At 43.7% G+C, this 70,095-nt stretch overlaps 5 protein-coding genes across 12 annotated transcripts; 1 reads left to right on the top strand and 4 right to left on the bottom strand.

Annotated features, from left to right (window-relative positions):
• Positions 1 to 12,767: 12,767 nt before the first annotated feature.
• On the bottom strand, positions 12,768 to 17,632 carry LOC118907248 (HLA class II histocompatibility antigen, DO beta chain). The gene is made up of 4 exons (XM_036875643.2): positions 17,491 to 17,632; positions 14,281 to 14,550; positions 13,557 to 13,838; positions 12,768 to 13,090 (listed from the first exon to the last, which is right to left on the bottom strand). Exons 1-4 carry the CDS (start codon positions 17,579 to 17,581, stop codon positions 12,915 to 12,917), a joined length of 819 nt encoding a protein of 272 aa, XP_036731538.2. The 5' UTR covers positions 17,582 to 17,632; the 3' UTR covers positions 12,768 to 12,914.
• A 9,155-nt stretch (positions 17,633 to 26,787) lies between these two features.
• Positions 26,788 to 43,061, bottom strand: TAP2 (transporter 2, ATP binding cassette subfamily B member). 3 transcript variants are annotated; one of them, XM_057493787.1, is made up of 13 exons: positions 42,885 to 43,051; positions 42,627 to 42,703; positions 42,032 to 42,523; positions 41,829 to 41,943; positions 32,860 to 32,990; positions 32,408 to 32,613; positions 30,150 to 30,347; positions 29,875 to 30,003; positions 28,632 to 28,820; positions 28,294 to 28,467; positions 27,968 to 28,127; positions 27,565 to 27,701; positions 26,788 to 27,204 (listed from the first exon to the last, which is right to left on the bottom strand). In XM_057493787.1, the coding sequence occupies exons 3-13, from the start codon at positions 42,513 to 42,515 to the stop codon at positions 27,028 to 27,030; spliced, it is 2,100 nt and encodes a 699-aa protein (XP_057349770.1). In that variant the 5' UTR covers positions 42,516 to 42,523; positions 42,627 to 42,703; positions 42,885 to 43,051; the 3' UTR covers positions 26,788 to 27,027. The 3 variants fall into 3 exon arrangements, with proteins under 3 accessions (XP_057349770.1, XP_057349769.1, XP_057349768.1); XM_057493786.1 differs by having other exon boundaries at positions 42,627 to 42,690; XM_057493785.1 differs by lacking the exon at positions 42,627 to 42,703 and having other exon boundaries at positions 42,885 to 43,061.
• Positions 43,062 to 44,617: 1,556 nt separating this feature from the next.
• On the bottom strand, positions 44,618 to 48,076 carry PSMB8 (proteasome 20S subunit beta 8). Its single transcript, XM_057494033.1, is given in 7 exon segments — positions 44,618 to 44,896; positions 44,899 to 44,931; positions 45,108 to 45,312; positions 45,774 to 45,900; positions 46,365 to 46,476; positions 46,635 to 46,782; positions 47,524 to 48,076. Coding segments are annotated over 7 exon segments (678 nt in total). The 5' UTR covers positions 47,530 to 48,076; the 3' UTR covers positions 44,618 to 44,849.
• An 812-nt stretch (positions 48,077 to 48,888) lies between these two features.
• On the bottom strand, positions 48,889 to 56,441 carry TAP1 (transporter 1, ATP binding cassette subfamily B member). 4 transcript variants are annotated; one of them, XM_036927572.2, is made up of 11 exons: positions 55,595 to 56,427; positions 54,987 to 55,101; positions 54,738 to 54,868; positions 53,739 to 53,944; positions 53,133 to 53,330; positions 52,176 to 52,304; positions 51,849 to 52,037; positions 51,093 to 51,266; positions 50,699 to 50,861; positions 50,278 to 50,414; positions 48,889 to 49,512 (listed from the first exon to the last, which is right to left on the bottom strand). In XM_036927572.2, the coding sequence occupies exons 1-11, from the start codon at positions 56,190 to 56,192 to the stop codon at positions 49,300 to 49,302; spliced, it is 2,253 nt and encodes a 750-aa protein (XP_036783467.2). In that variant the 5' UTR covers positions 56,193 to 56,427; the 3' UTR covers positions 48,889 to 49,299. The 4 variants fall into 4 exon arrangements, 3 of the variants coding, with proteins under 3 accessions (XP_036783467.2, XP_057349753.1, XP_057349752.1); XM_057493770.1 differs by having other exon boundaries at positions 56,232 to 56,427; XM_057493769.1 differs by lacking the exon at positions 52,176 to 52,304 and having other exon boundaries at positions 55,595 to 56,432.
• Positions 55,998 to 61,520, top strand: PSMB9 (proteasome 20S subunit beta 9). Of its 3 annotated transcripts, none has more exons than XM_036927623.2 (6): positions 55,998 to 56,131; positions 58,674 to 58,741; positions 59,506 to 59,637; positions 60,302 to 60,431; positions 60,676 to 60,817; positions 61,341 to 61,520. In XM_036927623.2, the coding sequence occupies exons 2-6, from the start codon at positions 58,683 to 58,685 to the stop codon at positions 61,466 to 61,468; spliced, it is 591 nt and encodes a 196-aa protein (XP_036783518.1). In that variant the 5' UTR covers positions 55,998 to 56,131; positions 58,674 to 58,682; the 3' UTR covers positions 61,469 to 61,520. The 3 variants fall into 3 exon arrangements, with proteins under 3 accessions (XP_036783518.1, XP_036783516.2, XP_036783517.1); XM_036927621.2 differs by lacking the exon at positions 55,998 to 56,131 and adding an exon at positions 56,573 to 56,848; XM_036927622.2 differs by lacking the exon at positions 55,998 to 56,131 and having other exon boundaries at positions 59,420 to 59,637.
• The last annotated feature ends 8,575 nt before the right edge of the window (positions 61,521 to 70,095 follow it).

Here is a 70,095-nt window from a genome sequence, read left to right as displayed (position 1 = left end):
TGTTGAATTTCTTCATTTTTGTTAATTGGACTTTCATTTCTAGCATTTTGATTTTATTTTTTCCGTTTTGAAAAATGAGTTTCCATTTCTCTGAGGAAATTTTCCTTCTTACCTTCTTACATGTTGTCTCCCTTTTTCACTGCAGCTTTTAACATGTTACTCACAGTCGTTCTAAACTTCCCATCTGACAGCTCCACCCTGTGTCGTCTCTGAGTCTGGTCCTGGTGATGTCTTTGTCTCTTCTGACTATATTTTCTTTCTTGCCTTTAGGTCTGCCTCCCAATTTTTGTTGAAAAGCCAGACGTGTTCTATAACACAAAATGTACTGGGATAATTTTTATGCTTGGAGATGAGCATGCCTGTCTCTCTGCCAGGCCTTTTTTGTGGGGATCTTTGTTGATCTAGTCACTCACTGAGGTGGGTTTGATGTTCGCTGTTCGTGTGGTCGTGAGGTTCACATTCCTCCATTCCTCCGCTGATACCTTAAGGTGTTTGTCTCCTCACTAGCTTTGTGTCTTCCTTTCGTTCTACTTCCCAGAGAAAGCCTGTTTCCTGAAGCTCTCCCACCTATGTCCCACTTTTATTCATTATTTTGACACAACAGCTCTGGGGATATTGGATGGGGTCATTGTCTGATGTTATGATTATGTTTCACTCTCAGGCAGGCACTGCGGACTTGGGCCTCATGACAGTGGCCTTCACAGTGTCTTTGCCACTCCCATGCGTAGGGTTTCTTCTCTGGTTCCCATCCCAATGCAGGCTCGTGATATACACCCATCACCAAGAGGAAGCCACTCCAATATAATGATTGAATGATGTTGGTTGTAGGACCACTGCCCTCTGAGCTGGGGTCTAAGCAGTGAACCAAGATGGAATGATTCTTCTCACTATTAAGCCTGCATGTAGAATTTATGCTAACTGTCCCTACGAGCTTGGGCTCTCCTAATTTAGGTCCTGGTTTCTGGAAGAAAAACACTTCTGCAAATAGACACAGTATTATAGCAGTGAAATTTGACTGTGACCACCATCTCATACCAGTGGACCAACAGGCAAATGAAGGAATTTATGTACTAAAAGGAGAAATTGATCTTAATTACCTTGGGAAACAAAGGTTGTTCATACACAGTGAGGGAAAAGTACAATATGTTTGGAACCCATGGGATTTACTGGACGGTCTTTTCATACTTTTATGATGTGCTAATGACTGTCAGTAGACACTAAACTAACCATGATCCAACAAGTGCAGGGTGAATATGAACACAGGTGCTTCTGAGATGTAGTCTCTGTAGCCAAACCAGAAAAATAATCTACACCAAATTCAGAGGGTGTGGGGAATCAAGAATGGCCTATGAAGGGGAGAGATGATGAATATTAGACAGTCACCAGGCCACCTACAGCAGTGGACACTGTAGCGAATTTCACTAGCCTCCATGCCTTATCTTCCAGGAGAACACAATTGGTCACCCTTCATTTTTTAAATTTTTTTATTTTTTTTATTTTGGTATCATTAATATATAATTATACGAGCAACACTGTGGTTACTAGATTCCCCCCATGATCAAGATCCCACCACATACCCCATGGTCTCCCTTCTTGATTTCTCTTCTTAGGGAAAATTGCAGATGTGTTCATTTTCACAGGAAAAGAAAGAGGGGGAGGCATACAGGGGCCTGGGTCCCAGAATTACCACCTGGAGGAGAGCTACTCACTAACCATCAACACCTGTCTGTTCTATGTTAGTGAGAGAGAAACTTTCACTGTAGTTGAGCCATCACACACTTCTGAGTCTATTTGTTACAGCAGTTTGGCCTACCCTAATTAATATAAGAAAAAAAGAGTAAGGACATACCATTTTTCACCTATAAAATGGGAAGAACTATGATAATACATTCTAATAGTAGATAATAGTGAGTTGTAAATTGATAAAACTTTTATGGAAGGCAGTTTGGCATTACCAATCAAAATTACAAATGTGCAGTCTTTGACCTAAAAATTCCACTTCTCACAATTTATCTTTCATCTGTCTTGAATACATATAAATTAATGTAAATATAAAGTTATTCATTGCCCTATTGTTTAACACCACAAAGATAGAAAACAAACCAGATCTCTATCATATAGACTACTTAGTGGCTATATGAAAAGATGCTCTAATATATATGGTTGATTGATATGAAAACACATCTAATATATATGGTTAATTAGAAGAAGAAAAGTATATAGCATAATATGGTTTGTGTTAATAACAGAGAGCTATTCAGATGATAGAAATAGAATTTTTTGCCTGTACATGTGCAAAATATTCTAGAAGAAAATTAATAATAGTTGCCTCCTCAGAGGCACACTTGAAAAGCAAAAGTTTGGATTGGGAGAGAGATAAACTTCCTACTATAATGCACCTTTCTGCCAAAGCTTTTGTCATGAACATGTATAGCTTTTTAAAATAAACTGAATTAAAATGCAAACCAAGGGTCAGTGAAAAGATAGTAGAGTAGGATGGCAATGCATAAACCTCCTCCCACATACGAACCAACAAAACAACTACAGCAAATACACCCAACCCTGAAATGACCAGAAGGTCACAGAACAGACCACATACACCTGGTGAAGAGACGACCACACTGAGAAAGGTAAAGGGACAGAACTGACTGATTGGGACCCAAACCCTTCCCCCATTCCAGTTTATAAGCAGGAAGGAGAGGAACAAAACATGAATAAGATGAACACTCAGGAATCCGGTACACCTGGCCCTGGAGATCTGCTCTGGGAACACGAATCCACATTGCACTGGGCTTTGTTGATTAATAGGGCTGGATGCCAGGGAGAGTTGGAACATTCTGGGAGACTGAGACCCCTGTCACTTTTGGAGGAAAAGACACTCTGTCAGTCCTGCTGAGACCCAGTACAGAAGCAGCAGTTTGAAAGATTTACCAGCAGCAGGAAGTGTGCCAGAAGGATGGGGGTTGGAGGGAGCTCTCTCCAAAGGAGAAAGGGCAGGCAGACAGTTCTTTCCCAACCATCTCTCAGTCCAAATTGTTGGGGGCTTTTGGAGGTCCCAAACTCTCCATCTTCCTCAATGGGGGGTTCAGCCCTGTGGAGGCACTCCCCTGCATACCTGCCCACCCAGCCCTATCAGCCCAGCAGTGGTCTGACTTTGCTGACTTGCAGGCAGAGGACAGATGACACTTTCCCAGCTATCCTGGCCCTCCCTCAGCCCAGCTGGCCAGGGTGCTGTAGGACCAGCTCTGAATTCTCCGTCTCCCTCACTGGTGGTTCAGCCCCATGGTGGCACTCCCCTGTGTAACCACTCTGCTTGACATACTCAGCCCAGCAACAGTCTGATTTTACTAACTGGCAGGCAGAGGAGGAACTATACCTTCCCAGCGTTCCAGGCCCATCAGCTCAAGTAGCCAGACACTGGTGGAAGACAGTTCTAAACACTCCACCTGCCTCACAGACTCACTCTAGTGCCCCACAGTGTGCTCACCCTACCTGGTACACTCGGCCTGGCAGGGGTCCACAGTTGCTGACCAGAAGGCAGAGGATCGTCCCTTCCACAACAAATCCTAGCAGAAGTGCCTGATGTCAAACAAAGGGCACATAAAGGCAGACAGTGGGGATTAGCCACTGCTAGTAGACAGCAAGAAAGGCAGGGCTGACCCACAGCCCACCAACAACAACTGTGGCTCAGCTGCAAAAGATAACCAAGCACTGGTGAGCAGAGTCTTGAGTTTCTGGGTATCACAGGATGCCCACTTCATAACGCCATTGCTTTCAAGACCAGGAGATATGCCTGGTCTATCTAATACAAAGGAGAAACACAGAAACATAGACAAAGAGAATTAGAGGAGTATGTTCCAAACAAAAGAACAAGATAAACCACCAGAAAAAAGGACTAAATGAAATGGAGATTTGCAATCTTTTCAATAAAGAATTCAAAGTAACAATCATAAATATGCTCACTGGACTGGGGAAATAATTGATGATTTCAGTGAGAACTTCAACAAAGAGATAGAAATGTGAAAAAGAGCCACTCAGAGCTGAAGAATACAATAACTGAAATAAAAAATATAATAGACGGAATGAATACCAGACTGTTGGAGGTAGAGGAAAGAATCAGTATGATAGAAGATGGAGAATAACAGTAACAAGCTGAGAAATGGAGAGAAAAATGAATTTCTAAAAATGAGAATATACTAAAAGAGCTATTAAAAACTCCAAATGAAACACTGTTCATATAAAAAGGGTCCCTGAAGGAGAAGAGAGAGACAAAGAGGTAGAAAATCTAATTAAGAAATAATAACTGACAACTTCCCCAATCTGGGGAAGGAAACAGACATGAAGGTCCTGGAAGCACAGAGACACCCTAAAAAGAAGAACCCTAGGAAGACAACACCACGACACATAGTAATTCAAATGGCAAAGATTCAAGATAAAGAGAGAATCTTAAAAGCAGCAAAAAAAAAGCAGACAGTTACCTATAACGGAAACTTTATAAGACTATCGGCAGATTTCTCAACAGAAACTTTACAGCCCAGAAGGGAGTGGCATGAAATATGTAATGTATTGAGAGGGAAGAACCTACAACCAAGAATCCTCTACCCAGGAAAATTATCATTCAGATTGAAGGAGACATTAAAGTTTCCCAGATAAAGGAATGTTAAAAGAACTCACTACCACTAAACTGGCCTTACAGGGCATGTTAAGGGACTTCTTTAGATGTAAACATTTTAAGTTTAAATCATTTTCAGGAATTTACCCTAAGAATGCAGCAGCCCAGTTTGAAAAAGACATATGTACCCCTCTATTTATCGCAGCACTATTTACAATAGCCAAGAAATGGAAGCAACCTAAGTGTCTATCAGTAGATGAATGGATAAAGAAGATGTGGTACATATACACAACGGAATACTATTCAGCCATAAGAAGAAAACAAATCCTACCATTTGCAACAACATGGATGGAGCTGGAGGATATTATGTTCAGTGAAATAAGCCAGGCAGAGAAAGACAAGTGTCAAATGATCTCACTCATATGTGGAGTATAAGAACAAAGAAAAACTGAAGGAACAAAACAGCAACAGACTCACAGAACCCGAGAATGGACTAACAGTTACCAAAGGGAAAGGGACTGGGGAGGATAGGTGGGAAGGGAGGGTTAAAGGGGGAAAAGGGGCATTACAATTAGCACATTAATGGGGGGGGCACAGACAAGACAGTATAACACAGAAAAGACAATCTTACTACACTGATTCTATAACATCTTACTACACTGATGGACAGTGACTTTAATGGGGTATGTGGTGGGAACTTGATAATGGGAGGAGTCTAGTAACAATAATGTTGCTGGTGTAAATTGCACATTAATGAAACCAAAAAAAAAAAAAAAAGACACAGAGCTCAAAAATAAATAAATCATTTTAATCCGTGTAAATAAACCACAGTAAAAGTAGTAGATCAATACTTACAAAACAAGTATGAAGTTTAAAAAAATAAAAGTAATGAAATCAACTACAAACAAAATTAGTCAGGGGGTTCACAAAAGATGTAGATTATTACATACATAAAGTATGGAAGAGAAAGAAGAAAAAAGTCATAATTTAAAAAGGGGTTCTACATCAAGCAACCATCAACTTAATATAGACTGCTATATATTTAGGAAACTACCGATGAACCTTACAGTTACCACAAACCTAAAGCCTACAATAGACAGAAAAAAATATAAAAGGAAATCTAAGCATAACAGTAAAGAAAACTACCAAATCACTAAAGAAGAGAATAGAGTAAGAAAGGAACAAAAAGGAACTACAAAAACAACAAGAAAAGTATTAATAAAATGACAATAAATGTACACATATTAATAATCACCTTAAATATAAATGGACTAAATGCATCAATCAAAAGATATACGGTAGCAGAATTCATAAAGAAATAAAACCCATCCATATATATGTTGCCCACAAGAATGCATTTCAGACTGCAAGACATACATAGACTGAAAGTAAAGACACAGAAAAAGGTATTTCAAGCAAATAGAAGGGAGAAAAAAGCAGGAGTAGCATACCTACAGGCTTACTATAAGTAAAAAAAAGGCAGGAGTAGCAAAAAATAGGCTTCAAAGAAAAGGTCACAAGACAAAAAGAAGGACATTACATAATGATAAAGGGATCAGTCCAACAAGAAGACATAACAATTGTAAATATGCACCCAATATAGTATTTCTAAATATATAAAACAAATGTTAATAGACAAAAAGGGAGAAATGGACAGCAACAAAATCATATTAAGGGGTTTTAACATCCCAGTTACATCAGTGGATAGATCAGAAAGAATAAACAACAAAACAGAGGCACTGAATGACACATTAGATCAGATGGATTTAATATATATACAGAACATTCAACCCAAAAGCATCAAATACACATTTTTCTCAAGTGTACATGGAACTTTCTCCAGAATAGTTCACATACTAGGTCACAAGAACAGCCTCAATAAATTCAAAAATATTGAAATTGTATCAAGCAGCTTTTCAGACCACAATGGTATGAAACTAGAAAAAAATTACAAAAAGGAAACAAAAAGTCCACAAACACATGGAGGCTAAACAACATACTTCTAAATAATCAATGGATCAGTGTACAAATCAGAAGAAATCAAACAATACATGGAGACAAATGAAAAAATATATACAACAGCTCAAAATATGTGGGATGCTTCAAATGTGGTTCTAAGAGGGAAGTACATAGCAATACAGACCTAACTTAAGAAACGAAAAATTCTAAGCAAAAGCAGTTCTAGGAGAGAAGTACATGGCAACAGACGCCAACCTCAATAAACAAGAATAAACTATCCCAAATAAACAGTCTAAGCTCACAATTAAAGAAACTAGAAAAAGAAGAACAAATGAAAAACCCAAAGTCAGTAGAAGCAGGGATATAATAAAGATCAGAGCAAAAATTAAGAAAATTGAGAATAATAAAACAATAGAAAAACTCAATGAAACCAAGAGCTGGTTCTTCAAGAAGATAAACAAAATAGACAAACCCCTAACCAGACTTATCAATAAAAAAAGAAAACAGACACACAAACAAAATCAGAAATAAAAGAGGAGAAGTTACAACTGACACCACAGAAATACAAAGAATTATTAGAGAATTCAATGAAAAATCATATGGCAATCAATTGGACAACCTAGAGAAATGGACAGATTCCTAGAAAAGTAAGACCTTCCAATACTGACCCTAGAAGAAACAGAAAATCTGAACAGATCAATTACAAGTAACAAAATTGAATTGATAATAAAAAAACGCCCAAGAAAGTCCAGTACCAGATGGCTTCACAGCTAAACTATACCAAACATAGAAAGAGCTATTGCCTATCCTTCTTAAGTATTCCAAAAAATAAAAGAGGGAATACTTCCAAATTCATTCTATGAAGCCAGCATCACTCTAATACCAAAACCAGACAAAGACACTACAAAAAAAAAGAAAATTACAGACGAATATCCCTGATGAATATAGATGTGAAAATCCTCAACCAAACATTGGCAAACCAAATTCAAAAATACATCAAAAGGCTCATCCATCACCATCCAGTGGGATTTATTTCAGTGATGCAAGAATAGTACAATATTTATAAACTAATCAATGTGATACACCACATTAACAAAAGTATGGATAAAAACCATACAATCATCCCAAAAGATGTTGAAAAAGCAGAATTCAACATCCATTCATGATAAAAATTCTCAACAAAATGGATATAGAGAGTACATACCTCAATATAATAAAGGCCACATACAACAATCCCACAGCTAACACCACACTCAATGGCAAAAAGATGAAAGCTTTTCCTTGAAGATAAGGAACAAGACAAGGATGTCCACTCTCACCACTTTTACTCAACATAGTGCTGGAAGTCCTAGTCATGGCAATCAGACAAGAAAAAGAGATAAAATACTTCCAAATTGGTAAAGAAGTATAACTGTCACTATTTGCAGATGACATGGTACTATATATAGAGAACCCTAAAGACTCCACCAAAAAACTATTAGACCTTATAACTGGATTCAGCAAAGTCACAGGATACAAAATCAATATACAGAAATCTGTTGCATTCCTGTATGCTAACAATGAACTAGCAGAAAGAGAAATCAGGGAAAAGATTCCATTTGTAATTGCATCAAAAGAATAAAATGCCCAGGATTAAACCTAACCAGGAGGGTGGAAGACCTGTATGCTGAAAACTGTGAGACATTCATGAGAGAAATTAAAGAAGACACAAATAAATGGAAATCTATCCAATGCTCATGGATAGGAAAAATTAATATCATCAAAATAGCCATCCTGCCCAAAGCAATTTACAGATTCAGTGCAATCCCCATAAAAACACCAATGGCATTTTTCAATGAACTAGAACAAAGAATCCTAAAATTCATATGGAGCCAGAAAAGACCCCAAATAGCCAAAGAAATCTTGAGAAAGAACAAAGCTGGTGTATTACACACTCTGACTTCAAACTATACTTCAAAGCTACAGTAATCAAAACAGTATGGTACTGGCACAAGAATAGACCCACAGATCAATGGGACAGATAGAGAGCCCAAATATAAATCCTCACATACACAGTCAATTAATATATAATAAAGGATCCATGAATATACAATGGGGAAAAGATAGCCTCTTCAATAACTGGTGTTAGGAGAACAGGACAGCTATGTGCAAGAGAATGAAACTGGATTACTATCTAACTCTGTACACAAAAGTAATCTCAAAATGGATCAAAGACCTGAATATAACTCATGAAACTATAAAACTCTTAGAAGAAAACATAAGGCAAAAATCTCTCAAACATAAGCAGGAGCAATTTTTTCCTGGACACAGCTCCTTGAGCAAAGGGAAAAAAATAAAAAATGAATAAGTGGGACTACATCAAACTAAAAAGCTTCTGTACAGAAAAAACACCATCAGCAGAACAAAAAGGCAACCTACAGTATGGGAGAATATATTCATAAATTACTCATCTGATAAGAGGGTAATATCCAAAATATATAAAGAACTCCTATGCTTCAAGACGCAAAAAACAAATAGCTGGATTAAAAAATGGGCGGAGGACCTGAACAGATATTTGTCCAAAGTAGAAATACAGATGGTCAACAGGCACATAAAAAGATGCTCCACATCACTAATCATCAGGGAAATTCAATCAAAACCACAGTGACATATCACTTCACACCAGTTAGAATGGCCACTATCTAAAACATAAGAAATAACAAGTGTTGGTCAGGATCTGGAGAAAGGAGAAACCCTCTACACTGTTTGTAGGAATGTAAATTGGTGCAGCTACTGTGGAAAGCAGTATGGAGTTTCCTCAAAAATGTAAAAATAGAAATACCCTATGGCCCAGTAATTCCACTTCTAGGAATTTACCTCAAGAAAACAAAAGCCCTGATTCAAAAAGATATATGCATCCCTATATTTATTGCTGCATTATTTATAATAGCCAACACATGGAAACAACCTAAGTGTCCATCAATAGATGGGTGGATAAAGAAGAGGTGTTACATATACACAATGGAATAATATTCAGCCGTAAAAATGAGATCATGTCATTTGCAACAACATGGATAGACCTAGAGGGTATTACATTCAGTGAATAAGCCAGGAAGAGAAAGATAAACACCATTTCATTTATTTGTGAAATATAAAGCAAAACAGCAGAAGACTTATGGGCAGTGTGAAGTGAGTAATGGTTACCATGGGGGAGGGTTGGGAGGTGGGAAGGGTGATGGGGATAAAGGGGAACATAAATTCTCAATCATAATATAAGTTGGTCATGGGGGTAGTAGTATCACATGGAGAATATAGCCAGTGATTCCTTTACATCTTTCTATGTTGACAGATAGTAACTGCATTAGTGGGGGTAAGGATTTAATGATATGGGTAACTTTTAAACCATGTGGTGTATACCTGAAACAAATATTAGATTACATATCAATGATATTTCAATAAAAGAAATAGGCAGAGGACCTGAACAGATATTTTTCCAAAGAAGAAATATAGATGGCCAGAAGGCACATGAAAAGATGCTCCACATCACTAATCATCAGGGAAATGCAAATCAAAAACACAGTAAGATATCACTTCACACTGGTCAGAATGGCCACTATCCAAAAGACAAAAAATAACAAGTGTTGGCGAGGATGTGGAGAAAAGGAAAACCCCATACACTGGTGGTGGGAATGTAAATTGCTGCAGCCACTAGGGAAAGCAGTATGGAGGTTCCTCAAAAAACTAAAAATAGAAAAACCATATGATCCAGTAAATCCACTTCTAGGAATTTACCCAAAGAAAACAAAATCTCTGGTTTGAAAAGATACATATACTCCTCTCTGCTTATTGCTGCATTATTTACAATAGCCAAGGTATGGAAGCAATCAGTGTCCATCAGTAGATGAATGGATAAAGAATATTCCTATAGCCTGTAAGATGTTATCTTTAGGAGAAATTGGGTAAAGAGTGCATGTTATCTCTGTATTATTTCACATAAGTACATGTACATCCACGATTATTATATCAAAATTAGAGGTTTAATTTTTAAAAGCATATTAACATCTTCAACAAAATAGGTGGCAAGGTACTTCCATCTCCATAAACCTCAAAATACAAGTTGGTGGGGACAAACCACAAGTAGTCACAAGATCTGCCTGGAATTAGTGTCTGTGCTGGAGAATGTAGGGAGAAGCAACCGGCATATCTGAGAACATGATAAATCCCAATGGCTGACAGGTATTCATTAAAAAACACAGCAGGCCAAATACAAGAACAGCAGATGAAACTAGGAGGGGTCTACCCGATCCAACAACCGTAGAAGGGAACAGAGCAGTCTCACCCCTAAGAACTCTCTAAGCTGACCAGCCAGGAAACTTTCCAACGCAGGGCCCTGTGCAGAGGAAGACTTGGGGGTAATAGAATCAAAACTGAGCCAGGCAGGGACAAGGGGATGAAGAAAAGAAGTTCAAAGTGAAGGATGGAAAGAGGGTCTGGAACTCCCAAAGCACAAGCTGTTATATTTTTTAGCACTACGCAGAAACAGCGTAAGAGGAGGCTCTGTGAAGTCAAAGGTAACTATCCTGCATATGCCCCCTAAAATTCAAGAATATTTATTTCATATAAAAAGAGCAACAGAAAAGGACTGAAATTAAAGCTTATATAAAGTTAGTGTAAGTATAAGAGAATATGAAACAAAACAAAATCCTTACAGACAATGAAAGCATGCCGGAAAAATCATGCTACCAAAAAGAAACTATAACATTTCAAAACAAGCTAAAAGTCATTAAGAAGGGGATAGAAGATATGACATAACAACATGAGTAAGAATTAGAAAATCTCAATAAAAACAATATGCTGCCATAATGATATGATGTGATAAATATTGCTTCAATTGCAATCATGCTGTAATATACAAATGTATCAAAGCCACACACTGTATGCCTTAAATATGCAAAATGTAACATGTCAAATTTATCAAATAAAAAAAGTAATTTTTTAAAAGAATGAGAAAATTTCAGAAATACTGGTAGTTCACAGGGCAATAATTAGAAATAAAAGAAACCAATTTCAAAAGCGCAGACTAGAAGGGACAGAAGAACAAATAAGCACAATGAAGAAGCCTCAGCAGAAAGAGAAGGAGAGAAGAACCATTTTTTAATGAAAAATAAATGAGAGGAAAAGACAATTCAAGAGAAAATGAGAAATACTGAAGATATGCAAAAAAACTCCAACATGTAAAGGATCAGAGTCCCTAGAAAAGGAGAACCAAAGGAAACAGTAAAATATATAACTCAATAAAACATTCCCTAAAATTAAAAAAGACTTGGACAACAAATTGACAGAAAACATAGTTTATTTGAGAAACTCAACCCAAACAACTAAAACCAAGATATATCCCAGTAAAATGTGTCCTGATGCCCATGGAGGCTTCTGCGGTGGCTGGCAGAGCTCTGGTTCTTGACCCAAGTGGTGATTACAAAGGGTTTGCCTTAAATAATTCATTAAATTAAACATTTTTTGTGGTTATCTGTATCTCCATTTTATCTTACAATAAAAAATGTTCTAAAAAACAGTGAAAAGGAAACAGTGACCCTCTGAGCATTTGTCTTCTGATGACGATGGAGATTGCAGTTGGTCAAGAGAAAGACATGGGGATAACAGTTTACGGGTTGGGGCTGGACCATAGAAAGTGCACCGCTTGGGACAGGAAGGAGCTCGGGCTTAGGGGAATTTCTGCACAATGTCCTTGGATGTGGGGACTATGACATATATGAGTAGAAGGAAGGAGGGCAGAAGGGTGAGCAATGCATGATTTCAGGACACAAAACTCTAGAATCAACTCAGAACTCCTCCAAGACCTCATGGAAAAGTCACTCTGGAACTGACCTCAGAATGTCCTTTACCTAGCCTAGGACCCAGGTGGTAATTCAAGTTCCAGGAGAAGAAGCTTCAGCTAGGACCTTAGCATGGCAGCAGTGGGGAACCTGCTCTCATAACCTGCTGGACAGTGATCAAAGTCTTGGGAGGGACCCTCAGGCAGCAGGCAGCGCCACCCAGCCAGTCACCCCCAAGACGTCTCCCTCTGTCTGAAGGACTGGGAGAATGGTCTGCCCCTCAAAGACAAGGAAAAAGACATTACCTCATCCCTAGACAACTGAGTCTCCACATATCCTGGAATGACAGAGAGGCAAGAAGTAGAATGCCCCAGTTGGGACCAAATGTTGTGAGTATCCTGAGGGGTGGGAGATGACCTGCATGATCGGAGCTCCATCTCCTCTGACCCCCGGAATGTTTCTAGCTTCAGAAAAACTATCTCAGTGATCCCTGAGAAGTACAGTCAACCTTCCGCCTCACATCTTTGACATTAGCAAAAGTGGGAAGGGGGGAAGCCATGGGCAGGCGGCAGTGTGCTCCTGAGAGGCTCGTTACCTGTCTGAGCCCTGGCGCAGATAACGAGTCCCACCCGAAGGAAGATCAGCCCGAGCAGGAAGGCTGCAGCTCCACTTAGCATCTTTTCCCAAGAATATTCAGACTGAGCTCCTATGGGAAACAGGTCTTAAAGTTAGTCAAAAAGCTCTCAATATTTGCTATACTTCTCGAAATCCCAGAGTCTGTACTGGAACCCAAATCCAATGCTAGAGAAGGAATAAATTTAAAAATGGTTCTTTGAAGCCAAGGTTTACACCCATGGAGTTTCTGTTAGTGATTCTTACAGCCCATAAGAATGACCCTAAATACTGAGACTAAAGTATTGGAGGACACTAGTTCCCAAAGTTGAAAGTGACAAAGAGATTAGACCTCCTTATTTCTTAGAAGATACAAGAATAGATGCCTGCCATATTTTCTCCCCCCATAACCCAAGGACTCCAATTTCTCTGACTTCCTCAGCTCAACAGGAAAAGAGGATTAATGCTGTGAAAAGACGAATGGAGAGGGAACCCAGGTCCCATATTGAGTCAGTATGACCCTGACTCAGGCCCAGACACTACAAGAAGCTGGTTCTCACTCCACTCCACAGAAATAGGGCAAAGCAGGCTGGGATGGTCAACAACACAGGTGTAGACATCTCGGAGTTCAAGCATCATTTCCAGCATCACCGCTGTCTGAAAGGTCCAGTCTCCATTCCTGACAAGGCCAGGGGACATGACCCCGGCGCTCTCCTCCTGCCCATTCCAGAGCCACCTGATGGTGATGTCTCCTGGATAGAAACCTGTCGCAGAGCAGAGCAGCAGCTTGCGGTGCTGCAGGGATGGGGTCGTCTCGGGATACATGGTCACCTCTGGTTGTACTGGGAAGGGAGAGGAAAGTGAGGCATCGTGAACGAAAACCACCGAGGCAGGACTGGGGTTTCTTTAGGGACTACCTCTGCCCCTAATCTCTTTCCCAGGTCACCCATGAGGAACTGGAAATATGGGGAACTCTCAGACCCCAAGACTCAGTAACTGGGTATGTCAATGACCCTAAGAAGGACTAAGACCTTATCAGACTCTCCTACAATTAGCCTTCTACTTGAGAGCCCCTGAGAAACTTGGGGGTCTGGAACCAAGGCCACAGTGACCTGACCTGCAAGGAGCATGAGTCACAATTGGGGCAAGAACATATATACAGACTCCCCGGCTCATAACCCATTTTTCCTGCTTCCTGAAGCAGAAAATTGCCTAAGTAAGGAAGAGCCCTGGCCCACATGTGGAAGATTCCGAAGTCTCACCAGACCTCCCAGTCCACCTCACCTTTTCTCCCCACAGTGAAGGGGGCACCCAGCCGGTAGTTACGCCTGCGGAGGGCATCCACAGAAGCTCTGCTCCTCTCCAATATATCTGAGCGGTTGTTCCACAACTCGGCATCAGGCTTCCCCAGCTCCGTCAATGCCACAAACATTCCCACACTGCTGTCAAAACGTGCATATTGCTCCAAGTTAAAAATGAATCGCACCACAAACTGCACCTTTTCAGTCCCATTGGTGAAGTAACAGTCAGCCTTTGCCTGAATCACAAAATCTTCTGGAAAAAATAAACAAGACTGTGAGCCAGTCCCTACCTTTGGGAAACCCATACCTTGTAAATTAAGCCAGACCACATGGATTTGAGAGGAGGCCTTCTGACCTCAGTAAATAGGTCAAAGTAGCCTCTTCTCCCTGGGGCCCCACTCTGGTTCCTCTTAGCAGTAGAAAGAAGTTTGAGGCCATCCTGCCAGGCCAGCCAAACAAGAGACATGTGACCCAAAGAAGCAGGCCAGAGTCTCAAAGTCATAGACATTAATTCAACAAATAGTTACTGACTGTTTGAGTTCTGCCAGATACTGAGCTAGATTTCTCCAAGCTAAGATTTCAGAAGCCCAAGGTGTTAACTCCCTGTATGATCAAATCAAAAGGATCCATCCCCGTATGGAATAATTCTGTGGCATTATTGCCCAAACCAGATTCATTCCATACATTCCTAGTGGAGCAAAGCAAAGGAGTGATGGAGGAGACGCAAAGAAATGCAGAGTCGGTACACATTAGGCGTGACATGAACTCCCCTTCTGCCCTCCACTCACTGTGTTTGCTCCAAGAATTTCCTTCTGGACCTTTTCCTTTGCACTCGTACTCAGAGACCTCATCCCCTCTGTTGGCTCTGATGAGGTAACGACCTCAATGCCTTTCTTGGCGTTGGGCAAAATAAAATTGGTCTGTGGCTTGAAGGTTATTATCATCAACATCATTGGCACTATGCCTACAACTCTAGTATCTGCAACAACATGGTGATAGGAAGTATTAAGATTAGTTTAAACCTTCTTTGGTGGCTTTTATATTAAACATTGCCACCGAAGGTGGAATCAAAGGAAACCACTTCCATTGTTTGCTACAATTTTCTACTTTCAAAGTACCTTACTAATTTTACTAGCAATTAGTTTGAGCTATGTATTTTCATACAATGTTCTTCATTAATCCACTTGTGTTCTCCAAAGTAATTTAATATTCCAGTTACTTAATCAGTCCTCATAAATACGAAAAAGTATGATTCTCATTTGTAGAGCACACAGTGCTATGGTCTGATGTTTGTGATCCCAGTTCATATGCTGAAATTCTAACCACTAAAGGTGATCCTATTAGTAAGAGGTGCTTTGGGGAGGTGCTTAGGTCTTGATGGTGGAGCCCTCATGAGTGGGATTAGTGCCCATATAATAGAGGCTCCAGAGAAGTCCCCAGCCCTTCTACCATTGAGGACACAGGGAGAAAGTGCCAGCTGAGAACCAGGAGAGAGCCTTCACCAGAACACCGCCACGCTGACACCCTGATCTTGGACTTCCCAGACTCCAGGACTGGGAGAAATACATTTCTGTGGTTTATAAGCCACCCATCTGTGTTGGTTATAGAAGCCTGAATGGACTAAGACACAATGAAATCTGTCTTAGATTTAAAGATCTGGAAAATTTTAAGAGACAAATTGGTAAATGGCCCTGGGTTATGTCTCAGTTGATTTGAGTTCCAGTTCTGTATCCAGTAGTTTTATGTAGAAACAGACACTTACCCTCCCTGATCTGCTTTCCACTGGTGAAGACACTGAGGTAGAGCTCAAAAGCATAGTGTTAAGTGATAAAAGAAACAGAATGTGATTCAATGCACAATGACATTTATTAAAATTTTAAAATACACACAGAAAAACAATGCCACATATTAAAGGCCACCATCATACTTGCAGACATACCGGATGCATTAGAATGGAAATCTAAGGCAAGGAGGGAGAGAGAATGGAGACAAGGGAAGGGAAGAAAGAGTCCTACTGACAAATGACTACGATGTGCTGTGAACTCACTGGATAAGATTAACTCATGTCTGTGCACTTGAGAACAATAATAAAAGAAAATTCAGATGGGTTATAATGTGGGTTGGTTAGAAAAGACTTCCCTGAAAAAATAGCATTTAAGCTGAGACTTGAAGGATAGTTGTTACTGATCTTAAATTTGCTTTCATTTCTAAGCTCAGAGGCCTCCCCCAGGAGCCACTGAGCTGAGCATAAGGATGGCAGTGTTCTTCCTGAGTCATGTCATCCCTACTCAGCTGTCACTCAGTAGCTAGTTTCCAAAGAGGCTCTAACCTCCCATTCACTATTCCTTCTTACAGTCTAAATCAGGAAAAAAGTATGATAGTCAGATCTATGTCAATTTAAGATCCGGGTTCACTGCTTTTCTATTTATGGTGTTTAGTGGACATTATAAGCTCAGAGAGGTTTCTATTCTCTAAGAGCAATGATCCTTCCCCACCCACCCTCCCCACAGGTTTGTTCCTCTTTTGTATTAAGGGGACTTTGACATTCAAACAGACTCTGTTTCTAGCACGTTATATCCTGTTTTCTGTTGATAGATATGCTTGCATGGTGTAAAACTGCTTCACGTCTACATAGACTATCTTCCCAGCTAGAAAAATAGCAGCAGTAAATACACGTACCCAGTAACCTGAGGACAGGGATAATGCATTCAATTTCTGTTATGTCTCAAAACTGGGGCCTAATAGTGCCAAAAGAAGCAACCTTTGTTTCCAATTCCTTTTGTCCACATGTACCCCAATTGAATAAATACAGAAACAGTCACAACCATCAGAGCAAACTCCTGACAGACAAATGACAGCTATTTTCAGGCCGCATTCATTTTCTGCAGTTTTTGAGGGTGATATTGATACAATAAGAACCCTAAACAAGACAAAATGTTTCCCCCCCTCCTTGCCTCCCTACTTCTTGAATCTGTGGCTTTGGTACAGGAAGTCCTTTTTCCCAGCAGTCCACGGTGTGTGGTAAAGAGGGAAGGAACACTTTTCAATGCTTTCCATCTTCAAAAGGAAGAACACTCCCTTTGAAGCCAAAAGCCAGTTCCAGTCTGGTCTGCAAACCGGACCTAGGGGGAAAGCCCTTCCTCCCCGTGCCAGTGCTGGCATACACCCCTGAAAAAAACCACGCTGTTCTTACCTGGAGAGACTCTGCCTCGGGCCATGGAGGAATCCAGCCTGATTAGATCCACTAACAGAATCAACACCCAAGGAGCCCACCCGGAACCCATTCTGGAAGGAAAAAAAATGAGACAGTAAAATGGTTAGCTTCTTCAGAATGGGGCTTGTTCGACTCAGTCAAAAATACTCATTAAGAGTATAAATACCTTTCTATCCTCCCCAGGACTGGAAAGACCTCACACTGATAACCAGTCAAGGTAAAAGACTTTTGTATCATTAGTTGCTGGGTAGAATACTTTCACAGAGTTGTGTTATGCCACTCAAGAACTGTCTACCTGGAGAATCACTGACAGTAGTTTAGGTATGTGGGAAATGACCTGAGAGAAAAAGAAGAATAGAAAACCTCTCCATAGTGTGTGGTCCTAGAAGAACTAGACAGATTGTTTATTCTTTATCCAGCTATCTGTCCTCATCTAACAATGTCCCTGGCCTGTTCTAACCAATAGTTCTCCCTTCTTATGGGGGTGCTGACATTGCCAACAGAGAATGTGTGAAAAAGAAGAAAGTAGATAGCACTCTAATCATACACCTCAAAAGGAGTTAGTGAAGGGACCATCAGAGAAGAAACAGAAGAGACTGAAAATAACCTGGAGAGTATGATTTCCTATCAACCGAGAGAAAGCCACCAAAAAACATGGAGAGAGGATTCTCAAAATAATAAACTGCTGCGAAAACATTCAAGAGGATGAAATATAAGAAAGTTTTACTGTGTTTTAAAATTAGTGGGCATCAATAATCTTCAATGGGACCTAGAACATTAAAGGTAGAAGCTATAGTTCAAAAGAGTAAAGTGAATTAGAAATGAAGGCAGCAGATGTAAACAGTCCATCAAGAATTTTGGAAATGAAAACAAGGGAAAAGATGAGACTCTCATTTGAGAGAAAAGCACCACTAAGGGAAAGTCACTTTAAGATATGACAGACCTTAACTAGTTTCTGAGTCAAGCAGAAGACATATGTAGATAGAATAAATTAAAGATAAAAAAGAAGAAAAGACAAATTACACACAAAATGCTTACTGGAATCCAAAGAATGAGAGAGATTGTCAGACTCAGCAATAAAAAGAAACACTTCTTCAGATACAAGAATGAGAACAGGGAGATTTGGAGACAGGGGGATGAGGACGTTCCAGTTGTATGGCTTCAGTGGACTCACTTTTAGGACAAGGCAAGATCTTCTGCTAAAAAGGAGCTGGAAGAAAATATATTTGACAACTATGGAGAGAAGTTTCCTTTTTCACCAAAGTGATAAATGCATCATTTATTTAGCATAGAGCCATCCACACCCAATATTATGGGCATGCAATCATGAAACCAACATGTTCCTTGTCCTCAAGAAATGTGTAACTTACATGGAGTGACAGGGAAACCATGCACTGTAAAGTCAGGACAAAGGAAATTAATGTTTGGGCACACAAGATAAGCCAATTGAGAAAGACTTTGTGATAAAGTGGATGTTTTACGTAAGTGACCTAAAAAGCAGAGAATTTTAGAAATAGAAATACTGAGTACAAGTGGACAAAAGCAAGGAGATAAACAGTAAAACAAAAGTTTACCTGGAATCCCTTAAAAATTTCAGATTATCCACAATAAGTAAATATTTGCACTCCATTGAATAAAGAAGTAAACAGAATTTTTTTTTAATCCTTCACTTGCCTAAGAGAAAACATACTTTGATTGATATGTCTTACCAATATGCTGAGAGGCACTTGGTAAAGCTCTACCCATAAGTAGTAATACCAGATTGTAAATCAAAGGCTTACTCTATGAATAGCTGGTCAACACCCTAATAGCCCAATAGAGGGTTTTATGGCAAGCCTCTCTGAAGCATGAGACCCTCAAGCCAGATTTCACATTCCTTCCTAACTCCCACTTGTACCACTAGCCAACTGCAACCGGGAAGGATGAAGAACTCCCTAGCATATGAGTAATAATGCAGGAAGAAGAAAGATGATTGGATCAAAATGGCAAAATAGGATACAGAAAAGAAAGGTGAAATGCAACCTTTTAATGAACTGTAACCCCCATTCTTAGCAAACAAGCCCTGCACTGGAATTTGGCCCAATCAGAATAATTTATTCTCCTAGGAAATCATGACAGAGTAAAAAAAGTCTATCCTGATGGTTTTGTCTATGGTCTAATTCTGGAATGTTGGTGATCTTTTGTTCTGCTAATTTGTTAATGTGAACTCATTATTCCTAAGAAATACCCACTGAAATTATAATTATGAACCTCAAAAAGGTTTTCTAGAACAAACTTGACTTGATTCTGATTGGGGTTTTTTTGATCTGTGCTAGTTTCCTTTTGCAATATTTTTGTAAAATTTTTGCATCAATAATAATAAGTAAATTTACCCATAGTTTTTATTTTTTGTTCATTGTCATAGTTTAACATCAGTATTACACTTACTTCATTAAAGGAATGCATTTGATGCTATTGAGCCATTTAATTAGGATTGGAATTATCTTTCTTTTTCTTTATTACATGGCCCTAAATATCTGGACCTGGAGTTTAAAATTTTCTCTATTTCATTTATGGAGATTATTCTATATAGATATTCTACTGCACAAAGAATTATTCATTTAATCTAAGTTATCAAGCTTATTTCCATAAAATCGAACAAAGTACTTTATTTTTCCTCTGTTCCTGAATTAATTTTGTCATCATTTACTTTCTTTACTTGCAACTTCTCTACTTTTCTTCTTGATTAGTTTTCTCAGTTATTTATTTTATTGAAGAATTGTAAAGCTTTTGAATTAATGCATTGTTTTTCCATTTTCTTACTAATTTCTGCTCTTTTACTTAGCTGTTCCTGCTTTCATTTTATTGATTTTGTTGTTCTTTTCACCTAATTCACTTAGCTGCATTCTTTCCTTTCACTGATAAAAGTAATCAAGGCCATGAATCCTCCTCTGAGCTTTAGCTATATCTCACAAGTTTTGATATGTGATTTTTAATGATCATTTTTCTAGAAATTTTTCAGTTACCTTTTTTCCTCTGGACAAGAAAGAGACAGTTTTTTTAAGTTTCCATGTGGAGGAGCATTTATCTTTTTTGATTTTCTTATTATTATATGGTTTGTTCCATTACGGTCAGAGAATAGTATCTATATTGTTCCTACTTTTGGGAACTTGGCATGTGCCATAATATGTGGTGCATTTTCATCAAACTTTTATTGGCATTTGAAAAGATGTGCTCTCTATTTTCAATGAAGAAAGTTTAATACAGGTCCATAATATCTAATTTTTTATAATACTATATCTTTTGTATTGATACTTAATTTTTGTCCACTTGATCTGTCTAATCCTGAGAGAAGCAAGTTAAAATCACCAACTACTAATATACTTTCTCTGCATCTCCCTTAATTTCTACTTCATGAGAGTTGTTTATATGCTATTTATAATTTAAATGAAGTTCTCATGTGTCCATTATGAATTTTACACTTTACATTATAAAGCACCCTCTTGTCTCATTCAATTTTTTGGCCTGAATTCCATCTGCTTAAATAATAAGATTGTGACCTCTACTTCCTTTCTGTTTGCATTGTCTTGTTATGCCTTTGCCCATTATTTTATTTGTTGAATAAATGAAAGAACTTTTCTGAGTCATTTTATTTTAGGCATGTCTTTGTATATTGCCAAGAGTTTCTCTTTTACCTAACCTAAAAATATTTTTATATACGCTAAGCCCATTTACAGTTAATTTGGCAGATTCAGTGGTGATGTTTAATTTATAAATAATATTACTGTTTTATGTTAAATATGCTGTTTATATGAGTATTTCTTTTTTAAAATCTCGGACTGTGTCTTTTGGTGGGTTTTTTAAATTATACTTTTTCAGATACTTAGGAAGGTGTATATTTCAGGATTGTCTTGATAATTTTACTTTTTATATAATACAATTAATTCTCTCTTTAGATACTTCCTATTAGTTTTCTGCTTGCACATCATAAAATTAGCTTATACCTTCTCCCTTTTCCCATTCTCTTTGTGTTTACCTTTGTACTCTTAAATAAATTCTAAATACAACTATTTGATTTATCCACTTTAAGAGATATCTTTAGACTCCCAGATATTACAGAAAAGGCCATCAGCAAGCTTATTTTATATCCTTACACATTTCTCTACTTAATCTACAATTACTGAGAAAAATGTTTCTATTTATCAATTTCTTCTTGTAACTCTTGTCTATGTTCTCTTATATATTTTGTGGCTTTGTTGCTAGGTACAGACTGGTTTAGCTTTATTATAATGCTCATGGTGACTTCTTGTTATTATGCAATGATCATCTTTGTCTCTATTAATGCCTCTGATCTTAGGCTTTATTTTTAGGTATAAGTATAACTGCACAAGCTGTCTTTTGTTAGTGTTAGTTTTGAGTATCTTATTGAACGCTTTGCTTTTAACCTTTTCATACCTGTAGGTTTTCTTCGTAACTCATGTGATGGGCATATGACTAGCTTTTGTGATGAGTACAGTACAATAAGGTATTTTGAGAGGGAGAAAGACCACATTCACATAACTTTTATTGCAGTATATTGTTATAATTGTTCCATTTTATTATTATTTATAGTTTTAATCTCTTATTGTCTCTAATTTATAAATTAAGCTTTATCATAGGTATGTATGTATAGGAAAACAAACAGTATATATAGGGTTCATTACTACCTGTGGTTTCAGGCATCCACTGGGGGTCTTGGAACACATCCCCCGTGGACAATGGGGACTACTGAATTATTAATCCAATCTGAAAACCTTTTTCTTAACTCCAAATTTAAGCTATTTACATTTATTGTGATTACTAAGTTATCTGGATTTATTTCTATTACGATATATTGTATTTTCTATGTATTTTTCTTTTGTTTTTTTTCTCCTTTCATCATTTAAACTTAATAAATTTTTAAGTATTCTTTAATTTCCCCCTACTGGCTTAGGAGGTTTCAAATTCTACTGATGTTAGTTAGAGTTACCCCTACATTTTTACTATGACTACTGAACTTGGAAACATTCTAAATTAGTCAGTATCTCTACCCTCCCTCCAAACAAAATTTTAGAATACTTTAACTGCCTCATTCTCATTTTATTTGTGATTGTTCCATCATATTCTTAATTTTAATAATAATAACTGTTAGTGATTTTCATAGTCATTTTTAATTCCTCTTACTGATTTATCAGTATTTTGGACAGATTTGTGTTGTTGGTGTGTGTGTGTTTCTTGTCTCTGCTTCTTGTATCCCAATTTGTCTTTCTGGGTTATGTATCTTTCTTACTTAAGTGGTAACAAAAACAAAAAGAAAATGACAACTACAATACGATACCACTTCTTATCTGTAAGACTGGCAAAAATCTAAAAATTGACAATACTTTGTGTTGGTGAGAATGTAGGGAAAGAGAGGAACTCATCTATTGCTGATGGAACTGTGCATTAATACCACCTCTAAGTAGGCAATTCTGCAATATCTGTCAGTATTAATAATGTGTATACACTTGGGCTCAGCAATGCCCTCTTTAGGATTTTAACTTATTGGTGTTCTTGCACATGTGTATTACAGTGTCTACTAATTGACATTGCCTACTAATAGCCAAAGACTTCCAATAATCTTACTATCCACCAAGAAGAGACAGGCTCAGTGAAACAGTATGCTATACAAAATAAAATAGTATACTCTATTAGTCATATATTCTTAAAAGTCAAAGTCTTTACATTTTTAAAAAGTAAAGTTCTGAAGAGTGAATTTAGAGAGCTGTTACCTGCAAAAATAGAGAACAGGAATATATACATTTTTTATTAAACATACATTAAATTTTTTGAAAGGATAAACATAAAGCTCAGAGTATGGATTGCCTATGTCAGAGATATTGCCAAACTGTGGGGAAGGATGGGAGTGAGGATTTCTTCTGTATACCTTTTTGTGCCTATTGAACTTGAAGCCACATTAACACATTGTTTATTCAAAAACTGTGTCTTTTAAAAAGAGAATAGTAGGAGGGTAAGTGGAAACAGAGAGTATAAGCAACTCTTTGGACGAGTTTTGTTGTAAATTTGGCAGAGTCCACCTTTTCCTACCTGTGTGACCCAGGCAAGTTAGTAAATGTTTCTAAGCTTCCATTTTCTCATTCTTAGAATTAGGGCAGTAATACCTGCCACATGGGATTGTCTTGAAGATAAAGAAGATATAAGTCAACATTTAGCACAACAGTTAGCACATAGTAAGCACTCGATGAATGATTTTTGTCATTAAAATTATTGTAATTCAAAAGCCCTAAAACTCTAGGTTCGAATCCAGTACTTCCAAGGACCACTAGATGGCAATAAGACTCGATCCGACAGCTCTGTCCACCTAGCACCGAAACCAGAGATCTTTGTTTTCCTTATGAATACTTAGTCCTTTCCCCCAAAATGCTGACAACTCCACTCTTGCAACTCTTGATTCACACTGCCATGTGGACTCCAAGTGGCTACACCCCTTGGATGGGAAATAAAGGACTTGAAATTCAATGTTACTTCCACATTATTTAGGGCAGACGGCATGGAATGTTGTGTGGGGCTTCAAAGAAATTTATGAGAGTTGCCTAAGGTTTCCCTTTCTCCATGCACATCTTCCTTTGGACAGAGTAAAACAGGGCTGCGTGGAAAAGGTATTGAAGGTGAGTGACAAGAGATAGGGGAGATTAAAGGGCAGGGATGGTGCAGGGGACAGGAGGGGAGAATGGAAAGAACTAGAACATTGGGACAACCAGAATTACTAATATCTGTGGTTCCCAGACAGAACCCACTTGTAAGGATTTGTCTGTCTAGGTTGAATACTTTGATGGTCAGTGAACATTTTTCTGTCCCTGACATAAGGCTGACCTGGGAACTCCCCTGAGACAACAAATTTTCAGGACATTAAGATCCTAAAGATGCCTCATCTTTCTGTACTTCCCATTGGGATACCTGAGTTTTCTTCCCAGCTCTCGCACTGTGCGATTGATTAGCCATGAGATTTCAAGCCAATCTCCCTTTCGGTAAAGTAAAATTTTACTGCTACATGATTTTTAAGATGCCTTCCAGGTTTAAAGTATTATAAGTCTATGGGTATAATGACATTGAGGATATCAAAGAAGTTTAACACATCCTCTTCTTCCATGAGTTTCCATAAGGTTGGGAGCACAGGAATTATTATTCCCATTTTATAAATAGAGAAGGGACATTAGGTGGGGAGAGGAAGGAATCAGGCCAGACTTCTCTCCCAACAAATGCGTGATTCACCCTCAGTGACAATTAAGACATAAATCGGTGTGGAGCAGCAGGGCGGCAGCAGGGTGAGACTCACCTGCCTAAGGAACTCCCAGCTCTCACCCCACCCTGCTCCCAACAGTTGCCAGGCAGAAAAAAATCCACAACAGAAGCTCTGGCGAGTGCATTGCTAATGCTGGGAAGTACCTGCTGTTACTGGGAATGTGAAAGTTTCTCTTTCCTAGAAGAGGCACCTTCAAAGCTAAGTCCCTCCCCGTAACCAGCATACAGCTTTGAATTTTCAGTGGCTGGAGTGTGTAGGGAGGGTTGAGGATGAGGAGAGTGGAGGAAGGAGACTTATTCATTTATCCAATAGACATTTACTTATTGTCTCCTATGAATGGATCCTGTGCCAGGCAGCCAAAATAAAGCTTACTAAAATATGTGGCCCTCTCTGCAGGAGCTCATGGTCTAAGGGAAGGACAAACGTGTCATGGGGTTTAGAGTTTAGTAAGGGCTGTGAAAGAGGTAAGTCCCAGGAGCAATAGGAGAACACAGAAAAGACACTTTCTCCAGTCTGAGGAGACAGAGAAGGCTTCCTGGAAGACCGCCCCTGTGTTAAGTCTTGAAGAACTTGAGGAAAATCGGGGGAGGGTGGTGCAGGGAATGGCAAGAAAACACCCTAGACAAAGATATAAAGGCATTAGAAGGTGCAAAGTTCGTTGTGGCTGAAGTTCAGTGCAATAGAAAAGAGTGAGACTACCTGACTGGAAAACTGTGCTCTGAGGAAGATCTGAGCAGAAAGAGATAGAGGCCCTCCGCAAGGTGGGAGACCCCTTAGAGAAACAGACTGCCCGCGAGGCGGTGGAAACAGTGGACTGGCTATTGTAGATTGAGGAGGAATTCAGGTGTCCCCCAACGGACTGAGGTGGTTTTCTCCCCAGAGGAGTGGGCCCCTCCCAGGGACTGGGGAGAGGTGGAGGTGATGCCAGAGGCAGAGACAGTGAAGGAATATGAAAGCCGCAGAGGCAGATGTGATTCCAGCACTCGACCTGCCACCGTGAGAGTAAAGCTTGGTATAATCCTTTTACCCCTGACGTCCCGTGGTTGTTATTTGGTCTCACCGAATCCAGAATGAATATGACCATGCACAGTTCCCTTTGGGCAAGACAATTGGCATGTGAAGGATTTTAGAGAAGTAGCATCATCCTATGTGCCTTCTAGAAAGAAAAATGATGTTATGAAGAATGGCTAGAATAAACAAACCAACTGTAGGGAGACCTCTTTGGAGATGAGATTATCTAAGTCTATGAATGAACCCTGTAACAAGGCTAGAGGGAAGATAATAGATTCAGGGCTAATCAGAGCCAGAAGGCAAACAGCTTTATTTGATCTGATTGTGAATTAGAGGTGATGAACACAAGATGTAATATAATTTATTGGTTGAGATTGTGGACTCGGGGTCAAGCCTGGATTCAATCAATTCCACCACTGGTAACCTTGGGGTAGTTATTTAATCTCCTTTAGATTCAGTTTCCTCATCTATAAAATGGGGATAATAACCAACCTTTACTCTCACGGTGGCAGGTGGAGTGCTGGAATCACATCTGCCTCTGCGGCTTTCGTATTCCTTCACCGTCTCTGCCTCTGGCATCAGCTCCACCTCTCCCCAGTCCCGGGTGAAGGATAAGGACTAAAACTGATAATACATTTAACATACTTAACATGGTTCCTACTCATATTAAAACTCTATGAATGGTAGCTATTATCAATGTTTTATTAACACTATTAATTAGGGATCTGTGCTCTGCCCCTCCATACCCTAGCTTCCCCAAAAATATCAGACACTAGTGGGAACGGGGAAGAGTACAGAAAGACAACCCCACGAATAAGTATGTCATATTGGCTAATATGTATCTCAAAGAACAGATAAAAGACTGAATGATGACCAGCGAAAGTACCCATGATGACCTCTGGAAATGAAACCGAAGGTTGTTTTTACTTTTCCATGAATGTGTGCTATTTAAATAACAAAGAAAATATTTAAAAATATATTTATTGTGTCACAATATCGTACTCAGCCCCAGGCAAAGATCTGTTCATCAAGGAGAGAAAGTTCTGGAGCTCAGCACCTCCACCTGGTTGCGGGATGAAAGCACATGTGGTCACTCGTTCAGCCCTAGAAACAACCACCCAGGGCCACAGCCCCAGGGACCCTGGAAGCAGGAGCTCCCCCGGGCAATGCAGACGGCCGTGGGAAGGGCACAGGTCCCCAGGGCCTCAGTCCTGCAGCTGCTGCACCAGGCGGCAATAGGGGTCCTGCCCCCGCAGGAGCTGGGCGTGCTGCAGCAGCGCCCCCTGCCGGAGCACCAGGATCTGGTCAGCGCTCTGAACGGTCTGCAGCCTGTGAGCGATCACCAGCACCGTGCGGTCCCCGCGGGATTTCCAGTCCTGCAGCTGAAGGGGAAGGACCATAAACGCCTCAGAGAGGTTAGAACGCGAGCGACACCACATCCCACTGGGCGCCACCTCGTGGGGTTTAGGGTAAAGGAGGCAGAAACAGGAGGAGGTAGGAGAGAGGAAGATGCCGGTCTGCAGCGCCCTCCCGGCTCGGCTGTGTCATTGCGGCTGGAAAGGAGCCGTGGAGGAATCCGGCAGCGCCCACACTGCCGCATTCTCCATTCCACTCCCCACGCCTAAAGAGGCACTCTTCCCACTAGCGGGCCACGTGTCGTCCCACACCCCCACCCCCATCCTGCACAGGCCGATCCTCCCTACGTGACCCCGCGGTCCGCTGCCTCCCACCCCAGCGCTCACCGCCTGCTCGCACTGCACGTCCAGGGCGCTGGTGGCTTCATCCAGGATGAGGACGCGTGGGTCCCTCACGAGGGCCCGGGCAATGGCCAGCCGTTGTTTCTGTCCCACAGCCAGCTGGTTCCCTTTCTCCCCTACATCTGAAGAAACCGAGAAACCCCTTTCCTCACACAAGTGACCACACAACATACTAGCCAGGAGCAGGAACAAGCGCACGACTGGGATTCCCAGCAGCAGCGGTTAGGAGGGAAGGTCTGGTGTGCGGAGGCGCGGCCGCGGGGAGGACTGGTGTTGGGGAAGGAGGGAGAGCGGGTCGAGGGCCGGGCACAGGAACAGCAGACGGGGAGCCACGGGCCACAACCGTCAACCGCAAGAATAAGCTCGTTTCTCTTTGGTCGGAGCGTACCTGTATCCAGGCCATCCTGCATGTCGTTGATAAACTCCTCAGCGCTGGCAGCCCGGGCGGCAGCCATCACCTTGTCATCACTGCAGTTCTTCAGTCCGTAAGCGATGTTGTCCCTCACAGAACCCGAAAACAGCACAGGCTCCTGCCCGACCAGGGCCACCTGCGCAGAGGAATGCGAGCAGGGGCTGTGGGAGCCCCCAGGGGTCCCCCTTCCTCCTCATCTTCCTCCCCCACAATGGACTCCTGTGTTGTTCCCACCACCGCCCGCGCTCCCTCCGTACTCGCTTCTTCGCCCCCATCTCCTGCCCCTCTTCCTCCCCGCCCACCTGTCGGTGCAGGTAGTGGTGTTCGTACTGAGCGATGGGCTCCCCATCCAGCAACAGCTGCCCCCCGGTGGGCTGGTACAGATTCTGCAGCAGGGCAGCCACTGTGCTCTTCCCAGACCCATTGGGTCCCACCAGTGCAGTCACCTGACCCGGACACAGGGTGAACGACAGCCCCTGAAAAAGCCAGGGAAGAGCTAGGGGCTGCCTCTTCTCCCTCAGGAGCCCTCCGCTTCTCTTCCTATCGGAGTAAGACCAGCTCCTCAGAGGCCACGACATGGTCACACACAAGCCGCAGGGGGCGAGGGGGCCACTTTCTTCCGGTGGCCTCTTTCAGGCACCTTGAGCACTGGCTGGTCAGGACGACTGGGATATGCAAAGGAGACATCCTGGAACTCCACAAGCCCCTGCAGGGCGGGAGGGGCCCGGGTTCCGGGTGGAGGCAGGTTTGGCTGTCGGTCCAGGTAGCGAAAGACCTTCTCAGCAGCCCCCACATTGCTCAGCATATCCCCACACATGTATACCAGGGTCTGGAAAACAGGAACGGAGGCCCAGCTAATCACACACAGCGCCACCAGAAACCAGCTCCCAGCTCCTCCTTCCACCCCAGCCACCTTCTCCCCTCAGCCACCTTCAAAGGTGCCGTTGAGATGGAATGTAAAAGCGGCACCATAACCGCAGTGGCCCACTTGTAAGGAGACGTTCATCTTCCTCCCACGCAGCATTACTTCTCTGCCCAGACCTGTCAATCACAGCTTTGCCTTGCCTGATTGGACAGTGACCTCTTTAAAAGCAGGTACTGCTCCCACCTCGTCTTTGTAGTGCCCCCCGCCCAGTGCCTAGCCCAGCTGCCCCATACGCGAAAGATGTTACACAAATATCTATGAAAATTATAAAATAAAGCCCAAGCTGGAGAAGCTATTTTTGGAAACAGGTCAATATAGGGAAATAACTAAATGTTCATCCTGTCTTTCCTAATCAGACGGTGCCACCCAGTAACCAAATAGCGCATGAGGGAAAGTCCCCTTGATAGATGTATTTCAGCTAATAAATGAAGGAATGGTAGTGTTTTTCAATCCCTAATAATTTAATGGATCAGGGTATTGAGCATCAATGACTGATGCCACCACAGATATGTATGAGGTGCAACACATACATTTATACTTCAAGTGGGAATTTGACCACTGACTGTATTTGAAGAATTTTAGGAATCATTGTTAATTTTTTAGGCATTAATGGCTTTGTGGTTCTATTTTTTAACGTTGACATTTTAGAGATACTGAGATGTTTACCGATGAAACTATACCTTGGATTTGCTTCAAAATAGTATGGGTAGGGGGACAGGTGAAGCAAGATCGGCCATGAGTTGATAACTGTTAAAGCAGGTGATGGGCACATGGGGTTCGTTACAATTTGTCCTTCTTTTTTTCCTTGCATATATGTGAAATTCTCCCTGACACAATGGGTTGGGTTTTGCTTTGCTTTGTATTGTATGTTCAAGGAGAACAAATAAAGCCCGAGGCCCTGAGGCCAAAGAGAAGGACAGGGGGGCAGATAAAAAGCAAGCACGGGCCCCTGACTCACACACACGTAGGAGCCCACGTCCTCCTGGAAGAGCAGGAAGGAGAGCAGCCCACCGCGGGTGAGGTCTCCAGCCAGGACCTGCCGCAGTCCGCAGCTCAGCATCAGCACCTGCAGCGCCAAGTTCAGCATCTGGGCGGGGAGAGAAAGGCGAGGCTGAGAAAGTCCCCATCCTTTCCCCTCCTAGCACCCCAGCGGCCACGGAACAGCTACAGGCTCCCCACTGCTTTCCCCGTACCATCCCTGTCCTCTCAACCCCAGCCCCTCAGCCTTCTCACCCTCTGTAGGAGCAGGTAAAGGGCACGTTCCAGGTCTCGACGCCAGCACAGCTGCCGGTGTTTTTCAAGAGCCTCTTTATAGCGACAGACCTCTTGTTCCTCGGCCCCAAAGCCACGCACAGTCTGCAGCCCTCCAACTGCCTCCTGCACCACCTGCCCTGCTTTCGCCACTGCGTCCTGGATCTCCAGAAGCACTGCCTGGAAAGGTGGGGCCGGCGACTGAGGGGGTGATTCAGCCGAAGGCAGCAGATCCCATCCCCATGTCTCCTTAAAGCCCTTGGGATGCTCCCCAAATCTACCTACAAATGTCAAACTGTACTCTTCCCCTCTTCCTTACATTTCTTTCCAGAAGGGATAATGAAAGGGAAGGAGGGAGGCAACAAAATATTACTGAGCTCTCAGTGCCACACAGTGTGGCCCTAAAAGACCTAAAACAGAGTTAAAGCCATAAAACTCTAAGAAGAAAACACAGAGGAATAATTTTCTGACACTAGATTTGGCAATGATTTCTTGGATATGACATTAGAAGTCGAGGCAAAAAAAGAAAAAAACAGATAAACTGAATTTCATCAAAATTTAAAACTTTTGTTCATCAAAGGACTTCATCAACAGAGTGCAAAGGAAACCCACAGTATGGGAGAAAACAGTTGCAAATCATATATCTGATCAAGGGTTTATGCCCAGAATATATAAAGAACTCCTACAACTCAACAGTTAAAACACAACCCAATTTAAAAACGAACAAAGGACTTGAATAGACATTTCTCAAAAAAAGATATAAAAATAGCCAAGAAGTACATGAAAAGGTGCTTAACATCACTAATTAGGGAAATGCAACCCATACTGAGCTATTACCTCACAACCATCAGTATTAGGGTGGCTATTATTTTTTTTAAAAACGTTGTGTGTGTGTGTGTGTGTGTGTGTGTGTGTGTGTGTGTGTGTACACATCAGAATTTTACTCAGCCATAAAAAAGAAGGAAACCCTACTTTGAGGGTATTATGCTAAGTGAAATTAGTTAAACAGAAAGAAAAACTGTATGATCTCATTTTATATGTAGGAAGTAAAAGATAAAACAAACTCACAGACAAAGACTTCAGATTTGTGGTTACCAGCAGTGGGGAGTGGGAGGGAGAGGGGATGAAGATGGCCCAAAGGATTCCAATTATAAAATTTATAAATACTACAGATGTAATTTTTAAAAAAAGAAAACCCTTGTGCATTACAGGTGGGAATGTAAAATGATACAGTTGCTGTGGAGAGCAATATGTTGGCTCTTCAAAAAATTAAAAATAAGAGAATTGCCATCCAATCCAGCAATTCTTTCTACTGCTGGGTATAGAGTCAAAAGCGTTGAAAGCAGAGACTCCAACAGACATTTGCACACCCATGTTCACAGCAGCATTATTCACAATAGCCAAAACATGGAAGCAACCCAAGTGTCCATTAACAGATAAAAGGATAAACAAAATGTTGGCCCTTCAGCATGGAATATTATTCAGCCTTGAAAAGTTAGAACATCCTGATACATGTACAACATGAATGAACCTTGAAGACTTAAGCCAAGTGAAATAAGCCAGTTGCAAAAAAGACAAATACTGTACCATCTCACTTAGATACCTAAAGTCATCAAATTCACAGAGACACAAAGTAGAATGGTGGTTGCCAGGGGCTGGGGGGAGGGGCAAACAGGGAGTTACTGTTTAATAGGTACTGGGTTTCAGTCTGAGAAGATAAAAAAGTTCTGGAGATAGATGGTGGTGATGGTTACACAACAAATGTGGATGTTCTAATGCCAGTGAAATGGCATTAAAGTGGTAAATTTTATGTTGTCTATATTTTACCACAATTTTTTTAAAAGAGAGAGAGAAAGTGGAGCTGACATTCAGACTCGGACTTCCTGACTGCCTGTTCTACTCTCTCCACACTCCATCTAAATTTCTTCTGCTGAAATTAGGGGGAAACCCTCTACCTAAAATGCTGTAAGATGGCATTTTAATCCTTTGAGGAAAGTATGTACAGACTCTGGAGAATCTGATGAGGTTATCCTCTCCCCAGAAAAATGTGGCCTCCCTCCCTCCCCCCACAACGCCCTCCTTTCAAACACCCCCTTCCCCCTCCCCCCACACACACATTTACATAAAGTCCAAGGGCTCAGGGACCTTCTGAAGCCTGTCAGATTGCTGCTTTTAAAGGCTGAGAAGACCTCTAGGAAAGCTTTATCCTTCCCTGGGGATTCCCTAACATCCACACATACCTGCCGGCGGACACTGTACACTTTCTCAGTGGATATTACAAGAGGCAACTTGAGCAGGGAGAGGAGGGTGAGTCGAGGTGACAGGTTGAGCATGAAGATATACAGTCCCACCACTTTCACCAGGCTTCGCAACAGCACGTTGGCATTCAAAGGAAGCCAGCAACTCATTAGTTTGGTATCTGAGTTCAGCCTTGAAGTCAGCTCCCCTGGGGAGGACAGAACAGGTGAGGAAACCACGTGCAGTGGAGGACCCCCAGGGACTCCCTCCTGACCTGGCCTTCTGATACAGGCCCTCCTCTTAACACCCTCCCTCACTTGCAGGAAGCCCAGGAGAGGCTGCCTTGCCACCCTGCCCCAAAAGAGGGCAAAGCAGCTCCAGGCCCTGGCAGGGGAGGGCAACTGTGGGTCAAGGGATGTCCAGGGGAAGCCCAGATCTGGACTCCAGGCCCCACCTGTCTTAGTCTCCTGGAAGAAACCGAGGTCCTGGCGCAGCAGGGAGGAGAAAAGTCGCTCCCGGATGCGCAGGTTGATTCTGGACATGGTTATGAGAAAGCAGCTTCCTCGACAGCCTGCAGACAGTGAGCTGAAGGGTAGGGAGGGGCCAGAGGATGAAGGGGGGAGAGAGAGAGGCAGGTAAGAAAGGAAGGAGAGAGAGCAGCAGAGGAGAAAGCATGGAATGCAAAGAAATACAAAGTTGGGGAAAATAAACCATGAGAGGCAGAAGAGAAACAAATACGAGAGACAGGAAGACAAGAGGGGCAGGAATAAACAGGAAGAAGAAGGAGACATGGTGAGCTAGGTGAGGGACAAAATCATAAGTACAGTATTTGGGGGTTACTATGCTGAACACAATAGAAATGCAAAGGTGTTGTGAAAAGAAATAGCCTATGGCTTACTTCTGACCTGACCTCCCTCGATGCTGCCCACCCAGCCTACCACTCTGTCCTGGTCTCTTTCCTCCCTGCCTCCAGAATCCTACTCCCTAGTCCCAGATTCTTTATTGTGGGAACTGCAGTAATGAACTCCCCACCCTCCCATTCTCTGAAGCCCTAGAATCATGCTGCTTCTCATCTATATTGTCCCTGCAGTTAGGAATTCCTCTTAGACCAAGCAAATTTTTCCGATAAAACTTAAGTTGAGCATAGAAGCTGACATAGAGAGAGATAAAAGGATCTCCAGGAATGAAACAATATTAAGAGAACTGTGTGACCAATCCAAAAGGAACAATATCCGTATTATAGGGGTTCCAGAAGAAGAAGAGAGAGGAAAAGAGATGGAAAGTATCTTAGAAGAAATAATTGCTGAAAAATTCCCCAAACTGGGGGAGGAAATAATCGAACAGACCACGGAAATACACAGAACCCCCAACAGAAAGGATCCAAGGAGGACAACACCAAGACACATAATAATTAAAATGGCAAAGATCAAGGACAAGGAAAGAGTTTTAAAGGCAGCTAGAGAGAAAAAGGTCACCTATAAAGGAAAACCCATCAGGCTAACGTCAGACTTCTCGAAAGAAACCCTACAGGCCAGAAGGGAGTGGCATGATATATTTAATACAATGAAATAGAAGGGCCTTGAACCAAGGATACTGTATCCAGCACGACTATCATTCAAATATGACGGTGGGATTAAACAATTCCTAGACAAACAAAAGCTGAGGGAATTTGCTTCCCACAAACCACCTCTACAGAACATCTTACAGGGACTGCTCTAGATGGGAGCACTCCTAGAAAGAGCACAGCACAAAACACCCAACATATGAAGAATCGAGGAGGAGGAATAAGAAGGGAGAGAAGTAAAGATTCTCCAGACAGTGTACATAACAGCTCAATAAGCGAGCTAAGTTAGGCAGTAAGATACTAAAGAGGCTAAACTTGAACCTTTGGTAACCACGAATTTAAAGGCTGCAATGGCAATAAGTACATATCTTTCAATAGTCACCCTAAATGTTAATGGGTTGAATGCACCAATCAAAAGACACAGAGTAATAGAATGGATAAAAAAGCAAGACCCATCTATATGCTGCTTACAAGAAACTCACCTCAAACCCAAAGACATGTACAGACTAAAAGTCAAGGGATGGAAAAACATATTTCAGGCAAACAACAGCGAGAAGAAAGCAGGGGTTGCAGTACTAATATCAGACAAAATAGACTTCAAAACAAAGAAAGTAACAAGAGATAAAGAAGGACACTACATAATGATAAAGGGCGCAGTCCAACAAGAGGATATAACCATTCTAAATATATATGCACCCAACACAGGAGCACCAGCATATGTGAAACAAATACTAACAGAACTAAAGGGGGATATAGACTGCAATGCACTCATTATAGGAGACTTCAACACACCACTCACCCCAAAGGATCGATCCACTGGGCAGAAAATAAGTAAGGACACGGAAGCACTGAACAACACAGTAGAGCAGATGGACCTAATAGACATCTATAGAACTCTACATCCAAAAGCAGCGGGATATACATTCTTCTCAAGTGCACATGGAACATTCTCCAGAATAGACCACATACTAGGCCACAAAAAGAGCCTCAGAAAATTCCAAAAGATTGAAATCCTACCAACCAACTTTTCAGACCACAAAGGCATAAAACTAGAAATAAACTGTACAAAGAAAGCAAAGAGGCTCACAAACACATGGAGGCTTAACAACACGCTCCTAAATAATCAATGGATCAATGACCACATCAAAATGGAGATCCAGCAATATATGGAAACAAATGACAAAAACAACACTAAGCCCCAACTTCTGTGGGACACAGCAAAAGCAGTCTTAAGAGGAAAGTATATAGCAATCCAAGCATATTTAAAAAAGGAAGAACAATCCCAAATGAATGGTCTAATGTCACAATTATCGAAATTGGAAAAAGAAGAACAGATGAGGCCTAAGGTCAGCAGAAGGAGGGACATAATAAAGATCAGAGAAGAAATAAATAAAATTGAAGAATAATAAAACAATAGCAAAAATCAATGAAACCAAGAGCTGGTTCTTCGAGAAAATAAACAAAATAGATAAGCCTCTAGCCAGACTTATTAAGAAGAAAAGAGAGTCAACACAAATCAACAGTATCAGAAACGAGAAAGGAAAAATCACGACGGACCCCACGGAAATGCAAAGAATTATTAGAGAATACTATGAAAACCTATATGGTAACAAGCTGGGAAACCTAGGAGAAATGGACAACTTCCTAGAAAAATATACCTTCCAAGACTGACCCACAAAGAAACAGAAAATCTAAACAGACCAATTACCAGCGACGAAATTGAAGTGGTAATCAAAAAACTACCAAAGAACAAAACCCCCGGGCCAGATGGATTTACCTGGGAATTTTATCAGACATACAGGGAAGACATAATACCCATTCTCCTTAAAGTTTTCCAAAAATAGAGGAGGAGGGGATACTCCCAAACTCATTCTATGAAGCTAACATGACCCTAATACCAAAACCAGGCAAAGACCCCACCAAAAAAGAAAACTACAGACCAATATCCCTGATGAACGTAGATACAAAAATACTCAACAAAATATTAGCAAACCGAATTCAAAAACACATCAAAAGGATCATACACCATGACCAAGTGGGATTCATCCTAGGGATGCAAGGATGGTACAACATTCGAAAGTCCATCAACATCATCCACCACATCAACAAAAAGAAAGACAAAAAACCACATGATCATCTCCATAGATGCTGAAAAAGCATTTGACAAAGTTCAGCATCCATTCATGATAAAAACTCTCAGCAAAATGGGAATAGAGGGCAAGCACCTCAACATAATAAAGGCCATCTATGATAAACCCACAGCCAACATTATGTTGAACAGCGAGAAGCTGAAAGCATTTCCTCTGAGATCGGGAACTAGACAGAGATGCCCACACTCCCCACTGTTATTTAACATAGTACTGGAGGTCCTAGCCACGGCAATCAGACAAAACAAAGAAATACAAGGAATCCAGATTGGTAAAGAAGAAATTAAACTGTCACTATTTGCAGATGACATGATACTGTACATAAAAAACCCTAAAGACTCCACCCCAAAACTACTAGAACTGATATCGGAATACAGCAAAGTTGCAGGATACAAAATCAACACACAGAAATCTGTGGCTTTCCTATACACTAACAATGAACCAACAGAAAGAGAAATCAGGAAAACAACTCCATTCACAATTGCATCAAAAAAAATAAAATACCTAGGAATAAACCTAACCAAAGAAGTGAAAGACTTATACACTGAAAACTACAAGTCACTCTTAAGAGAAATTAAAGGGGACACTAACAGATGGAAACTCATCCCATGCTCGTGGCTAGGAAGAATTAATATCGTCAAAATGGCCATCCTGCCCAAAGCAATATACAGATTTGATGCAATCCCTATGAAACTACCAGCAACATTCTTCAATGAACTGGAACAAATAATTCAAAAATTCATATGGAAACACCAAAGACCCCGAATAGTCAAAGCAATCCTGAGAAAGAAGAATAAAGTAGGGGGGATCTCACTCCCCAACTTCAAGCTCTACTATAAAGCCATAGTAATCAAGACAATTTGGTACTGGCACAAGAGCACAGCCACAGACCAATGGAACAGACTAGACAGTCCAGACATTAATCCAGACATATACAGTCAATTAATATTTGATAAAGGAGCCATGGACATACAATGGTGAAATGACAGTCTCTTCAACAGATGGTGCTGGTAAAACTGGACAGCTACATGTAGGAGAATGAAACTGAACCATTGTCTAACCCCATATACAGAAGTAAACTCAAAATGGATCAAAGACCTGAATGTAAGCCATGAAACCATTAAACTCCTGGAAAAAAACATAGGCAAAAACCTCTTAGACATAAACATGAGTGACCTCTTCTTGAACATATCTCCCCAGGCAAGGAAAACAACAGCAAAAATGAATAAGTGGGACTATATTAAGCTGAAAAGCTTCTGTACAGCAAAAGACACCATCAATAGAACAAAAAGGAACCCTACAGTATGGGAAAATATATTTGAAAATGACACATCTGATAAAGGCTTGACATCCAGAATATATAAAGAGCTCACACGCCTCAACAAACAAAAAACAAATAACCCAATTAAAAAATGGGCAGAGGAACTGAACAGTTCTCCAAAAAAGAAATACAGATGGCCAACAGACACATGAAAAGATGCTCCACATCGCTAATTATCAGAGAAATGCAAATTAAAACTACAATGAGGTATCACCTCACACCAGTAAGGATGGCTGCCATCCAAAAGACAAACAACAACAAATGTTGGCGAGGCTGTGGAGAAAGGGGAACCCTCCTACACTGCTGGTGGGAATGTAAGTTAGTTCAACCATTGTGGAAAGCAGTATGGAGGTACATCAAAATGCTCAAAACACACTTACCATTTGACCCAGGAATTGCACTCCTAGGAATTTACCCTAAGAATGCAGCAATCAAGTATGAGAAAGATCAGTGCACCCCTATGTTTATCGCAGCACTATTTACAATAGCCAAGAATTGGAAGCAACCTAAATGTCCATTGATAGATGAATGGATAAAGAAAATGTGGTACATATACACAATGGAATACTACTCAGCCATAAGAAAATGGCAAATCCTACCACTTGCAGCAACATGGATGGAGCTGGAGGGTATTATGCTCAGTGAAACAAGCCAAGCGGAGAAAGAGAAATACCAAATGATTCCACTTATCTGTGGAATATAAGAACAAAGGAAAAACTGAAGGAACAAAACAGCAGCAGAATCACAGAACTCAAGAATGGACTAACAGGTACCAAAGGGAAAGGGACTGGGGAGGATGGGTGGGTAGGGAGGGATAAGGGGGGGGAGAAGTAGGGGGGTATTAAGATTAGCATGCATGGGGGGGTGGGAGAAAAGGGAGGGCTGTACAACACAGAGAAGGCAAGTAGTGATTCTATAACATTTTGCTATGCTGATGGACAGTGACAGTAAAGGGGTTTATAGGGGGGACCTGGTACAGGGGAGAGCCTAGTAAACATAATATTCGTCATATTAGTGTAGATTAGTGATACAAAAAAAAAAAAGGCAGTTCCTGTGTGGTAACCTCCAATGAGTTCTACACAAGGGTATAAAGGGCATGTAAAAGTGTAGGCAAAGGGTCTGTTTGTGTTTATACAGAGGATCAAAGCCTAATTGGGCTCCCCCGAAAATGAACTAAGATACAATATGAAAAAGAACTTCCAACATCAGCACTCTCGGGAAGACTCATGCCAGAAGATGACCATCAAAAAACCCCAAGAAAGATCCACGCACTGCTACAGCTGTAGATGCACTCATCCCACCAGTTCCTGGACTTGCCATGGGAATGAGGAAGGAGATATCTAAGCTGGCCTGTGCATACAGTAAAACAACAAATTTGACTGGATCTATATTGTTGGAACTCAACCAAGAATTAGGAGAAGTGCAAATTGTAGCACTCCAAAATCTTACAACTGCAGACTATTTACTGTTAAAAGAACATAAGGGATGTGAACATTCCCCAGGAATGGGTTGTTTTAATTTGTCTGATTTCTCTCAGACTGTTCAAGTTCAGTTGGACAATATCCACCATATCATAGATAAGTTTTCACAAATGCCTAAGGTGCCTAACTGGTTTTCTTGGTTTCACTGGAGATGGCTGGTAATTACAGGTATGCTTTGGTTATGTAACTGTACTTCTACTATGTTAATGTGTGTGCGCAATTTAAGTAGTAGCTTAAAACCTATATATGCTGAAGCTACTCTACAAGAAGATATGTCAAAGAAATAATCAATCTTCCCATGTTTTCTGCCGCCTGCTACTTCTACAGCTTTTCTTCTTCCTTCCTAATTACAACCCTTAAATAGAATTTGTGCCTCATATCAAATTTACCGAGTATCATAATTCTTCCAAGTGGTAAAGATACCTCAAGACAAATGCTGGGCATAGAAGCCACAGGGCATAAATATGCAAAGAAATAAAAAGCTAACCATTTCAAACAATAAGGCTTCTCTCTCATTTACCAACTTTACATTTCCCTGTATGGCCCCAGAAGATGACTGGTTAGCCAGAGACAGGTAAGATTCCTCAAGGGAGGAACAACCTAAGACAGGCACAGTCGCAGGGGGGTCATCAGGTTAGAAATTGGGGATCAACAGAGGTGAGGCTTAGAACCTCACCCCCCCTGTTCTGAGAGAAATCTTCTGCATACGTGGTTGTTTTATTGCCCTGGTCTAGCTTGGATTAACACATAGTCTACAGGCACACACCTGATCATCTACATGTGCTCTCTTACAACACTAAACTATGTTTTCTACCTTTATCTTGTATCTACCTACCACTTCAGCATTTTATTAAAAATAATAATAATAAAGAGAGAAATGTGGTATCCACATATAAATCAAGTATAAAAACCAAATGAGTATTCATATTTGAACTGACTGTTAATAGTTCATAATGCATGAGCAAAACTGAAAGTTTCTGTGATGACTGCCCTTGTACTGTTCACCATGTAACTTATTCACTATGTAAGAATTTGTTCTCCATGTAAGAACTTGTTTGTTATGCCTCAGAAGATTGGAGACTGACGAAAATTAGGCTTGGGGTGGATTAATGATTGTGCATTGAGCATTGACTCCCCTATACAGAATTTTACTATTGTTAACAACCATTTGATCAATAAATATGAGAGATGCCCTCACAAACAAAAAAACAAAACAAAAAAAATGTACACACTTCCAACTGTAAAATAAATAAGTAACCGGGATGTAATGTATAGCATAAGGAATATAGTCAAAATATTGTAACAACTTGGTATGGTGATAGCTGGTACCTAAAATTATCATGTATATCAATGTTGAATCACTATGTTGTACACCTGAAACTAATGTAATATAATACTGTGTGTCAACTACCCTTCAGTAAAAAATAATTATCTACAAAAAAAAAAAAAGTTAAGCTGAAAGTGTGAAAGCATAGAAAACGGGTATATTACAAAATATAGACTTCCAATACAAATTACTGTGTTTGAAAGGCTGTTGGCATGGTCAAACATAAAATGACTAGGGTTTGGACTGTGGTGATCGCAGTGAGAATTTAGAGAAAGGAGCCATAGGAGAAACATTTTGAAAGTAGGAAATGACAGGGCTAGTGTTTGACTGTGAGAAAGGCATCTGCATGCTGATATTGAGGATACAGATGCTTTCATGAGAATAAGAAGGGGGAACCACCTCCAGGGAGACCAGGAGGGAGGGAGACTCATTGGGAACTCTGGGTATGTGGAGTGTGGGATGTGGATGGGTCACCTGATGGAAATGTCAATCAGGCAGCTGGATTACAAGGCTGGAGCTGGGCATGGAAATATGGATCTGGGCGTCACCCACAGAGATGAACTGAGTGAACCCAAAAGGAAATATGTTCTTAAAAATCAAAGAACTGAGTCAAGGAAAGGCCATATTTAAGGGCCCAGAAGAGGAAAGGTCTCCAGAAGAGGTAGAGTGGATTGGGAAGTAGAAAGCAACTTCATAAAAGCTCACTGAAGAAAGAGATCAATAATAAGAGATTAATGCCAAATGCTAAAGAAGCAAAGAGACCTGAGGACTGACTTTTTTTTTTAAAGCAGTGGCTTGATCAGTAAGAAATTCACTTCTGAGTAACTGATTTCAGCAAAGATCGGATGCAGGCATAATGAAGAACTGGTTCTTGAGACTTTCTAAACAAATTACAACCACAAAAGAAGGTGCCAGTCTTACAAAACGGGCTGGCATAGGCTGTAGCAAGGGAGTCACCTGCACACCCCAGAGAGTGAAGCCTCCTTAAATTTTGCAGCCCAGGTACCTGCCTCCCAGTCTCCACCCTATCAAGCAGTTAGTTTTTTGTAGACAGTAGACTCCTGGGTATGTCTAAAAAGAGGGACAGGCAAATGAAGTGCAGAGTAAAGCTGCTGGAAAGAAGTGATAAGTCCCAGAATAAGTTCTTCAAGATTGGCAAGATGAGTTAGGGAAAAGGGTCAGGAGAGAGAAACATGCCCACCCTGACAAGAGGATAATTTTGGAAACAAACAGGGTGGGAGGTAGAAGACAGAAAAGACACATGGAATTTCTCATGGTGATGAAAACGTTGAGAGGCTACTGAGAGACTGTCCATTTGACACCCACCCTCCTTTTGTACCACCCTCACTCACACATGTATCTATTCTAATGTCATTTAGACTTCTAAGATGTTGGGTAAAAACAGTGAATGAAGGAATGAGTGAACAGATGCATGAAATAGAAGAGTGAATAAACAAATCCATGCATAGTTTAGTTTAAATGTTCTGTGCTTGCTGCACAAAGGATCTGAAAACAGAGTTAGGAAGTGAGGGCCCCTGTAAAGATTTGGGACTAGCAAAGGGGTCCAATCGCCCATGACCTACCTCCCAACGGAGAAGAGACACATGAAAAAGATGGCACTGCTGAAGGCATCGGGGTCAAAATCACCTCCCAGAATGTCAATCACACGACCAGAATAGTAAGGGATAAATGTCTCACCTGAAAGAGGCAGGAAGCAGAACAGGTGAATGTGCTGGGACCAGGGCCTCCTCCCACCTCCAGTTTACAACACCCTGTCCTAACTCACCCAACACAGCGACTATGAGGAAGAAGAAGGCGGCAGAGAGGAAAGGCAGGTCTGGCCTGGAGAGCTTCAGCAGCCTCCACATCAAGGCTTTGCTGTTCTCCTGGCCCTGGTCCCTCTCCTGGGGGCTCAGCACGGCCCACACTGCACAGCTGAGCCCTGCAGCCCCATACCCCACCAGCAGCCAGCTCCAAGGGGCTGAAGCTGCTCTGACTGGGGGAGCACTCAAGGGCCCCATCACCAGGGCCCGCAGGGATAGAAACAGGGGGGTCCCCAGGCAGAGTTGGGGCAGCAGTGTTCCCACATACCCCAGAAGCCCTCCCAGCGTTAGCAGCCACCAGAGCCCTCCCAGTCGCAGGGTCCCCTCCAGCCACAGGCCCAGAAGCCCTCGGGGAAGCAGAGCCCCCAGAGTGCCCTGAAGCAGCCAGAGTAAGGCCAGGTCCACCAGCAGCAGGGAGGCCCAGGGTCTCAGGTCGAGGAGCCGCATGGTGTTATCTGCGGGTCAAAAGTGGAAAATTATAGAGGCGGAGCCCAATCCTTGTCCTCACTCCCACTCCGCCCAACCTGTCCATCTGATTTTCATTTCATCCAACCCTACCAGTAAAGATCCCCTGGACCCCCTGCTCATCAGCACGTCCCTCCCGGGACAGAAGGCGTTCTGCCTGTCAGAGAGAGCTGGGGAGGCTGACCATCTGGAGCCACATCCTTTAAGAAACTTCGCAGGACTCTCCTCCCCGCCAGGCGGTCTCCTCCCTGGCACTACCCGCTGTCCCCAGAGACGGGAAGCAGGGAGCGCGGAGGGGGTGGCAGGTTGGGGTGGTCCCTGTTAGGGCTCCAGGCTCCCACCCGCACTCACCAGTGGCGGCCCCGGCACTGCAGCTCCGGAGGTCGTTGCATTAAGTGGTGGGGACCGACCTCTGAAGTGCTCGCGCGCAGTCTGTACTTGCTTTCCCCCTTCTGAGCGCTGGCGACGCTTTCCAAGCCACGGCGAACTGGCGCTCGCTTTCGCTTTCGCTTCCTCGGCCACGGCGACCGCGCTGGGCGGGGCGGCCAGCAGGGGGCGCGCGACACCTGCAGTCCGCCCAGCCCCGCCGACTCCTGCTCGCACTTCCCAGGGCCCCAGGGCGTCACTCACCCTTAGCAACGCTTGCTCTGGGATAGAAAACGGCCGCAGTTTTTTTTTTAATTGTCAACAAGTAACATAAAGCTGTTTCGAGGATTGGGAAGTTTTGTAATTAAAGAGCCACTGGATTTTCTTACGGTAAACTCTTAATACCTCAAACTCTAAACCTATTATGGGAACTGCCTCCTTCCCCAATCGGAGCTCCAGTTTTAGGGTCCTGGGGTAAAAAGAAAGCCAGATTCGGAGCGAGAAACACACAGGACCTATCCTACATAGAAGGCTCCAGCCACTTTCACCAGGGCCTGAGGAGGTTTCCACTTACAGATTTTGAGCTGAGAAGGCCTTGTGCCTTTGTCTTCATCTGTCCTCAGCACAGCGACTTGAGCAGAGCACATATTCAGATGCTTCTAAATTTGGGCTCCAAACTATGTTGAAAGCACCTTGGGCATATGAGGGAAATGGACTTGTTTCTTGGTCTATTTTAACACTGATTACAACAGTAATCAGGCTTCTATCCATCCTTCCTAGCTCAGAATCTGTGGAACATGCAGATTTGTTTACTCCAGAAATAACTCTTCAGGTTGAAACCACCTCCCAAACTCACAGTTCCCAGAGGGAGGATCACTTGGATTCCAAACCACCCCTTTGAAATGTTATTGGTGAGACTACCAATGATTCATTTCAAGCTCAGAACAGTTGGGGGGGGATTACTAAAACTACTCCAACCCTGTCCATTCTGGGAATTTAAAGTCCTCTCTCTAATGAATATTACTCCATGCTCAGCTGCTTCCCATTTTTGTTATTCCTTTGATTAACTCTCCTTTGAGAGGGGACATCGTTCATATTCCTTCTGGCAGTTCCAGATGATTCAGAAGATCTCATCAGGTTGATCTCATTTTCCTCACCTGGTTACTTTCTGCTCATATTCCTCACATCAAGGAGTCCTCCTCGTCTCCTCCTCTTCCTCTTCAATCATGGTCCTGTCATCTTACAATTGAGTGAGCTGCATCACGAGATTGAACCCCTACAGTCCATCTTTGTATTCAATATCCAATATCCCTAAACTGTTATTTCAGGTAAACAATACTGTGTTTGCAATTACCGCATACATGTGAGGTGAAAGCTTTTTCATCTGACTTTACAAAGTCAGAACCAGCTGTTATAGGTACCCTGTCCCCAGGCCCCCAAACTATTAACAGTGGACTACACAGAAGTCTCTATGTGTATCGCCAAGTAAAGCACTCCAACTTAAATTAAATTGTAAATAAGTGTCTGCAGACAACAATGATCGGCCTTCCTGAGGCCCTAGAGAGATGAGTGTGGAAGGAAAACCCTGGAGAAATATTTGGTGAGGCCCATTTCTTAGGCAGGGTTTGAGTGTCTTCTCAGGAAAAGCCTCTCTGTATTTCCTGCCCCCTTCCCCTCAACAGCCACAGCCCCAAGCCCAATCAGCCAGAACACAGACGCATTTGTAACCGTTTTCCTTTATTGTGCTTAGTGGGCACCCAGAAGGTTGTGATAGGCAAGTGTTCCTTGAAAGAGAGAACACACAAAAGGGGAAACTCTGCCTTGCCCCAAAGCTGCCAATTCTTTCCCCCAGGGCTCAAGTTAGGGCCTTCTTCTCCCAGGGTAAAAACTGGTCCAGGTCCCCGAGTCAGCCAGGCTTTCCAGAGGAGGCCTGCCCAGCCGCTGCCACTGCTACTGACTGGCCTCCCGGTACTGGTACATCAGGTCACTGATGTCTCCACTTTCACCCAGCCGTCTTGCTTCATATGGTACACTGTGGGCCAATGAGAAAGAACATGGATGCACCTTTCCCTTCAGCCAGTCGCTGTTACGATGCTACACTGAAGGAAACCCATATTACTGGGACTTCACTGAAAACCTCCCCTGAGTCTCCCAATCTCAGAAGCCCTTCCGGAGCCAGGCATGGTGGCGGGAGCACTGGTCTCTTACTATTGACAACTCCTCCAGAATAGTTGTCTCAGTGGGTAGCATGAACAATAGCCCTGCGGCCCAGGTCATAAGCCTCTTCTCAGCTAAGATTTGGCCGATAGCTGCTATCCATCACCCCATAGGCAAAGGTGTTCCCGGTACCCGTGGAGAACATGTTTCCTGAGAGCCGAGTCCCATAGTCATCCACGTAGTAGAGTCCAGGACTCTGTAGGATGCAAGAAAGTTCCAGGTTGGAATTGGAGAGGGAGATGTTGGTAACATACAGGTTCAAGTATGAACCATAAAAAGTGACCAGTGAAGGAGGGACCCTAGTAAACATAATGTTCTTCATGTAATTGTAGATTAATGATAACAAAAAAAAAGTTTTTTTTTAAGTGACCAAGAGAGTAAGACTTGCCACAGGAATAATTGAAGTAGGACAGCACTTTGGTAATAATCATAGAACTTGAGGGGAAAATGGGAAAAGCAAACTTGGAATCAACTATTTCATTGAAAGGGACAAGCTTATGAAATAGTGGTCCACATCTGGACCAGAAATAGCCCCTGGAGATGCTGGACCAGTTCTATAACCCAGAGTTCTACAGGAGGGAGTGGGAGGGAAAGGTATGATGAGAAAACTGACCTCTCATCCACAGCGGGGGAATATGGAGAATGGAGGGCACCCACCTTGTCCCAGCCACAGATCATACTGCCCATGGAGAGGCCCAGGCCGCGGTACTGGCACATCATGTTGGAGAGCAGTTTAGAGGCTGCTGACACTGAGATACGCTCCCCATTCCGCAGATAATACAGCCTGGGTGAAGACAAGGTGGTGGGGGGAGAGGCCTTAGAGGTGTCAGGACTAGGCTAGCTCTCTGAGCAGCCCACTCGATGGATAGGAAATGACTGAGGAGGAAAGTATTTGAAAGGATTGGTTTTGTAGGATCTCAGGATCAGGGAGAGATTTGGAATTTAAACCTAAACCACATAAAGAAATCATAGTAAATGTTACTATCCAACCAGGGTGGATGATGTCAGTGCTAAATAATTGAGAGATTATCTGGTTTAGTGGCAGGAGCTCAAGATGAGATTTGGGAGAAGGGTTTTTTTGTTGTTGTTTTGTTGTTTTAATCATCAAAAGGCTGTTTTGTGAAATACTACATTAGCACTAAGATGCTACATTGGAACAGGAGGAAAGGGTAAGGAGGAGTGATGTGGAGGACCCAGGATCCAGAACTGACCACTAGGCTTAGAAGGCGGATGAGAGACCTCACCTACCTGCACTCCTTGGCCAGCAGACGCTCCCAGTACTGACAGTCCGCCGCACATCCAGACATGGTGCCCAACAGGTACGTGTTAATCTCAATCACCTTGTTCGTCCTTATGGTGCCTGGAAGACTGAGTTTCAAGAAGAAAGGAATGACCCCACAGCTATCCCTGTGTTTCCTACGTCATTATCTGCTTCTGCTTTTGTGCAGACATTGGGCTCCTGCTGAGAGGAGGGCCCAGCCCCCCGCGGAACCCGCTTGCTGGAGCACACATACTCACTAATGTAATTCCCGGATGTGGCCCGAGAATCCACCGCCACAATCACTCTATGCTGGAACTTGAAGGCGAGGGTGGTAGTGCCAAGGGCCATCTCAATCTTATCGTTCTTTTCTCCATTTCCACCCAGAGACTTGAGTAATTCAGTGGGCTAATGCAAGAGAAAAGGCAGAGGAAGGGGCACTGAAAACTTCTGAAGTCAGAGACTGCAAGGGAAGGGTTTTAGGGAGCGGGGGAGTGAGGAGACAGGCAGAAATTCTCCAACAATCACTAAATGGAACAGTTAATAACCAGTCTCTCCAAGGAAATGGCTTGGCGAAAGCAAAAGAACCAACCTTTTCCTTTATCCAGCACGAAAGAAATGAATGTTACCGTAACTAAAAATTTTAGGGGTGACTTCATAATGTGTTTTCTTTTCATTGGTCATTTAACCCTCACAAACACGCTTTATTAATACTATCCCATTTTACAGAAGGGAGGGTGAGAGACCTACACTGACTTAATCCAGCCACAAGTAGTGAGTGGTTAAGGAGAGGCTAATGGCCAAAGTTGATAGGTTTTCCATGCACTATACAGCCCCTATATCACGGGATAGCCCCGTGAGAAAGGCTTGCAGATGTGTGTGGGATGGAGACCAGGCAGGACAGCTCCCTTGTCTTTCGATGGGAGCCCCCACCGCACCTCTAACTCTACCTAATCTGGACTTACAAACCCCTAGGTGGTCAGCCCCGATTCCCCTGTGGCCTCTTTCCTGGCTTGGGCCCGGGATGTGGCTCTCCTCAACCAATGCCCTAACTCCGCGTTCCTGCGCCTCCGGGCACTCTGCAGGCTGACCCTCCAGTCTTCTGCGCCCTGCTCCTCGCCTTCCACCGGGTTCTTTTACAGCCCTGACCTGCATGGGCGAGCTCCGGAGACAGCACAGAGAAACTGTAGTGTCCGGGCTCCGAGCGAAGCTGGCTTCCCAGGACAGGGAAAGCCCAGTCCTCCCGCTGCCCTCGGGGGGCTCCGCACACCTCCAGCAGCGCCATGGCCGCCTGGCACCCAGAGATCTGTCCGCCTTCTGAGGAGGAAGTGAAAGCGAAAGCCGGCAGCCTTAAGGGGAGGGAACCAGAATTTTTTCCACATCCCCCTGCCCTTTCCGAGAAGAAGTCGGAGGCTGTCTGGCGACCATTAGTATCACAGAGCGTACAGGCGCCTCTGCCCCTGCTCCATGGAGGTTGGGGGAACGGAGGGTGATAGTATGTCAAAAGAAAGGAATAAAAGCGAGGGAGCGACTTTGAAAGCCCCCTTGGCGATGATATTGGAGTGAGATACACCAACAGCCGGCATCCTCTGGGAACCGTTACCAAGTGGGTAGGGGTCCTGTCAGCTAAAGGCGCAGCCTCAGGCAGAAAGGGGGACGTCTGCAAGCGGCTGGGAGCAGTTTCACCTCGCGGGAGGGGGAGGGGGTGTTCATATGCGCATCATTTATAAAAGTAGGGGAGGACAGAAGTATGGGATTGGGCGGCGCGGGCACTGAGTGTTGAGGACAGGTCCTGTGGTAATATACCCGCCACAGAATATACCCGCAGCGTGGGGGGAAGAAGGCATCAGGGAGCCGGGCGCGGTCTCTGACTCTTACGGCGTGGTCCTTCAGAGGCCTCCCCCGTTAAACGGTCTCCCTAACCTGTAGCCACCCACAAACACTGCCCCTTCTGCACGCGCCTCCTCTCATAATTCTTGCTCCACTGAGCACCGCCGAGTTTACCTCCTCCGACCCCGCCTCTCCTTGCAACCTGTGTTGGTCTAATCTGCCCGGCAACTGTTAACGTCACACCCCTATGGCCCTTCCTGAATGGAAAAGATTTACTACGCAACCCCGCCCGCTGCGCTGAGGTGACCCCTGCAGGTGCCACTTCAGAGCCGGATGAGACCGCAGGAAAGAACCGGGGCGGGCGAGCTGATGAGGCTGAGCTCCTCAGCTCACGCGCTTGCGCTTCCTCCAGCCTCGCTCACGCTCACCCACCATCTTCCACCGCAGAAGGGCCACGGCTCCGCGCTGCAGCGGCCGTGCCTTGGAGGGTGCTGTTTCCCTGTCGGGCTCATCCTTGGGGGTAGATGCTGGGGATTGTCTAAGTGGAGGGTGCAACGGCAAACGTAAGGGAGGATGGCGCGCTTAGGGCTGTGAAACATTGAGGATGCTTGAAGGGAAAGACACCTGATTCCTGAGAAGCGTGCTGCGAAACGAGCTATTTAGGGTACTGAAAACACAAGAAACCATAGTACAAAACACTGATTTTATTATAAATATCAGAACCCACAGGGCATTTATGATCCAACATATGCCTCTGGTCATACTGGAAAGTAGCTGATCTTCCCTTTTGGTATATTCTAAATATTTCTCCTCATTTTCAGGGTGCTATCCATACCAACCCTGGCTCTAAACCCAGTCACACTAAGGAGTTATTAATCCTGTTTTCTTCCAGGAAATCTGCATTATCAAGGGGAGCTTGTTGTGAGGGTAACACTCATGGGCAGACTTTCATGCATTACTAAGGGAGTTAACTTTAGGGTGTCACTCCTCCTAGAAGTAGCTGTCTGCTTTGCAGCTCTGGTAAGATCTCTATTCTCAAATTCTCCACTATAGAGAGGAAAAAAAAAGATGGAGCGTGCAGGTCTGACAAGTCTTTCATTCCGGAGCATCTGACCCACTAGCAGCCTGCACCATGTTCCAGTAGCATCCCCTATTCTCCATGAGCTGCCGGTGGGTTCCCGCCTCACAGATGGTGCCTCCTTCTAGAAAGAGGATGTGGTCAGCCTGTTCCACTGAGCTGAGATGCTGGGTGATGAGAAGCACAGACCGCGAGCACCGCTCAGGGCTTTCATACAGGAGCTGCTCCAACTGAGAAAAGACAGATTCTGTCAGAGCTGGGGACCACTCCCAGCCCAGGGGGCATCTGTGTGCCCAGAGCTGCAACAGCCTCACCAGGACCACTGCCGCCTCTGCCAACAACCCCAGGATCAAAGATTCTCATTCTGAGTGCTTCTCTATCAAACCTTGATTTGTTAAAGACTGTATACATGAGGTGGCAACAGTGGAATAAAAGTCAGAGCCCTATAATGATACCCCTGAAGAGTGAAGGGTATTGAGTAGTCTCTCCTCTCACCTCTGGAGTGGGAATTTATATATTCTGTTTTAAGGACATTTAACTTAGTGGTAAGGAGCATAAGCATTCAGGTCAGGTGGACTTGACTCTGGGTCCAGGCTCTGCTATTCAACAGGTGAATGACACAGGTTATACTACTTCTCTTAGCTTCCACTTTATCATCTGTAGAATGAGGATAATAGTGCCCCACTCAGACACATTCAGGATGAGGAAATGAGTGAGCCAGTACATACGAAGGGCCTAGCAGCATGTTGGTACATAGTAAAAGCTCAATTAATATCAATGTTAACATTGTTAGGATGGTCTTTTCCTTATGTTTGGCTTCAGAGATTCAATTTGTATATAATCTCTTAACTGGTTCTAGGCGTCTTGGGGAGAAGCTAATGGGAACTGAGAACTGCAAGGACTGATCTGAATAATTATGATGCTAGCATAACATAGAATAAGTGCAGAAAGGACGACTGGATGGGATGTAGGCATTAAGAAGATGACTCACTCACCCGTAACTGGCTCTTTGCATCCAAGGCACTGGTAGCATCATCCAGGATAAGCACCCGAGGTTTCCGGATCAGTGCTCGAGCCAAGGCCACTGCCTGCCGCTGACCACCTGACAGCTGGTTCCCAGCCTCACCCACCTCTGCAGAGACGAGAGCCAAGGAGAGAGCTGGGTGAGCACTTGTGTGCCCATGTGCACATGCATCCCCCTCACCAAGGATAGATGATGCAGCTGCAAGGGGATGGTTCTGGGAAGTAAAGGAGTTCTGAGCATGGGAGGGTGAAGGAGTCATAGGAGTACGATCTTACAACTTCAAACTGAAGTCAGTGAGGCAGGAAGAACTGCTGAGTAGGTGCCTGATGCAAGCCTATCAGGGTTTCAGCAAAGGTGAAGATGGCTGGGTGGGGTGTGAATAGAGAGGGCACCTGTGTTGTAGCTCTGAGGGAGTTCAGAGATGAAGCTATGGGCTCCAGACTCCATTGCAGCAGCTATGATTTCCTCCATAGTTGGCTTCTGGATCAGGCCATAGGCAATATTTTCTTGAAAACTTCTTCCAAATAGCTGTGGCTCTTGTCCCACAGCAGCCACCTGGAATGAAAATGACAGTGAGTCATAGAATAAGGAACACAGAAGCAAGGTTATCTAGAGACTGAAGACCCAAAATCTTAGAGTTCGTATCGCAAAATCATACACCCTCTCTCCTGCCACACCCACCCCTTCAGCCAGGGTCTATTGTCCCCTAGCCCTCCTTTCAGAGCAGTGAGAATGCTCTTCTAACTTGATGCTCCCCAACCTCCCCCATGCCACCTTCTTGCTCACCTGTCTGTGCAGGTAGCGGTGCTCATACTGGGGAAGGGGCTCCCCATCCAGGAGCAGCTGCCCCCCGGTGGGCTGGTACAGATTCTGCAGCAGGGCAGCCACTGTGCTCTTCCCAGACCCACTGGGTCCCACCAGTGCTGTCACCTCCCCAGGACGGAGGGTAAACGTCAGCCCCTGACGTTTAGAGAATCACACAATAAGCAGCAGGCTGAGGCCTCTAACTTGGGACTGTCATTGTCTTGTTACATAGCATGATGTCTTACCCCAGAGAAGAAAGGACACAAATAGAGGGAAATAGCAACTTCTACCCTCCCACGTGCACAGACTGCTGTTGTCTCAGCGACAACACCTCCCTAAGGAGTAGAGATGGAAGAGGAGGCAAAGACGAGAGCAGACTGAGCAGCACTAGGCCACACGCCTGATACCAGGACCATGAGAAAACAGAAACTCATATTCCAAACCCCAAATGGAAAGAAAAAGGAAAGCTGGAAAACTGGGGACACAGATTCTTCTTCACCAACTCACTAGAATGTGAGAGCCTCTCCCTGAGAGCTGCCTCCCCCATTCCTCTTAAAATCCAAACTAGTTCTTGAGTTTGAGACCAAGTTACTGAAGAGATGATGTTCATCTTTGCCTATGAAGGGTCAGGAAGGCTCTGTCTGCACCCAGTGTTAAGCAGGCTGATGGCAGGAAGAAAATTTTGGATGACAGAGTTGAGAATGAAGTTGATGGAATGCAAGGGTTGGTAGGTTGTACCTGCAACACGAGGACCTCTGGACGGTTTGGGTAGGCGAAGGAGACATCTTGGAACTGGACGAGGCCTTTCAAGTTTAAGGGAGTCGACACACCATTGGCTGGGCAGCGAGGGATCCGGTCCAGGTATTCGAATATTTTCTCTGAGGAGCCCACAGCCTTCTGTATATTGGGATAGGTGGAGAGCAGTACCTAGAGGGTTGGGATGAACAGTGAGGCGGGGAGGCCTGATCTGCTTGCCAGGGCTGTGATGGGAGAAGGGTGGAGAGCAGAGGAAAGTGACACATGTGGGATGGGAGGAGGGAAGGAACAGCATTGGGAGGGCCTCACCTCAACCACTGTAGTGAACTGGACCTGGTAGAGAACAAAGGTGACAAGGTCCCCACTGCTTACAGCCCCACTTATCACCAGATGCCCACCAATGTATAGGATCGCCACCTTCAGCAGCATCCCTGAGATCTGGGCAGAGACCAGAGAGAAAAGGGGATGGGGGAGAAAAATCCAGAGTGGGTGCAAAGAACAAGAATCATTCACATGAAAGAAATATAAAGTCCCTTTCTCCTGGGTTACAGCAGGAAGTGCAACAGGTAGAAAAGAAGAATGAATCAGAGACCTCATGGAATCTTACTCGGTCACACAGCTGAAGCCCTCATCATCCTCATCCCCATTGTCATCTTGTCAGGAGCTTTCTGCTCTTCACCACAGGCTTTCCTCAATGTAATGTCATCCGATATTCATATCAAGAGCCCTATAAACAAGGCTATACTACTCATGTTCTTTTAAATGAGGAAACAGTCTCAGAGAAGGTACGTTACTAGCCCATGGGTGCTGTAAATAAATGGCAGCATCAAGCCAGAACCCTCTGATTCCTGGCCTAACTCTCAGTTACATCACAGATGCTCCTCACTCTTGGCTTCTGCTATTCCCATGGCCCTCACTAGCACATCCACATATTTCTGAGCATGAAGGAGGCCAGGGTGTGGGGATTTATGGCTACCTGAGTGCTCCAGGAGAGGCAAGGGAAGGCCCTAGGACTGGAAGACATGGCATCTCGCTAAAAAGCGGATTTGGTGGATTTGGGGTACCACAGTAAAAGGAAGTATCAAGTGTGCCCAGAAAGAGGGAAGCAGGTAGGAACACCAAGTAGGCTTATCGAGCCTCAGTTTGCTAGCTGAGAACACCAGACAAACCACTGCCCAGTGGAGGAATGTGGAGCAGGGTCGGGGAAGGGAATGGAGTCAAGGTGTCTCAGGACAAGGGCAAAGGCGTTCATCTCCCAGTGCTCACAGTAGTGGTCCACAGGCTGACGGCATAGGCCAGGGCCTCCTTCTGGCTGAGTGTGTTCATTTCCTGCAGCTTCTGCCTAAACTTCTGGGCCTCACCCTCCTCATTGGCAAAGCTCCGGACTGTAGGCATCGCTGACAGAACCTCAATGGCCACCTGGCTGGACTCTGCCAGAGATTCCTGCACCTGTGCTGCCAGCACCTGAGGAGACATGGACAAGAGACGTCACACAGGGCTGGCAAATCGTAAAGGGCACTGGTACCTGAGTTATGTGGTTGGAGATTAAAGGTAAAAAGAGGCAGATAAAAGAGAGAAAAGAGAAAGGGGCGTGGTTATACTCCCTGGCTACTAAAGAGATACAGAGGGGAGGCAATGACTCAGAAGGGGAACAGGGGATCATATTCTTGAGAATGGTGATCATATTCTTAAAGACAGATTATGGGCAGTAGAAGAGAAGACACAGAGAATATGAAGCTCGGCACTGAGCAATTTCGGGACACAGGTGACAGGGATAGGGAGCCCCATGAAGATAGGGAATCGGTGAGGAACGAGTCCATCGTGTCTGAGAGACAAGGGTTTGTGTAGATTGAGGCAACTCCCTGGACATACCTGGTGCCATTTTCCAAGCTTCTTGGGCAGAAGGAAAAGCAGAGGCAGGGCAACCAGGGTGACCATGGTGAGGGAGAGTGACCCCCAGAGCATGAGCCCCAGCAGACACAGCCCACGCACCAGGTACCACAGCAACAGGCTCAGCTTCTCACTTAGAGACTCACTCAGGGAGGACGTGTCCGCTGTAACCCGAGATGCGATGGCGCCTGCCAGGCATTGGGGAGAAGAGAGTGGAGTGAATGAGAGGCTCGGAGTGATGGGAGGGACAAGCACTGAGCCAGCTTTGCTGGCAAAGGGTGTCCCCATGCTCTAAGGAGGCTGGGGAAAAACAAGGTCAGGGGATGGGACGATGGGGATCTCAGTGCAGGGAGAATAACATTAGAGAGGAAGAGCCAGGCCAAAGGCCTTCATTTCAACTCTAAGGAAACCGACGCCCATGTGAATTTCCGATTCTCTGGCAGATTTTTGTTCCTTTCAGAGCCTGTATACCCCATGCCATACTCATAGGCAGGAAGAGCTCAGGCTGGTCACTTAATAGAGCCAGGGAAAAACGGAGAGTACTGCTAGAAGGCTGTCCAGGAAACTGTGCCAAGCACTGGATTAGGAATCAAGAGATAGATTCACTCTCCCCAAGTTCACCTCTACCCAAGCATGACTATACAAGCTTCAGCATTTAGGGTCTAGGCCTATTTCCTTTTCTGCAAAATGAGGCAGTTGGACTCTGTGATCTCAAAATTTCCAGGTTTGAAATTCTATAGTGTCTGTCTAAATACACATACAGAGATAAGTTTATGGAAAAACCTTGAATAGAAAAATTAAGTTTTTCTAAAGATAAAATACAGGATTTTGCTCTTGAGGTATAAGAAATGAGAATTTGTGTGTGTGTGTGTGTGTGTGTGTGTGTGTGTGTGTGTGTGTGTGTGGAGAGAGGTTATAAGTAAAAGCCAATGCATATGGATACAAACAGTACATGGATGTATAATGAATTTCATGAGATACCTGTTTGGTTCTCTTGGAAAAACTCTGTTTCCTGCTGCAGGACAGCCCGAAACACCTCTCCCTGCAAGTGGCTATGCGCGCGGCCCATGCTGCCATTGTAGATCCCATCACCCATGAACTCCAGCACTGCACTAGAGATGGAGACAAGGGGGTCATTATGTGTTCAGGGGACAGAGAGAAGGTCCCAGGCATCCCCAAGGAAGTGCACAGGGTCCCCACTTCTCAGCCTTCCATCCTCAGCCCACAGACCTGGCTACAGTGAGAACGGACATGAGAGTTACATTTCGAGTGAAGGCAGAGGCTGCCTTGTCTTGTAGAATCCAGTCGGTGAGGCGGCCAGTGAAGAAGGGAATGGCCATCTCCCCTGGGGAGGGATAGAAGAGATGGGTCAGACACAAATATCAAGTCTAAGCAGGGCGGTTCCAACCCCACTGTTCCCGGGCCACCCCTCTCTTTCATGCTTGGCCATTACCAGGGAGGGCATCAACAGAAAGCAGACACAAGGGACACAACCTTGCACCTCAGCAGGCCATCCTGGAACTCACAACCCTGAGGCCCCACCAGACCTTTAGGGATTTAATTAGGGAGGCTGGAGATCATAGGAAGTGCTATGGGGCCAAAGAAAGAACTGGGTGGCCAATGAAGCAACGCCTGGCAGCACTGAGTCCAGGACTCCTGCCGCCCACCAAGTCCAGGCCTCATCCTCTACCCTGGAAAGGTCTGCTCAAGACCCGAGCTGGGTGGCCTTCCCTTGACCCACATCTTCCAGAACCCACACTAACCTATCTCACTGACCATTACTCATGATTCCTACCCAGTCCCTCGTGTCCCTCCTGCTTCCCCTGCATTCCCCTTACCGGCACAGGAAAGGACCAGCAGGCCCAGAACGAGCGGCAGGCGCCGTATGTCCGAGCCCAGGCAGCCTAGAAGCCGGCGCACCGCGTCTGCATATTCCCGTTGACCTCCGCGTACCCAAAGGCTCCCGAGCTTGCGCCACAGAGCAGCTGCGGGCAGCACTGCAGCGTAGCTGAGGGCGAAGGCGTCGGGGCGACATCCCCAGTGCAGCAGCCTGGTGCTGTGAGAGTCCCTGGGGACTCCCCAGGAGCCCAGCTCTCTGAACAAGGCAAGTACCGGCAGCGCCAGGCCCAGCGCCGCCGCCAGGGACTCCGAAGCAGCCAGCCAGCCCAGGACTCCTGCGCTTCCGCTCTTGGAGCCATCCGTCGCCCTGAGGACCCCGCGGGCCCCCAGCCCCAGCACAGCCCAGCGGCTCAGGCCCACCCCCCAGACCCGAAGCAACGGCAGCGTGGAAGGCACCAAAAAGGAGAATATTCTGGGCAGGGCCGGCCGGAGCAGCACCCAGTCGGCTAGAAGCAGCAGCGTTGTCCCCAGCCACGGCAGGGAAGCTCGGGAGAGGTAGAGGCAACCGCTGGGCGCGGGGGACCCTGAGCCGGCCATTGGCGAGCGCGCGCGCGCAGCCCGGAGTCGCGCCCGGACCTGGGGCTCCCTGGCGTCCCCGCCGAGCTGGAGGCCCTCGCAGGCTAGAGAGGGCGCGGAATGGGCGGCTGGGGAAGGAAACAGGGGCGGGCCGAGGCGGGGCGCTCGGGAAGTCCCGGGAACCGGCCGATTCTGGTCGCGCTACTTGGAAGTGAGCCGCGTAAGGGAAAAGAAAACGAAAGCAGCTGCAGGCTGACTAGATCCGCCCACGTCGGAAAGTGGCCAACCCAGACTATTTTGGGCGAGGGCACTGAAATCAGATATGAGGCTCTGGGAAGCAGCTTCGTCCATCATGCGCACCAGTCCCTCCTTTCCTTGCTGCCTCCTGCAAAGATTCACTTGTCGGAACCCGCTCACCCCAGCCTGGGGCGGGTTCTTTCGTCACCCGTCTCCGGGCAGACCTGCCAGACTCGGATTAGCGGCCGGGGTCAGGCCTGGCGGAGAGAACCCGGGCGCCCTCTGGCGGGCGTGGAGAAGGGGCGGAGCAGCAGGCCGCGCGCAGCGCGCTGTCCCAGATCGGAAACCAGCGCCCCAGAGAGGAGGAGCGCGGCGCAGAGATGCTGCCGACCGGAGCACCAAGCGGGGATTTACCCCGGGCTGGCGAAGTCTACACTGGGGTAATGAGTCTGGACTTGAGCGTTAGCAGAGGGATGGAGGAGGTGGAGCGACAGGGTACCCTAGAAGCGCCTGGAAGTAAATGCGGAGACTAACAAGAGTGAGGAGGTAGTTTGTAGTAGCCGGAGCTTGCAATGAGTACAGGGCGTCTGTACTCTGCAGGGGATCACCTAGGGGTCCGAGAAGGGACTGGACAAGCGAGGCTGGCGGAGAAGGGGTGCTTTGGCTTTTAGCTGGAAGCGTCAAGGGGAAGCTGTTCTAAAGCGCTTTCGCTTTCACTCTGGACTAGAGAGAGGGGCTGGTTAAATCAAGGGAGGGGTGGAGAAGGTGCGGAGAGATGAGGAAATGGTGCCCTGGGCGAAGTAGGACCGCCCTTGGGAGAGGGTAATACAGGCACCGAGGGAGACGAGACAGCCCATCACACAGACCTTTGATAAACTGGCCACTGTGCAGTTCACAGCACCCTGATAATGAAGGTTCCATGTGAGCATGTGGTGCCCTGGCCCAGCTCGGTCCAGGAAGGCTCCTGCTTGGCCAATGTGCTGCCATGCTCCCTTCCTTGAGTCTTCGATACCCACTCCCAGCACCTGATGGGGAATTGTGCCCAACCTGGGCACCTGGGGAAGATGGCAGCCCAAGGCTGGCTGACTTCACCTCCCAGACTTACTGCCACCACGCTCGGCCTGGGGGCAGATTTGTTTCTGAGGAATGACCTCTAAGATGGGGTTGTCACTATTCTCTGGCCCTCCATTCATAGTAAGTCTGTACGTCAGAAAGCACACTCAGGGTGATATCCCGGGGGCCAGCGTAACTTATGGGGTGGTGAGAAAGACAGCAATAAAACCATTTATAAGTAGAAAAAGTCCCTTACTGCCAGATGAGCCATGGAAGGTAGGAAGTGGAAGCGAAAACAAGGGAGGGCAGCTAGACCAGGACTTTAGCCCCAGGTCTGCTATTAATTCTCTGTGACCTTGGACAAGTCAGTTGCCTTCTCTGAGGCTGTTTCCTCATTTGAACCTAAGAGCTCTATGGCTCTTTCCAACTGAACAGTAGAGTAAGAGACGTTCACTCTTCCTTAATTATTTTCCTTAATTTCTTTTCCTGACCCAGAAAGGTCAGCGTAAACTACCTAGTCAAATCCTCTCTTGGTATTGATCTTGTTCCCTGGCTACTGAGATCTCTATTTACCTCTTGATGAGAAATCCATAAATGAAACCTTTAGTTTAAACCATTTCACATGTTCCGTGCTGCTTTCCTCCTTCCTTGACATGTGGCCCTGCTAATCATCGACCCCCTCCATGTTTAGTGTTGTTCAAGAAACTGAAAGAGCTTGCTTCAGATTAAGGGGTGGGGTGGGGGTTGGAGGATTCTGGGCCAAAAAAAAGACATGAGCTTGTTTCCCAAGGTCACAGTAACGTGCTCTGTGTCAGCATTGTACCACATCTGGACACACAGCAAGCGCCTGTACTGTAGGTGATTCACTTGTGTGCCTTACTGGTGCTTGGAGGTGCCCTCAAGCCAAACCTACAACCTCTAGGAGTCTCATCCGCACCTCTTTCCCTACAATGAAAGCATTTCACCTAGGAAGGTTGGGGCTTAGGGATATAGTTCTTTCTGTGTTGTGCCATGGCCATGCTGTGACATTCTCTTGCGACTAGGAGAGGTGACAGAGAAAATGGGAAGATAGAGAAAAAAATCCTGTACTGAGATTCAGCTCTGGCCTGAATTACTGTAGGATCTTGAGCCGGTCACCTCCCCTCTCTGGGAATGTTTCCTCATCTGTAACCTGTCTTCCTGCACTGACGTTCCACCTCTGTGTCTCTGCAGACAACCATCATGGCAGTAGAGTTTGATGGGGGCGTTGTGCTGGGCTCTGATTCCCGAGTGTCTGCTGGGTAAGTACTGGGGAAGGTGTCTGCTTTTGGAAGGATGCTAATGGCCCCAAATACATATTTTTCTTGCCATTTATGAAGAGACTGTTGAACTAGAGCTTTGGAGAAATTGAATTAACCTTTCAGAAAGGTTATATAATATATAACCTTTATAACCATTATGATAAGATATTGGGTGGGTGTTTTGAGTCTCTGAATTCATGGGGGAGAATCTGGAGCCCAAATACTTATGTGGCCTGTCCCTGTAGTGTACAGGTGTAAGGGACTGAGAAATGGTAAGAGACAGAGATTTGAGGGGCCTCCTTCCATCTATGTTTAGATAGAGAAAATATAGTTCTGCCAAGCAGATATTCTCGTTTCTCATCTATCACACATTGAACGAATTTTGTCTTCCTCCCTCTTGGCCAGTTTCCTTGCAAGCAAAATGAGTTTATGGGCTTAGATCATAAATATGACTTACTTTATGTTTCATACAACATGTAACTTCCTCCAGATGGTTAATAGCAAAGAAAATTGATAAAAGGAACAGAATTCTTAATTTAGTGTGTTTTCTGTTATTAGAAAGTCTAAGCCTGAAAATAAGTCTGATTTTGATCATTATTTTCAGTGTTTCGCTTATTTGAGATGAATTTTTGCTTCCTGCTTTCACCCAAGCATTAAATGTCTGTGGCTGCCCTCTAGCCAAATAAATCTGAGAAACACTGGATGGTGAACCTCAACAATTCTGGCAGCTCTAATGCTGGCGACTGTTGGCTCCTTCCCGACAGAGAGGCTGTGGTAAACCGAGTGTTTGACAAGCTGTCCCCCCTACACCAGCGCATCTACTGTGCTCTCTCTGGTTCGGCCGCTGATGCCCAGGCGGTGGCCGACATGGCCACTTACCAGCTGGAGCTCCATGGGTATGAAGCTGTGGGGTCTTCAGTGCACACCTACTAGAGCGCCCCCCAGCCAGGGAGCCCCTGTACAGTGTCCTGTTCCAAGAGCCTTGCAGTGCAAAATGAAAAATTCTTGTTTGGGCTCCTGCTTTCCCTGGCTTTGAACTGGCACTTGAATCTCTCAAAGCTGGTTTCTGCGCCTGTAAGCTGGAGATAATGAACAGTACCAACCTCCCCTCCCCGGCCAGATGGTTACTTTGAGAATTAAATGATAACACATGAAAATGGTTTGAGAACTGTAAATCACTGTCCTCACACAAATAATGAGGCAGAAAATGATGGTGTGGCCCACCATAATACCAGGTGGTTACCAAGGTGAAAGCCAAGGTCACTGGGGCAGAAGTAAAGCTTACCTGCTTTCACCCACATGGGCAGGGCCCCTGCAGCAGAGTTGTGTCACAAGGCCCAGGGGCAAAGGGTAGTTGGGACAGAGTAAAGGAGGGGTACAGTTGAAATCTTCTTACCAATCAGTGGTGTGAGACTCTAGTTCCCCTGCACCTGTGGGAGGAGAGCTGGGGTTTGAACTCTTGTCGGTTTCAGGTGTCACCTGGCAGGGATAATGGGAATGGCACAGGAGAGTTGAACATCAGGAATTTATGTTGCCCTCTGTTCCTAACATTTCCTTTAGCTTGGAACTGGAAGAACCTCCACTTGTTCTGGCTGCTGCAAACATGGTGAAGAATATTACTTATAAATACCGGGAGGACCTATCTGCACATCTTATGGTAGCTGGCTGGGACCAACATGAAGGGGGCCAGGTGAATATCTCCTAATGCACTGCTTCCCTTGGGGTTCCCCACTCCCCTATGAAGGGAGATGGAGGTCACAAGTCATTCTAGCAATAAATTCCAAAGACACTGCCTCTAAAAACAAGTATAGTCTCAACTGGTGGGGCTGTGAGCTATGTGGGCTTCACTGCAGAGTGTGCAGACCACCTGCTTGTCTCAGTGGCAGGGAGTGGATTGATGCTTCTACAGTCTGACCTGAGGATACCTCCCCCAGGTATATGGCACCCTGGGAGGAATGCTGATCCGACAGCCCTTTGCCATTGGTGGTTCTGGCAGCACCTATATCTACGGTTATGTGGATGCAGCATATAAACCAGGCATGTCCCCGGAGGAGTGCAGGCGCTTCACCACGGATGGTAACTAGCCAAGTGGAAGGGTGCTTGGGGAGGGTTTTTTAACATGGGAAGGACGAGGAGTTAAGAAAAGGAATACATGGGTGACCTTTTAATTTAATGTCCAAATTGGGACACTTTTCAGAGCAAAAGGGGGCAGGAGAAAGGCTAAACTAGATGGAACTTCAGAACAGAAAGCATAAACCAGGATTGTTCTGAGTACACCAAATTAAGACACATGTTTGGTTACTGTAAGAACCAGTGTTGTGCTGGAGGCTCAGGCCAGCTCATGGGGGCCAATTGTTAAATATTCAAGGATTTCTGAGCTGCATTTCAAATCAATCATGGTGAGAGTAGTTGAGACCATGGACATCAGGAGATGCCACACATGAACCTACATATGAATGAACCCCACTAAATATTCATCTCAAGGAGGTGGGTTTAGATGTCTGAAAGTGGAAATAGGCATGTGGACAAGATGAGAAGGAAAAGATCTTTGAAGCTAAGCCATTCTCTCTCCCTCTCTCTAACTTGAAACCCTCTGCAGCTATTGCTCTGGCCATGAGCAGGGATGGCTCTAGTGGGGGTGTCATCTACCTGGTCACTATTACAGCTGCTGGTGTGGACCATCGAGTAATCCTGGGCAATGAGCTGCCGAAATTCTATGATGAGTGACTCTTCTCACACTTCATTTCTTTACTTTGTAATAAACTTTCTTGAACTAGAACCTGGTATGGTCAATGGGAAATGGGTGCCCAGGGAGATGAACCTTAGGGAAGGGGGTTCTTCCCTCCCAGAGGTGAGATAATCTTTTTATTCTTTTGTCCCCAGGACTAAAACATCTTTCCCAGAGGAAGGAGTGGGAGAATGTACTAGAATTAGAAAAAGCCCTGTACACAACAGGTCATCATACACTGAGTGATGCTGAAATGTCAGAAACAATAAAACTTCTCATTCTGACACCCAAGGGAAGAGAGTACAAGTGAGGAATTGGGAATCATTCCTTGAAGGCTAACGGGTGGGTGGATAGGACAGCTACACACGTGAGACTTAGCTAGGAGCACTAGCAAACTCACATGTAAAGGAATTCCTATTGTAATGTACATAATGCACATGAAAGATCAATGTAAGATAAATGCTTAACTATTTGAGAGGCACTTGTGATTCTCAATAACAACAATAACCAAAAAAAAAAAAATACACTACATTTACGGAACCAGGCATTGTGCTAAATGCTTATAAACTTTAGAACCCAAAGAACCCTTACATAGGTACTACTATTTAAGGACAGGTGGAGGCTTAGAAAGATTAAGTCCCTTGATCAAAGTCACAGCAAGTTCAAAAGCTGAGATCTGGAGTTTAGTTTTACCATATGCCCATCTTCGACTACTACCGAAAACTCTGTTCCCTCAAGTTTCATGTACCATCTTCTTGAAATCTAAGTAACTGTGTTAAACAAGCCTTCTGGTTCTCTTTGCCATGCACTTCCTGAGCAACAGGACAAGTTAGGACACATTATTCCCCTTCTGTGAGCCTTCCTTTCCTTTTCTGTTAAATAAAGGTGTTGAGTGACTTCTAAGATAATTTACAGCTCTGACACTCGAGGCCATTTTGGTAATAAGTGAACAGTTAAGAGGCATATTTAACAGAAATTCTAGTAGCTACACAGGAAGCTGTCTGCTTTTCTTTCTGAATCTCAGGCTAAATATACAAGTTCAAAGTACCCTAAAACAATTCTATGCCCTTAGGAATGTGTTGGCATGCAGAGGGAGGAGAAAAATCTAAAACTACTAGAGCCTTGAGTTCTTTCTAGACCTGATAGTTAATTTATTTTGAAGTTTAAAATAATAGTTTCAGGGGGTGGAGCCAAGATGGCAGCATAAGTAGGACAGTGGGAATCTCCTCCCAAAAACATATATATTTTTGAAAATACAACAAATACAACTATCCCTAAAAGAGAGACCAGAAGACACAGGACAACAGCCAGACTACATCCACACCTGCGAGAACCCAGCACCTGGTGAAAGGGGTAAGATACAAGCTGCAGCTCGCCCCTCACCCCAGCTCCCAGTGGGAGGAGAGGAGTCAGAGTGGGGAGGGAGAGGGAGCCCAGGACTGCTAAACACCCAGCCCTAGCCATCGCACCAGAGCACAGACACACAGTGCATGTGTGGGGTGCTGGAAACTAGGGAAGCAGGACAATAAGACCTGTGAGCGGGTCCCAAAGCCGGCGCCCCTGGGACAAAGAAAAGCAAGTGCTTTTTGAAAGTCTTAAAGGGACAGGGACCTCACAGCTGGAAAGAAGCATCCCGGGTCACAGTCCAACAGCTGGAAATTCCAGGGAACTCCGGGCTCACTAACCCCCTGGGCAACAGCTCTGAGACCCCTCATGGAGGTAAACAGCCAAACAGCCCCCCGTCCGTTACCCCTCCGGGGCCCCGCCATAGCAGAGCAGAAGCCTGAGGTTGGCTACGCCCACAGCAAGGGAGCTTCCTCAATACCGGCTGGGCAAGACACAGAGACCCAATCTACACGCAATTACCCAACACAAGCCACTAGGGGTCGCAGTTGTCCCAGTAAAGAAAGGCCAGGAGCAAGTGGAAAGTCTTGACTCTCCCAGCTGACAGACGAGTCAATAGCACACCACTGCACCTTTCAACATGAAAAGGCAAAAAAATTTGATCCAGACAAGACTAACCCAGACAGCTTCGACATCTTCTACATCTTCCCCTGAGAAGGAACCTGGGGAGATAGATTTAACCAATCATCCTGAAAAAGAATTCAAAACAAAAGTCATAACCATGCTGATGGACTTGCAGAGAAATATGTGAGAACTAAGGAGGGAGAATACAGAAATAAAACAATCTCTGGAAGGACTTCAAAACAGAATGGATGAGATGCAAGAGACCATTAATGGACTAGAAAACAGAGAACAGGAATGCAGAGAAGCTGATGCAGAGAGAGATAAAAGGATCTCCAAGAATGAAAGAATTTTAAGAGAACTGTGTGACCAATCGGAACGGAACAATATCCACATTATAGAGGTACCAGAAGAAGAAGAGAGAGAAAAAGGGATAGAAAGTGTCTTTGAAGAAATAATTGCTGAAAACTTCCCCAAACTAGGGGAGGAAATGGCCTTTCAGACCACAGAGGTACACAGAACTCCCATGACAAGGGATCCAAGGAGGGCAACACCAATACACATAATAATTAAAATGGCAAAGATCAAAGACAAGGACAAAGTATTAAAGGCACTCAGAGAAAAAAAAAAGGTCACCTACAAAGGAAAACCCATCAGGCTATCATCAGACTTCTCAACAGAAACCCTACAGGCCAGAAGAGAATAGCATGATATACTTAATGCAATGAAACAGAAGGGCCTCGAACCAAGAATACTGTATCCAGCACGATTATCATTTAAATATGAAGGAGGGATTAAACAATTCCCAGACAAGAAAAAGTTGAGGGAATTTGCCTCCCACAAACCACCTCTACAGGGCATCTTACAGAGACTGCTCTAGATGGGAGCACTCCTAAAAAGAGCACAGAACAAAACACCCAACATATGAAGAAGGGAGAAGGAGGAATAAGAAGGGGGAGAGATAAAGAATCATCAGACCGTGTTTATAACAGCTCAATAAGCAGGTTAAGTTAGACAGTAAGACAGTAAAGAAGCTAACCTTGAACCTTTGGTAACCACAAACTTAAAGCTTGCAATGGCAATAAGTACATACCTTTCACTAATCACCCTAAATGTAAATGGACTGAATGCACCAATCAAAAGACACAGAGTAATAGAATGGATAAAAAAGCAAGACCCATCCATATGCTGCTTACAAGAGACTCACCTCAAACCCAAAGACATGCACAGACTTAAAGTCAAGGGATGGAAAAAGATATTTCATGCAAACAACAAAGAGAAAAAAGCAGGTGTTTTAATACTAGTATCATACAAAATAGACTTCAAAATAAAGAAAGTAACAAAAGATAAAGAAGGACATTACATAATGATAAAGGGCTCAGTCCAACAAGAGGATATAACCATTATAATTATATATGCACCCAATACAGGAGCGCCAACATATGTGAAACAAATACTAACAGAATTAAAGGAGGAAATAGAATGCAATGCATTCATTTTGGGAGACTTCAACACACCACTCACTCCAAAGGACAAATCCATCAGACAGAAAATAAGTAAGGACACAGAGGCACTGAACAACACAGTAGAGCAGAAGGACCTAACAGACATCTACAGAACTCTACATCCAAAAGCAACAGGGTACACATTCTTCTCAAGTGCACATGGAACATTCTCCAGAATAGACCGTATACTAGGCCACAAAAAGAGCCTCAGTAAATTCCAAAAGATTGAAATCCTACCAACCAGCTTTTCAGACCACAAAGGCATAAAACTAGAAATAAATTGTACAAAGAAAGCAAAAAGGCTCACAAACACATGGAGGCCTAACAACATGCTCCTAAATAATCAATGGATCAATGACCAAATCAAAATGGAGATCCAGCAATATATGGAAACAAATGACAACAACAACACAAAGCCCCAACTACTGCGGGACACAGCAAAAGCAGTCTTAAGAGGAAAGTATATAGCAATCCAGGCATATTTAAAGAAGGAAGAACAGTCCCAAATGAATGATCTAATGTCACAATTATCGAAATTGGAAAAAGAAGAACAAATGAGGCCTAAGGTCAGCAGAAGGAGGGACATAATAAAGATCAGAGAAGAAATAAATAAAATTGAGAAGAATAAAACAATACAAAAATCAATGAAACCAAGAGCTGGTTCTTTGATAAAATAAACAAAATAGATAAGCCTCTAGCCAGACTTATTAAGAGGAAAAGAGAGTCAACACACATCAACAGAATCAGAAACGAGAAAGGAAAATTCACGACGGACCCCACAGAAATTCAAAGAATTATTAGAGAATACTATGAAAACCTATATGCTAACAAGCTGGAAAACCTAGGAGAAATGGACAACTTCCTAGAAAAATACAACCTTCCATGACTGACCCAGAAAGAAACAGAAAATCTAAACAGACCAATTACCAGCAACGAAATTGAAGCGGTAATCAAAAAACTACCAAAGAACAAAATCCCCGGGCCAGATGGATTTACCTGGGAATTTTATCAGACATACAGGGAAGACATAATACCCATTCTCCTTAATGTTTTCCAAAAAATACAAGAGGAGGGAATACTCCCAAACTCATTCTATGAAGCCAACATCACCCTAATACCAAAACCAGGCAAAGACCCCACCAAAAAAAGAAAACTACAGACCAATATCCCTGATGAACATAGATGCAAAAATACTCAACAAAATATTAGCAAACCGAATTCAGAAATACATCAAAAGGATCATACACCATGACCAAGTGGGATTCATCCTAGGGATGCTAGGATGGTACAACATTCGAAAATCCATCAACATCATCCACCACATCAACAAAAAGAAGGACAAAAACCACATCATCATCTCCTTAGATGCTGAAAAAACATTTGACAAAATTCAACATCCATTCATGATAAAAACTCTCAACAAAATGGGTATAGAGGGCAAGTACCTCAACATAATAAAGGCCATATATGATAAACCCACAGCCAACATCATACTGAACAGCGAGAAGCTGAAAGCTTTTCCTCTGAGATCGGGAACAAGATAGGGATGCCCACTCTCCCCACTGTTATTCAACATAGTACTGGAGGTCCTAGCCACGGCAATCAGACAAAACAAAGAAATACAAGGAATCCAGATTGGTAAAGAAGAAGTTAAACTGTCACTATTTGCAGATGACATGATATTGTACATAAAAAACCCTAAAGACTCCACTCCGAAACTACTAGAGCTAATATTGGAATTCAGCAAAGTTGCTGGATACAAAATCAACACACAGAAATCTGTGGCTTTCCTATACACTAACAATAAACTAATAGAAAGAGAAATCAGGAAGACAATTCCATTCAAAATAGCATCAAAAAGAATAAAATACCTAGGAATAAACCTAACCAAGGAAGTGAAAGACCTATACCCTGAAAACTATAACACACTCTTAAGAGAAATTAAAGAGGTCACTAACAAATGGAAATTCATCCCATGCTCCTGGCTAGGAAGAATTAATATCGTCAAAATGGCCATCTTGCCCAAAGCAATATACAAATTCGATGCAATCCCTATCAAACTACCAACAACATTCTTCAATGAACTGGAACAAATAGTTCAAAAATTCATATGGAAACACCAAAGACCCTGAATAGCTAAAGCAATCCTGAGAAGGAAGAATAAAGTGGGGGGTATCTCACTACGCAACTTCAAGCTCTACTACAAAGCCACAGTAATCAAGACAATTTGATACTGGCACAAGAACAGAGCCACAGACCAACGGAACAGAATAGAGACTCCAAACATATATGGTCAACTAATATTCGATAAAGGGGCCATGGACATACAATGGGGAAATGACAATCTCTTCAACAGATGGTGCTGGCAAAACTGGACAGCTACATGTAAGAGAATGAAATCGGATCACTGTCTAACCCCATACACAAAAGTAAATTTGAAATGGATCAAAGACTTGAATGTAAGTCATGAAACCATAAAACTCTTAGAAAAAAACATAGGCAAAAATCTCTTAGACATAAACATGAGTGACCTCTTCTTAAACATATCTCCCCGGGCAAGGGAAACAAAAGCAAAAATGAACAAATGGGACTATATCAAGCTGAAAAGCTGTACAGCAAAGGACACCATCAATAGAACAAAAAGGTACCCTACAGTATGGGAGAATATATTCTTAAATGACAGATCCGATAAAGGGTTGACATCCAAAATATATAAAGAGCTCACACACCTCAACAAACAAAAAGCAAATAATCCAATTAAAAAATGGGCAGAGGAGCTGAATAGACAGTTCTCTAAAGAAGAAATTCAGATGTCCAACAGACACATGAAAAGATGCTCCACATCGCTTGTCATCAGAGAAATGCAAATTAAAACCACAATGAGATACCATCTCACACCAGTAAGTATGGCTACCATCCAAAAGACGAACAACAACAAAATGTTGGCGAGGTTGTGGAGAAAGGGGAACCCTCCTACACTGCTGGTGGGAATGTAAATTAGTTCAATCATTGTGGAAAGCAGTATGGAGGTTCCTCAAAATGCTCAAAATAGAAATACCATTTGACCCAGGAATTCCACTTCTAAGAATTTACCCCAAGAATGCAGCACTCCAGTTTGAAAAAGACAGATGCACCCCTATGTTTATCGCAGCACTATTTACAATAGCCAAGATATGGAAGCAACCTAAATGTCCATCAGTAGATGAATGGATAAAGAAGATGTGGTACATATACACAATGGAATATTACTCAGCCATAAGAAAAAAACAGATCCTACCATTCGCAACAACATGGATGGAGCTAGAGGGTATTATGCTCAGTGAAATAAGCCAGGTGGAGAAAGACAAGTACCAAATGATTTCACTCATCTGTGGAGTATAAGAACAAAAGAAAACTGAAGGAACAAAACAGCAGCAGAAGCACAGAACCCAAGAATGGACTAACAGTTACCAAAGGGAAAGGGACTGGGGAGGACAGGTGGGAAGGGAGGGATAAGGGCGGGAAAAAAAGAAAGGGGGCATTACGATTAACATGTATAGTGGGGGGGGGCACGGGGAGGGCTGTGCAACACAGAGAAGACAAGTAGTGATTTTACAGCATCTTACTACGTTGATGGACAGTGACTGTGAATGGGAATGTGGGGGGGACTTGGTGAAGGGGGGAGCCTAGTAAACATAATGTCCTTCATGTAATTGTAGATTGATACCAAAATAAAATTTAAAAATAAATAAATAAATAAATAAATAATTTAAAAAATATAGTTTCAGAGCCTCTCTCTCTCTCTCTCTGATCACAACTGGAAACTCTAGAGAGTAGATAAAAGGCAAGTACTAAATAACTCTGAAAAGTAAACAGGAGACAGATTGTGAAATGAACCAAACTTGGAGAGGCAACCTGGGAGGGGGTTTCAGTTTTTTTCTCTTTCCTCTCACAGCTTTGCCTTGAAGTCAGGGGTCAAGGTCACAGTTGTACTGCCAAGCTAAATATCCCAAAAGAAACACCATTGTTCTGACTAAACGAACCAAGGAAAGGGGCCCCTGTGGAAAAGGGATAGGAGCATGCAGGGGTTCTTCCCCAGGAGAGAGCTGGAGAAGGGAATTCCCTAATTGTAGGTATGAGCCCTCATGAGGACCGGGGTGCCCCTGAGCTGCACATATGGGGACTCACCCAAAACAGCACAAGCAAGACTTTGAGAATTAAACTAAGATTTAACCCTTTTAAATTCAGAAGGCCATCTTCTTCTTTATTGGCCAGAGAATTATGTCTTTATGTCCCCCATTCCAAATAGGAGTTGTAGCAGCTTACAGGGACAGGCATAATTCAAAATGAAGAAAGAGAAGAAGGAATCGGGGGAAAGAGAAAACCAAGTTAAAAAAATAAGTGAAGCCAAGATGTAAAACTAATATACAACATGAATATCTTAAAATAAAAAACAAAAATGTGGTGTGTTGGATCTGTCTTATACTAGCTAATAAGAGCACATTGTAAACTATTCTGGAATTTTGAAAGGCAGTTGTTAACCATTGGTAGCTTAAGACTGAGCGTGGTGGAAATATTTACACTACAGAAACCAGCAATGCTACATGGCAGGACTTTTTGTTTTTTTCCCCAGAAAGCCAGTTTAACGGGACACTTATTTATCAGCTGGCTATAGATGGGTAACAAAAACAATTAGCTCTGAGTAACAGGGTAGTGAAAGCACAGAAGGAAATGAAATTATGTACAAGATTCAAACAATTCATTAAAAAAAAAACCATCCCAAAAAACTATGTATATAACACACATATACGCAAATTTTCCAGTCACACAGAACATTTACTGAGATAGAGTAACACATGCCATAAATAAAACTCCAGTAAGTTCCAAAGTATCAGTATTGTTGAAACTATCTACTTCTACAGCCATACTGTAATAAAATTAAAACTTGATGACAAAAGGATACCTGAAATTCTCATAATTTGCAAACTAAGAAAACACTGATACCTAACATGGATTTAAAAGGCAGCTATAAGGAAAACTCATTTAGAACCAGATTGCAAAATGTTACATATCAAATTTTGCGGGGCTGTACTTAGAATTTTATGGTTTCAAATACATTTACTAAACAAGAAAAGTTAAAAATAAATGACCTAAGATTCTCTTCAAAAATTTGGAAA

Source organism: Manis pentadactyla, chromosome 16, assembly GCF_030020395.1.
Source record: "Manis pentadactyla isolate mManPen7 chromosome 16, mManPen7.hap1, whole genome shotgun sequence".
NCBI classification, from domain to species: Eukaryota; Metazoa; Chordata; class Mammalia; order Pholidota; family Manidae; genus Manis; species Manis pentadactyla.
Note: the sequence above shows the minus strand (reverse complement) of the source record. Positions and strands in the feature narration are given on the sequence as shown.

Bases quoted from the DNA above. Each gene is read 5' to 3' on its own strand.
- TAP2 (XM_057493785.1), bottom strand. From the start codon at position 42,515: ATGCGGCTCCTCGACCTGAGACCCTGGGCCTCCCTGCTGCTGGTGGAC. The intron at 32,614-32,859 runs GTGGGGCCTGGA...TGTCCTCCCCAG, and splicing joins CTTCCAGGAGACTAAGACAG to GGGAGCTGACTTCAAGGCTG. The intron at 28,468-28,631 runs GTGCCTGAAAGA...TGGCTTTTTCAG, and splicing joins CTGACCAGCCAGTGCTCAAG to GGGCTGTCGTTCACCCTGTG.
- PSMB9 (XM_036927621.2), top strand. From the start codon at position 56,789: ATGCTGCCGACCGGAGCACCAAGCGGGGATTTACCCCGGGCTGGCGAA. The intron at 58,742-59,505 runs GTAAGTACTGGG...CCTTCCCGACAG, and splicing joins GATTCCCGAGTGTCTGCTGG to AGAGGCTGTGGTAAACCGAG. The intron at 60,818-61,340 runs GTAACTAGCCAA...AACCCTCTGCAG, and splicing joins CAGGCGCTTCACCACGGATG to CTATTGCTCTGGCCATGAGC.
- TAP1 (XM_036927572.2), bottom strand. From the start codon at position 56,192: ATGGCCGGCTCAGGGTCCCCCGCGCCCAGCGGTTGCCTCTACCTCTCC. The intron at 53,331-53,738 runs GTATGTCCAGGG...ATGTCTCCTCAG, and splicing joins AGCTTGGAAAATGGCACCAG to GTGCTGGCAGCACAGGTGCA. The intron at 49,513-50,277 runs GTGAGTGAGTCA...GTCTTTTCTCAG, and splicing joins ATGCAAAGAGCCAGTTACGG to TTGGAGCAGCTCCTGTATGA.
- LOC118907248 (XM_036875643.2), bottom strand. From the start codon at position 17,581: ATGGGTTCCGGGTGGGCTCCTTGGGTGTTGATTCTGTTAGTGGATCTA. The intron at 14,551-17,490 runs GTAAGAACAGCG...TATTTTTTCCAG, and splicing joins CCGAGGCAGAGTCTCTCCAG to AAGATTTTGTGATTCAGGCA. The intron at 13,839-14,280 runs GTGAGGTGGACT...CTCCCTTCCCAG, and splicing joins CTTCACTGTGGGGAGAAAAG to TACAACCAGAGGTGACCATG.